Below are 72,089 nucleotides of genomic sequence, written 5' to 3'. Positions count from 1 at the left end.
GAATGGTAAATGATAGTTTAGAGAAGTTTTTGCAGCCCAGATATAACTCTTGCTTGGCTTCTTCCAATAAATTATCAAACTTTTTAGCATCTTCATTGGGGCCTTCACTAACTTCATTTTCTTATTGTACCACTTTTCTAAATCTTTCATTTAGTAGTCCATCAGTATCATCGATTTCATCTTCATCACTTGAAAGATAATCAAGATCATTGGGGTTTATTAGCTCCTCACCATGACGAACCCAAGTATTATATCATTTTTCAAATCCATATCCTATTAAATGTTCGAATACTACTGCCCTTGTCCTCCATAAAACATTGTGACATTTATCACAAGGGCACAAAATCTATTGTCCTTGAGGTTTTCCTTTTGTGTATGCAAAATTTAGAAAATACTCAACATCATTATTGTACCCCGAGCTATATCTCGGAAAATTCATCCATTCCTTATCCATTGAATTTACTAGAAGAGTAACAACTAAAAAGGGGGGGAAAGTATCTAATCATTAATAAATATGTAATGAAAGACACTAACAAATGCTTAATTCATCCATTCCTTATCCATTGAATTTGCTAGAAGAGTAACAACTAAAAAAGGGGGGGAAAGTATCTAATCATTAATAAATATCTAATGAAAGACACTAACAAATGCTTAATTGTCCATCTAGCTATGAGAAATAACAGTTACTAAATAAGGTGGCATTTCCACATTTGAATCTTGATTTAAGACTCAGTTCAATATAATTAGTTTATTGTGTTATACTATATATTTTTAGATTTTGTTCCATTGAAAGGATTATATTGCTGGTATTGCAATAGTGTAACATTCTATGTTTTAGAGATACAACAATATTCATACTTAAGCAGTCAAACAGTTTAAGAAAAGGAAACTATAATAATTTATTAATTCCAACTTCAATATGTTTTTAGCCCACTCACATCTACTAAACTAGTAGCTAATTTTAATTGATACCCTGTCCCAAATTATGTTTACTATGGAGATGAGTTTTGGTGATAAACAGAATTTTTGCCTTACACATAGTTATTGTCCCACTACTAAAAAATCTCTTATATAAGCTTAATATTCCACTTATTTATACTTCCAAGCATGTGAAAGCTTGGTGATTCTAAGTTTGGATACTTACGCCATTCTTAAATTTATGGTCAGAAACATCTCCCAAAAAAATCTAGAAAATACTCAACACCATTAATGACCATTTTGTAATAGGTTAAACTACTAAAAATGGACCTGGGTTTCCATCTAAGATCAATGTAATTGATTACCAATACCTTATAATCGATTAATTTAATCTTAAATAACCATCTAAGAAAGTTAGAAGCATTGTAACAAATTACCAAAATTTCGTAATTAATTACCAGAATCTTGTAATTGATTACAGAGAGTTTACAGATGTTCTTTCTAATATGAAAAGCAATGTAGTCGATCACCCAAAGGTTGTAATCAATTAATTCGACAAATCTCACTTAGAATGAGAAGTAAACCTCTATGAATCAATCTTGAATTGAGTAATTGATTACACACATGCATTGTAATCTATTACCAAGTTCATAAATAGTTCAATGAACTTCTAATCTTTCAAAGATAACTAATCCAAGCACAAAGGTTATAAAGCTAAGTGTATTGTCGAGGACCCACAAAATCTATTTGGCATCCTACTAGCACTCAAAGACATGTGTCAACCCTTCATGTCAACCCTGCTACATGAGCACGGACGTCTGGGCCTTAGCAGTCGGGCTCCCCAACAAACTAGTTATCTCTAACCTAACTAATATTCAAATGTATTTAAATACATTATCCATTGGCAAGTAATTAATTATCTATAACATCACGCATCATCTACAAGGTACGATTATCTTCTACCTTTTATCAATAAACAAATGTTTATCTCTAACATTATCTACAAGCTCTCAGCTATTATCTATAAGCCGAGAATTATCTACAAGGCTACAACAACCCCGACAAACAAGGACCAACACCCTCACTCAACTAATATAAATACAGGTTCTATCAAACCCCTCTACACAACTTGCTCACACACTTAGCACACGACAAAAAGCATGTGTCCCCCCCTCTCTCGCTCATACGAACTTTACTTAAGCATATACTTACTTTATTTTCCTAACACATACTCTTACTTGAGCGTCGGAGTCCTTTGTTTTGCATGTCCCCTCTCCTGTCAAAGGTACCTCTCCAAGCCGATGTGTGAAGTTCGGGACCCCACTCAACCAAGTCAACCCTGACATGTCACGGTTCTGGATTTTGGTAAGAACATTTGGCGCCCACCGTGGGGCAGCAGTAAAACATACCCCGAGGCCTCTCGTCAATCCTCTAAAATTCATCTGTGGTTAGCAATCGGTCTAGCCTCACACACGAGACCCCCCCCCCCCCCCAACAAACTCCCATCCTCATCCGACAGCTATGACGGACACAGACACTCTACATTAACTCAAAAACTACATCACAAAAATGGAGCGATGCCACGAGAAAGAGTTGACAAAGCTAAAGGCTGACCATGACCAGCTAGAGGCTCGTGTCAGACGTCCCCACGGCCATAAGTAATCAACTCACAACTTTCCTGAATGCACCCAAGGGGAATCATACCCCGAAGCACAGGCAACACTGTAGATGATCTGAGTCTCTCCCACATGCACCGCCCAAAATGGACTATCCGTCGGCATCCTTTTGTTGACTGCATTATGGAGGCAGACATACCCTTGGGGTGGTGTCATACCCTAATTTTGTTCGGGGACAATTGTTTGTCGACATACAGGTTTTTATTGGTCACATTGACTTGCTTAGAGCCAATTGTCGCGCGATCCGTAAGATTTTGTGATGTTTCGCAAGGAAATAAGCCAAAAGCTCAAAATGGGGCTGAACTAATCAATTTAGGGGGTGTTCTTCAGCCCTGGGCCCATCTAAGCCCATAAGGAAGCTTCTACATGAAGCAACCAGCTCGCCTAGGCAAGCATGTTACTTCAAGCCTAAGCCACCAGCTCGCCTGGGCGAGCTGGGCGGCAAGCTCCTCCCCTATTTTTGCTATAAATAGGCGTGGGAGACTATAGGGATAGGGTTCAGCATCCTTAGTAAGCATTTGTCACTGAAATTGGTGAGAAGAAGGAGAAAGAAGAAGAAAAATCAAGGCCGAGGCGTTTCCGTAATGTTCCCACGATCAATTCTGTGAACGTTCTTCGCCATTCTTCGTTCGTTCTTCATCGTTCTTCAATCTTCGACCAGATAGTTTTCTATTTAGAAGCTTTGAATTCATTCTATGCACCCTTAGGGGGCTATCCTTGCTTTGCATGTCTTCATCTTCATTCTTCTACTACCGGTAATCTTTTTCTTTGTTTTAAGCGAGTATTCAACTGATCATTTGTGTTGTAATCTCATTTAATCACTGTTTAAATAAGTTTCGATCGATCGTTTGTGTCATAAACTCTTCCCATCAATGTAAAATAAGTTTTAACCGATCAATAACACCACGAGTTATCTTTAAAAAAGGATTGAAGATTAATGAGCCAAAACCAAATAAAACCAACTCATAAACTTCTTCATTTCATCAAAAAAACAAGAGATTGTTTCAAGGTCCAATGCCTTAACGATTCTCTCCTTTCAAAAATCAAGAGGTCATTTCAAGGTCCAAACACCTTAACGATTCTCACCTGTCAAATTTGAGAATATCGTTTCAAGGTCCAGCACCTTAACGACTCTCTCCTCTTTTCAAAAATCAAAAGATTGTTTTCAGGTCCAACGCCTTAAAACAAATTTTGTTCGGTTAAAACCAATCTTTCAAAAAAGATAAAAACAACTTAACCAACATTCAGTTCTTAAAGAACTACGTAGGTCTTATTTCCTCATCACAATTAAGGAATACATAGGAGCGAGGGAAACACCCTTGTCGACCCCAAAAAAGTAAAAAACATAAAAAGGAACAAAAGTTAAAAAACATAAAAAAGGGAAAAGATAACATAAAAAGGGAAAATACATAGTTTTGAAGTCATGATTTGCACACTTGATTAGAGGTTGTCGTCCCTTGTAACAGACGTGTCGAGTGCTAATACCTTCCCCGTACGTAAACAACTCCAGAACCTTCATTTTCAAAATACACAGACCTTCGACCTTTTCCATTTTGTTTTTTCTGACATTTTCCTCGAATAAACATTGGTGGCGACTCCACGCATTTTCCTTCCTTGGAAGATGCATCCATCGAGTCCCGCGTCGTGCCCCTTCGGAGGGCAGGTTGCAACAGGTGGAAACTGATCAACCTCGAGCGATAGGATGGGACAACAGATCCAGATGAGCATCTGGACGACTTCCTGACACAGGCGAGCCTCTAGACCAACAACGACGCAATTCTATGTCGTATCTTCCCAACATCCCTCAAGGGAGCAGCATTGACCTGGTACAATGGACTTTCGTTAAGGTCCATAGATAGCTTTGACACCCTCGTCAAACAATTCAAATGTGCAATATGACACTAGCAAGTCTCACTGCATGACCTCGGCCGCCTTGGCCAATCTACGACAAGTAGACAACAAGTCCCTCAGAAAGTTCATGGACAAATTTGGGCGCACAGCCGTCCAGATCCGAAATCTCAATCCCGAGGTAGTGTTGCATTCCATGCTCCTTGCCTTATGCCCCACCAAGTTCATAGACAATCTGTGCAAAAAAACTACCCGGTAGCATACACAAATTGCGCGAACAACCCAAGGGCTACATCCAAATGGAAGAAATGTTCAGATTTCAGAATGAAGTCCACCAAGCAGGATAGAAGTGCGACAAGTGCATAGCACACACCCAGGCCAACTTGCACAAGCTAGACAAGCGCCAGCCTCTCTACAAAGGGCCCAGGTATGAGCGTTACACACCCCAACGGCCAATCGTACCACGATTCTCGAGGAAGCATTCAACCTAGAGGTGCCCATTCAGCTACCCCAAACGAAAGCTCTCAGGCCGGGGTCAAATGCAACCTAATATTGTAAATATCATCGTGAAATTGGTCACAACACAGAAGACTGTTGATGCAACCTAATATTGTTCATACATATAATTAAATTTTTGATTTACATCTTTAAATCAACAAAAAGAGTTATGGAGTTGATTAACTAAACACAACTCTCTCCCAAAATAATCTCAACATCATCACGTCGGCTCGGCGGCTCCATAAAAGAATCTCACTTCTCATCCTCTACTGTTGTCATTTTGCTCCCACGAACAAAGGTTCGCGATCATCATGGGTACCAACCACACGGTACAAAAATTGCGAGGGGTGAGTTTATTATAAAAGGAAATCAATACAAAAACCAAATAACCACAATTAGTAAGAAAACATTAACAAATATCATAAGCTTACACAAAAACTTTGTGGAAGCAATGCTTTCCAAGGTTATTTTGATGATGTCAAAGAATCAAGAGTTAAGCAAAGTTTCAAGCAAAGATTCAAGAATCAAGTTTCAAGTTTCAAGATCAAGTTTCAAGAATCAAGAATCAAGAATAATCAAGATCAAGATTCAAGACTCAAGATTCAAGAATCAAGAGAAGACCCAATCAAGATAAGTACTAAAAAGTTTTTCAAAACATTGAGAAACACATGAAGTTTTCACAAAACCTTTTACCAAAGAGTTTTACTCTCTGGTAATCGATTACCATAAGGTAGTAATCGATTATCAGTAGCCAACATTGTTTTTCAAACTGATTTACAAAGGTAATTGATTACCATAATCATGTAATCGATTACCAGTGTTTTAAAACGTTAAGATTTTCAAAATTCAAAATGAAGAGTCACATCTGTTATTGTGTAATCGATTACGCCTTAATGGTAATCGATTACCAGTGACTGTTTTCAAAAAATTCATTTCCAAAAGTCACAATTCTTCAAGTGACTTGTTTCTAAAGATTCTTTCAAAAGTCACAACTTTTCTAAATGACTAGTTTTAAAACAAATTGCCAAGAATCACAAACTTTGACTTGAGTCATCAAGAGATTATAAATATGTGACCATGGCATGAACTTAAAAATGATCCATCATCTCTTTCAATCATTCTATCTTTCAACATTTTCTTTCATTTCTTTCTACAGAATTTTTCTGATTCTTTTTCTCTTCATCTTTCTAAAATTTTTTGTTCAAAACTTTCTCTTCCAAGAAAAGTTCTTTGTTCAAAAACTTGTGTTATTCATCTTTTTCATTCTCTTCTCCCTTTGCCAAAAAGAATTCGCCAAGGACTAACCACCTAAATTCTTTTTGTGTATCTCTTATCCCTTTGCCAAAAAGAATTCGCCAAGGACTAATCGCCTTAATTCTTTTTGTGTCTCTCTTCTCCCTTTTCCAAAAGAACAAAGGACTAACCGCCTGAATTCTTTTGTGTCTCTCTTCTCCCTTTGCCAAAAATAATTCGACAAGGACTAACCGCCTGAATTCTTTTTGTGTCTCTCTTCTCCCTTTTCCAAAAGAACAAAGGACTAACCGCCTGAATTCTTTTGTGTCTCCCTTCTCCCTTTTCAAAGAATTCAAAACGACACAGTTTGAGAATTCTTTTGATTCTTCCCTTTCCCTTACACAAAAGATTTCAAAGGACTAACCGCCTGAGATATCTTTTGTTTCCCCTTCACAAAGTTTCAAAGGACTAACCGCCTGAGAACTTTGTCTTAACACATTGGAGGGTACATCCTTTGTGGTACAAGTAGAGGGTACATCTACTTGGGTTGTTGTAACTGAGAACAAGAGAGGGTACATCTCTTGTGGATCAGTTCAAGTGGAGGGTGCATCCACTTGTTTGTTCAAAGAGAACAAGGGAGGGTACATCCCTTGTGGATCTTTGCTTGTAAAGGATTTTACAAGGTTGAAAAGAAATCTCAAGGACCGCAGGTCGCTTGGGGACTGGATGTAGGCACGGGTTGTTGCCGAACCAGTATAAAACTCTTGTGTTTGTTTTCTTCTTCCCTACACTTTTAATTTCCGCTGTGCACTTTTAATTATCGCTTTTACTTTTGGTTAAGTTTCAATTACTGTTCTTCACTTTCTTAACAACATAGTAAAAGCTTAAGAAGGATTAGTTTTTTAAATAGTAAAGGTTCATTAATAATTAATTCAACCCCCCTTCTTAATTATTCCAAGGCCACTTGATCCAACAAATTCACTAGTCCAACACACACTCAACAAATAGTCATCATCAGTCCATATTTCCAATCAATCATGCTCAGTATGATGCATGCACCTGACCTCAACTCTCAAATGCAATGTCACTTAGGAAAACTAGGCAGTAAGTGTCGAGGTCACCCTATCATGCACAGGCAACTCCCCCCCCCCTCCCCCCCACGGTGATTAGCTTGAGTCTCAAAGGAGTTCCAAACTGAGTGACATGCCCCCTAGTACATGTATTCCTCCTTACAAGAAACTACAAGTGCTTACTAACAAGTTTATACTATTTCCATGTCATATGAAGTATGAAACATGGGCACCATCAAATGCACTGACCATGGATAATTAAAGATTCTAAGTCATCCCCCTCCAGAGATGCTTAAAACTTTTTAACCACTCTATTTCCCCCACCAGGGATATCCAACAAGGTCACTACACCCCTCCCCATGAACATAGACAACATGCAACGTATGAAACATGGGTAACATCAAATGCACTTACCGTGGATAATTAAAGATTCTAAGCCATCCCCCTCCATAGATGCTTAAAACTCTTTAACCACTCTATTTCCCCCACCAGGGATATCCAACAAGGTCATTGCATCCCCCCATGAACATACATAACATACAACGTATAAAACATGGACACCATCAATGCATTGATTGTGGATAATTAAACATTCTAAGTCATCCCCCTCCAGAGATGCTTAAAACTCTTTAACCTCTCTATTTCCCCCACCAGGGACATCCAACAAGGTCAATGCACCCCCCATGTATATACACAACATACATCATCACAATATATTTTCAATATCATCAACATTTCATCTCAATATCACTCTCAACATCAACATCATCTCATCTCAATGACATTATCAATAACAACTACATCATCTCATATTAACAAAATCATCAATAACAACATCAACTCATATTGACATAATCATGAATAACAACATCATCTCATTTCAATATCATCATAAACATCAACCTTACCTCATATCAATTAATGTCATCAATAGCAACATCAACAGTAAGTCACATTCCGCATATACATACATTTATAGTTCATGCCTGAGATTCACACTTCCCAGGTCTTTAGACCACACAAGTCTAATAGTAAGGTTATTAATCAATAATAGATATGTCGCATCCCATTAGTCAAAAACATTGTTTTCTTGAAAACCAACATGCAACAGGGACAGGCATACATCCCCATAGTTAGGTTCCCTGACCCTAACTATGGCATTAAAAGCTGCAAACTATAATAAACTCCCGTTACCTATTGTGAGCTCTCCTTTAGTTCCTCTTTGTGTTGCTTAAAAGTCTCTCTCGCTCACGATCGTCAATCCAAACGCAAGGTTCTATATGCCAAATTGAAGGAAATTTAATATAGATTTCAGAAACAAGGTAATGACAACATTCAGAGTCAAATACCCCTTTCAAACATAAAGGGTTGAGGGGTGTTTCAAATTCTACAAAAAGGAAACATCATTTTGAAATTCCGATCACGCCAATGTGATCGGGGTTCAGTGAAGGTCAAAATAATAACATCCATGTTATAAAAAGATAACTTTTACAATGTCTCATTCTCTAGAGTTTTTCAAAGGAAGTATCAAAACACCCTATTACAGTACCCAACACACAAGAGACACTAAGAGGAACTCAAACTAACTAGGAGAAAGGCTTAGAAGTCAAGATTACCTCAGAGAAGCTATGCAATTGAGGATTGGGGGATTTTCTCCACCGAATCCTTGAGGAGGATTCTGAGGATTCCGCTCCGATTAAAGTGTTCCTCTTGGTGTGGGGGTTCAGCGGCTCGCGGCGGCTACCAGTTGTCGTGGGTGGTGGAAAATGAGGTTTTAGAGTTTAAGTGGCATTTTGGAGAAGAGGAGAGTGAAAAATCGTATTTTTCACACTGAGGAACGTATTCATAATCTACAGATCTCGCTTAGCGAGCTCATCTCGCTAAGCCGGAGTCCACTTTTCGCGCATAGCACGACAATTTGGGCTTAGCGCAACTCCCTCTGCACTAGGGCTCGCTTAGCGGGCCAAATCTCGCTCAACGTAATTCTCTCTCGGGTTGGAATTGCACTTAGCACACCCTTCTCGCTTAACAAGACATCAAAGGTTTTTATTTTTAAAATCCCAGAGTCGGACTGTCGAGAATTTTCTTCGGAAGCTCCAGACAAAATTTTAAAATGATTGAACAGTTAACGAATCTGGGATCACGATTTTACTGATATAGGTTTGGGTAAAATTTGAAATCTCATAATTTCAACTTAGTTCAACAAACTCCACATAACTTAGCATCCACATCAATAAATTCATACATGACTAATTCAAGTCATACCTCAACTCATTCAAGTCAACCATATAGTCAAATAACACGATAAATACAATTAAACATCGATTTATAACTAGTAATATTTCAGGGTGTTACAGTTGGGCCCTAAAAGACAAGATAGAAGAACTTATACAGGCTGGGTACTCAACCCAGTTTATTAAGAGACTTAACAACCACCAAGACTTGGAGGACATCAAGAGGAGCAGCAAAGGAACCAAGAAGCAGACAGAAGAAGAGCAAAAGACCAAGGCAGACAAAGACAACAACCACAGCAGCGTGAGCAACAAACTCCACCAGAACAGGAACCCACCCAATACATCAGAGGTGTAATCACCCCTTGAGAAGCTTCCTTGAGAAGATTCCTAGAGAAGCTAGAGCTTAGCTACACATACCTCTCTAATAACTAAGTTCACCTCTTTAAGATGAGAAGCTATAGCTTAGCTACACACCCCCTATAATAGCTAAGCTCACCCCATATCAAAATACGTGAAAATACAAAAAAAAATCCCTACTACAAAGACTACTCAAAATGCCCTAAAATACAAGGCTAAAACCCTATATTACTAGAATGGCCAAAATACAAGCCCAAAAAAAAGGAAAAACCTATTCTAATATTTACAAAGAAGAGTGGACCCAACCTTGGCCCATGGGCTCAAAAAATCTACCCTTAGGTTCATGAGAACCCTAGGGCCTTCTTTAGCATCTCTAGCACAATCATCTTGGAGTCTTCTATCCAATACCCTTGGGGGGTAGGATTGCATCAAGAATCAACCTAAGTGGTTGGCACAACAACTTCAATAGCAGTAGGAGTAACCTTCTGAATAGCAACAATGGGAGGAGGTGAAAGAGCAGGAGTAGCCGATGTACTAGTAGCAGCAGTAGAAGCCTCGACGGTCGGTGGAGCCGGGGGCATATCTGGCACAGTCGGAAGGCAACCCGCAGTGGGCATTAACCTTGCATCTTGACTTAGGGCACAAAGACTCATAGGGGCCTTCAACTTCTTGCGGCTAGACAGCCCAACAACATCATCCCTCTTTCTCTTTGCTAAAACAGAGGAAGGAATGTTGGGGGTGACCTCAGCAACAACAACAACAAGACCAACCTCACCAGTAAGATGGCTCCTTTATTCAACAAATTGAACAGCAACAGACAGTGGCACAATCCCACCTGCAGGTCTGACCTACTTCATTAGTGGCCTCTAGGCAAAATCACCCATAATGCGTGCAAAACAAGTAAGACAACAACACAAAACACGTGTTAATCATTGGTTGACACCGACCTCAGACACAAACGAGGGCAAGGTTAGGCACTTACCATCCAAGGTAGCGAGAGGAACGCTCGTCGAATGAAGAGACAAAATGGTTCATCTGTCCAGTGAGGCCAGCAGCTGCTCCAAAATTTCTTTGTCGACCTTCTCCATAAGGGTCAACAGATCCTCATCATACGACTTGAACCTGGTAGGATCAAGCTGCCAATAGAATAGGAACCAAGGCTCCTTGCCCCTGTTAAAAATCAATGGCATGCCATAAGCCACGACATCAGTAGCCAGGACCTTGAAAAAATGGTCCTTAAAACGGCAAAAAATGTTTCAATCAAACTTAAACAGCTTCTTGGATATGTTGTTCAAGGAGACCCATTCAATTTTGCCACTCAGTTTCATTTGGAAGAAAAATAAGAAGACTAGCACACTAGGCCGGATGTTGAAGAAAGGACACAAAACTTCAAAAACCCTCACAATTGCCTAACTGTTTCAGGTGAAGCTGGGAATGGGCCACATTCAAGTGCTCCAACAGAGCACACTGAAAAGTGGTCAAGGGTAAAATAACACCCAGGACCTCAAACAAACATCTGTACATAAAGAAGAAGGGCAGATGACCAGGCGCCATCCTCAAAAATGGGAAGTCATCTCTCTCGCAACCCTAAGCGGCCAGCTTATAGGAGTCTTCAGGGCTCACCAACTTCAAATGGTGCTGAGCACAACGACACTCGCTGTCAAGGTCAAACAAGACTTATATTTCAACATGTCGTCTCTGACCCACTCATAGCCAACAACAACCGAGGTGGATGATGGCGACCCAACACTCAAGCTACGTTGCACGCAAGGAGACGCCCTCACATCTCCTCTGCCACTACTTCTCCTCACACCCCTGGAAACAGACGGGGAGAGGATCACAGTAACCAGGACAGACTCCCTAGCAGCAGCGGAAGGTCGTGCCCCTCCACAAGGGTGAGAAGCACCCCCACCTGTTCTACTGGAGGCCCTCACCCTCTCCGAATAGGAGGACTCGCTATCGGAGGCACCTTGGTGAGTATCCTCAGATGAGGAACTTCCTATCGAGATGACCTCCCGATCCATGATGGATTGCTCAATCAAGCCCCCAGAATCACTGCCACTCATATTGATGGCAGAATCAGACAGAAAAGAAGACATTATGGTGGACAAAAGTACCTTTGGAAGTTGGAGGAAGAAGAAAGGGAAACCGAAAGCTAGAAAGCACAAGAGAAAGCAAGGAAGCAAGAAGACAATGAATAGTGACCCGAAATTAAACCTCCACTTCATTTAAAGGAGAGACAAACTCTTCAGTAACTCGCGGGAGCTAAAAAGGTGCCCTAAAATTTTGCACCATAACGCTCCCCCACTCACGCACGAACCGCCACTCCAGTACATGCCCACTTCGTGAGTGACACGTATGCAAGAGTGTTGCATGTGCGCTGCACACGCTTGCTGCAGTAGACAAACGTAACGTCTGCCTTTAACGCACTTTCCAAACGGTTAGAAAAGGGCAAAGTTGTTAAATCTGACGACTTACCTTACCCGACAAGCTAAAGACATATCCATCACGAACAACTTGCTAGAAGCAGACCAGACAACCATTGTCCAGGCTCGAGGGCTTGAAAAGCCACATCGACCTGCATTTCTCTTATGCTCATCAAGGTTGCCACACCTAACACAGGACAACACTCGTCCATACTTGGGGGCTCGAAAAACTCGTCACCCTCTGCTTGTCAAGACTACTACCCCAGACATCAGACAAACTCCCTCGACACGAGATAATCTCTTCTAGCACTAGACAACCTCTTTCACCCGCAAGCCGGCTCAGAGCTTGGGGGCTTATGTACTGTCTAGAACCCACAAAATCTACGTGGCATCCTACTTGGAACTCAGAGACACATGTCAACCCTCCACATCAGCCTTGCTACAGGAGCGCGGACGCTGGCCCTTAGCAGTCAGGCTCCCCAACAAACAAGTTATCTCTAACCTAACTAATATTCAAATGTATTTGAATATCTTATCCATTGGTAAGTAATTAATTATCTATAACGCCACACATTATCTAAAAGTTACGATTAGCTTCTACCTTTTATCTATAAGCAAATGTTTATCTCTAACATTATCTACAAGCTCCCGGCTATTATCTACAAGTCGGGTTATCTACAAGGCTACAACAGCCCTTACAAAGAAGGACCAGCACCCTCGCTCAACTAATATAAATACAGGTTCCATCAAATTCCTCTACACTGCTCACACACTCAGCACACGACAACAAGCATGTTCCCCCCTCTCTCTCACTCATATGAGCTTTACTTAAGCATATACTTGCTTTATTTTCCTAACATATACTCTTACTTGAGCGTTGGAGTCCTTTATTTTGCAAGTCCCCCCTCTTGTCAAAGGTACCTCTCCAAGCTAACATGTGAAGTTCAAGATCCCACTCAACCACGTCAACCCTAACGTGTCACGGTTCCGGATTTCGGTAAGAACACTAAGCAAGATTGACATAAACTACACTCATGCCTAGCTAAACAATCAATTCAATGTCACACATGCTAAATGTGTATTGGCATGCAAAATTGTCAAAATCAAAACTAAACTAAAAGAGATAGAGACTACAATCTTCAATAAAATTAAAACAAGAAAAAGTCATTTTCAACGAAAAAATGAAGACCAAATTGAAAACATGATGGCATGCATGATAATTCCAAGCATGAAGTGTCATGTTTTTTTCAGGTGAGCGTCGTCTCAAATCTTCTCTAGCAAGTTTGTTCCACCCCGCATTGCTGGCAACAACATCTTCATCCACCCCTATGGTGCCTGCTCCGACAATAAAACTTCCTCTGACGGCAACCCCAATGAGCTCTTCGTTGGCGCTAGTTTTGGTGAGCTCTCTACTGCTCTTTTTCCAATGAGCCCACGCCTACACATTTTTCGACAACTGCTCTAATGAGTTCTCCTCTGGTGACAACGCCAACCACCCCTAAGGCTCCAGCTCCAAGCACGTATAAGTAGAAGGGTAAGAAGCACGATGCTCAAGGATGAAAGGTTGATCAAAAGTAGCTGACATCAATGTAATAAATAGTATAAATTTCAAGCATTTGTAATTTTCTTTTTCTAAGTGAATTTGTGTTTAGTTAAATCTTAATTCTCAAATCTCATTTTTCTCAAGAGCAACATCCCTAGGTGAATAGCGGTGGTATTGCACTGGTAGAGAGACTCATTTTTGCGACAATTGTCCACTAGGGATGTTTTTTGGTGCAACTTAATTCAATTTCTAGACCAAAAGTCATTCAAACAAAACATAAAATAAAGATGTTGTTTAATTTAGTTTGATTTAATTATATCATCAAATTTGAACTAAATCAAACTAATTTTTTGTGGTTTGATTTTATTCGATCATGCAGTTTTTTGTTTTTTTATCATAATTTAAAATCTAAACTTACATAATTATTGTTATATTATTTGAAAAATAAATTTATTTTTTATTAAAAATAACATATTTTAATTTATAAAATAATTTTTTAGTTATATTTAGCATTAAAATGATATTATCAACTCTTGTAACATAATACGTAAATGCATCGCTTATGTATAACATAATTTAACAATATGGGTATATTCTTTTTTCTCATGAAAGTAAAATATGCATCTTGAATAAAAAATAAAAGAAAAAATCAATTATTTAATACGTATTAATTATCAAAACAAAAATTACATACTACAAACTTATTATGAAAAAAGTACATTGTAAATCACATACTAATTAAAAAATTAAAATAATATAATCACGTAATACTAAACATTTATAAAATAAAATTAATATAATTATAATATATAATTTTTTTCGATTTATATAACAAAATTTGAAACCGAATTAAACAGCAAAAAGTACATGATTTTTCAAGTTTTTCTAATTTTAGTGATTTTTTATTTTTTTTTAAGAATTTAATGGTTTATAAACGATTTGATTCGATTTTAAATACATTATTGGTGGTAATACAATAGTCAAAATTTACCAAACAAGATAAATAATTAAAATTAATTATAATATATAACTTTTTATTTGCTAATGAATTAGTATATTATTTTAATATAGTCAATCACGTTTCGTCTTCTATAAATTTATATACAAACAATTTATAGATAAATAGAATTACTTATAATATATAATCTTTTATTTGCCAAATGATCATTATAAATATATTCTTATTATTTTAAGTTATATACCATAAATGCTATATTATTATTTTATGGAAATTGATTAAACAAAACGTATTTTTAATATTTTCATTTAAAAAAATAGGAAAAATAAGAAGTCAGGACAAACATTTTTTAAAACTTAAAAATTGAAAAATGACAAATATTTTCATAAAGAAAACAGAATAAAAAAGAGAAAAAAAAAACGATTCTCAAACCAAACGCCTAGAAATCAATAAGCTTTAACATTCCTAAAAGTCAATAATTCCAAGAAATAAATATTACCATGTTCCATTCTCGAGAATCAACTTTTAATTTGTAAAATAAACACATTCTAAGTGTTTCCGCTAGGACTTAATTAAATGAATGAAAGAAAGCAATATACCATTGAGAATTTTCATTAACGATTAAATAATGCCAAATTACATCATAAAACCGGAACTCTTCCTTCAGTGATGGTTTCTTTTCCACCAACTATTTCCTCCCTCCAATCTTATATCCCACCTCAAAGTGGAAACTCATAAATTAAGGAATAAGAAATTTTACAGTTCCAAACGGACTTGAAAAGAATATACGAGACAACACAACTCAGAAAGACCAAATCACCTTCCAAAACACTATTTTACAATGAAGGTTTACTTTTTGAATCTTAATGTCAAATATACAAAAACAAAAATCGAAGTCTGATCACCCTTAGCAGAGAATGCTAACTGAGATTCGCTTCACATAAAAGCCTGGGAGATTGCTCAAGCTCTTCTAATGTCTTGCCTTCGTCCATCACCAAAAACCTCTTCTATCATGTTGCATGTAGGTACGAAGTCAATCTTATTTTTAGAGCATGATACAAATCCAGAATCCCACACTTTTGCATCACAATGCTCCAAAACATATCCTTGGCTATAACCATTGTTTACCCCATTATAGTTACCACACCAATGATCACCATTCTCAGTATTCACCTTAGTCTCCTGTGAGGCAACTCCTACATCTGATGATGTGCATGAATCATCTTTAACTTTTCCATCACATGAATCCTGCCAAATAGGCTGATCCTGGGGTTGAATTAGAGGGGAACCACTAGAATGATGCATCTCTATAGGATCGTATTGGGAATCATCATCTATGTTCTTATTGGTAAAATCCACTGTTTCATTAGCTGCGCAAGTTTCATCAGCGGCATACTCATTATAGGCTTGCAGATCATTATTGTGGCAGTCAGCCATACAAGTCTCATCATGACATACAGGGGACTCAGCAACAGAGTCCTCGTCTTCCTCTCGAGTTGCAATATCATTGCCCTCACTACCTTGCCATTCATCATTATCACTGTCAATGCTTAACAGGTCGTTCCTGTTCTGCTCTGCCCTCCTTTGAAGCATGAAGACATTAAAGTAGTAACTCACTATTTCCTTTTTGGTTCGTGAAGGAAAAGCAATGGAAAGATAGTTCCAGAAGTTCTTGTCAAGGGATACTGGATTATTGAAAACAACCTCGTGAAATAGCTGTTCATCCTCAGCACTCCAATTTTCTGCCACTTGTTCTCCCATGTTAGTGAATCCCAATTCAGTGAATTTCTCAACCCCAAATGTTTTTATATGTTTTTCTCTTTCTTCAGCAATATGTTGTCTGACACATCTCATGGAACCCTGGTCTTCACAGCTACAGTCAGTACTTGCCTTTCCAACTTCATCATCATTGCTAGACAATTCCATCTGAGGCATAGGGATTACACAGGTCCCCATCAGTCTTTTTTCAGTTTCGTCAATGTGCCCAACAGTAAAGTCTGAAACTGAAACAGCATCAGAGGCATTTGGCCTATTAGTGGCACCCAAAATATCCCATGCTGGAACATCAGCTTGATGATCAGATCCAACAGATACAGGTTTACGGGGAGAGTGTTCAAGGAGTATGGAGTAGATGTCCTCATTGCGGGTTAATGTCCTTATCGGCCGCTCTGGACTAAAATACTCCGGAAAAAGGGACAGATGTAAAGGTGGTTCTAGGTGGAGATCTTCAATTGTGCCACTGGTGGCCCAAGAAGAAGCAGGAATATCTATTACAGGAAAGCTTGTTTCAGAGTTCCCAGCCCCTGTAGGAAGTTCACCAAAACTTTCACCTCCAAGCTTCTCAATACCTTCACTACTACATTGTGTACATCCATCCTCTAGAAATAATTAGACTATATCAAAATGTATTCAATGAAGTTTAAAATAAAAATATAATAGGCATAAAAAAACACCAAATAGTCCTTCAATTTGCCCCTTTCAAGGTATGTGCCACAAGATGTCAGAATACAGTGGCATTCAGATGTACTTTTTAATGTTCAAGCAGGGTAATAGATGAATGATAGCTAAGTTTTGCCGGAAAAAAGTAAGAAAATATGACAATAAGTCACAAGCTACTCTCTAATCCTACTATATAATATAATGAAATCACCCAAAATGTGGGATAAAAGAAGCAAAAATAAGACAGTAGAATAACTCTAAACTCTGAAGAACAGTTTAAGATGGTTGACTAATAAATCAGACTTGAACTACAGTGATTATCTAAAAAGTCAATTAATTACAAACTTGAAACTCGTTGAAATGCATATTTTTTATTCCAAATTTTGCAGCTGATGCTCAAACATGGAGTGGTCATCAACTAATCACCCACCTGAAGTTTTTGGCATACGGGAATGGCAATCATCATCGGGGAAAACAGATTCTGATAATGAAAAAAGCTCAGTGCTTGGTCCTGCATGTTTTGGGTGTTTGAAAGACCCCTCAAGTATTTCCTCAGCATCAAAAGAACGCTTCTGCACCATGATTACCTGCAGGACAGGATTGAATAAAGAATAAGACAACAACCTTCATGCATCAAAGTACATTATTCTGGTTAAGTAAAACAATTTGAGATGAGGGATGATGCATGCAATATAACAACATTTGTGCGCTAACTGAAACATTGCTACAAGATTTCTTTTGAAGAGATAATGCATGCAATATAACAACATTTGCCAGCTAACTCAGACATTGCTACAAGAATTCTTTTGAATAAAAAAGGTAAGAACTAAACGTTCAGTGAAACATCTACAACATATCTCAGTATTGTCCAGTCTTAGATTAATACTAGTAAATGATCCCACATTTCAGTTGCACAACAAATATTCAAGGCTTGATATAAGGAAATATGTAAATTATCAAGGTCCACTATCCTCTGTCAGTATACTCAAACAACTTAACCGATATCAGATATCGGTTTGCAGCCCTCCAACACTTAATTCAAAGACATGCACTTCAGAACTTTATTCGCCAGTTGGTTGTATTGCCTAAAAAATAAAGAACCTGCCGACAATAAAAACTGCTACAACAAAAATCACTTGAGCATATTACAGAACTAACAAACATACCACAGTTAGTAGAAGAAATACTATATACAACAGCAACAAGAACATTAAGTAGAAGACTAGGTGTTGACCCCCAGTCCTGGATAAGAATATCTTCTATTCAAGTCACTGTTACTCTGACATTATAACATTGATATCATAACCATAAAAGGCTAGTGGGCCCAATCACCTAGGCAACATTTCCTTACACAATCAGAGCCCAGTGAACACCATTAGCAATTGCAACATTTGGGGACAATTTGGTAAATTGACATTATTTATTATTTACTCTAAAAAAGAAGACACCCACACCACTGCCAAAACATGGACCAGAAAATTTTTTAAAAAAATACAATAAAATAAAATGCAAGAAATTTCCATATTAAAGCAAACACAAAAACAATAATTGCCACCAATAACAATACCAACAACAATAATAATAATCCGTTTATTATACCTTAAACCAGTCTCCGTCAAATTTTATGGCACACGGCTGAATCGGACAATTAATGCCTCTAATTGGATGTAATCAAACAGGAGAACCCTAATTACTCAAGGAATTGAAATTTCCCCAAAGAAATTCAACGAAACAACAAAAGCCCCAATTTCAGAAAACCCTAACCCTAGATCTTTTCAAATCCAACGAGAACGATGGACAAATATTACGATTCGAACCGAATCGAATAACCCGACGCGAGATCTAACAACCCAAACCAAGTTTCAGAAGGATCGAACCCAAATCAAACACGATTCGAAAATAATTAACCCAAAATCGCAAAAAACGGGACGAGACGACAAAGACCCAGAACCCAAATCAAATAAAAAATGTCCCCTACCAGATCCCGTATCGGGAAAAACAGATCCGCGACGGAAACCCTAAAAACGGATCCAGCGCACCGACCTGGGAAAAATTGGGATCGATCGGCGCAGAAAATCAAGAGCTAGCGAGAGGCGGAATCGATTAGAGAGGTGGCGTTAAGATTGGGGGAGGAATCAAGAGAGAGAGAGAGAGAGAGGAAAGCAATCGAGATCGGAAAAACGCGGCTAAGGGCGAAAGGGGGAAAAAGCTAGGGTTAGCTTTTTTTTTTTTTTGGAAAAGAATATAAGTGGATGAAACGACACCGTATTATTGTTGTGTGTGTATGTGTGTGAAGTGTGAATTATAGGAAATGCCCCTCATGTGTTGCGTTTGGTGTGTGAGGGGATGCGCTGCGAGTGCGGTATATATGGGACAGTGTGGGAACGAGCTTGAGGGTTGATTCCGAATCATAATTATCATTGCTGAAAATGGTGATCCGACACGTGGCACTCTGTGAATGCATAACTTTGTGTTTTCTTTTCTGACTTTTCCCTTTTACGGGCCAACGTGATTTTTGTGGGTGGGGGAATCTGGGGACAATAATAGGGGGCTTTTATTTTTATTTTTATTTTTTTGTCTTTTATTTAATTAGATATTTTAAATTTTTTATTTGATATTCAAATAATTTTCTTTCACGATCTATCATAAAGATAAAGTGACACATATGATTTTGATTTTATGTTCAACTCTAACATCAAACTCCAGACATTAATTAAAGGATCTAAATGTTAAATTATTTATGGAAACAACTTATTTATATTCTTTTAATATTCCTATTTTTTAACACACCTTATCATTATTGATCTTTATTGTTATATGTTGATGATGATTCATCTGTGATTCTAATTCTTTGGGTTTTGTATACGATAGTAATACACTTTTTGGCTTTTTTATTATATAACTTTAATGCTAAGGATTTTTTAATTTTGTGTGTTTTATTCTGTGTTAGTGATTTTACGATAATTATACACAATTAATTTTGCATGTTATATTTATCAATCTAAAGTCATGTTTGGAACATGAAAATTGCCTTGAAGTGTACATTGTGTTTGGCATTAATTAATATATGAGACAAAATTAAGTTGGAAGTCAGACTTGAGTCTAAGTTCCTATACGTTAAAGCTACATTTTGTTACTTTTGCATGAGCAAATTTTGTTTGTGTACATATTAATATAAAATCTTCTTAACTCAATTTTATTACGTATATATAATTATATATTATATATAATAAGATATAAATTAATTGATATTAGGTGTAAGATTTAATAAAATTATATTTTTAATAACTTTTAAAAATATTAAATTTTATCAATCCAGTATCAAATTAAAAAATTCTCATGAAATATATTGAGTTTACAAAATTTATATACTATATAAAACGGTTTTTTAACTGTATAATATAGCACACAATAAGAGTAATTAATGACTTGTGTTTATGTAATTTAGATTAATATATATTACTAATAATTGTTTCAAAATAATGATTATACTTTCTAATTTAGATCAATATGTTCAGGTCAATGGCAAGTTCTTGGTACGATATGAGTTGGGGCTCTTAGGTCTTCCATCTACTCCCTTATGGGCAAATTGACCAAAGCGGATTCCTTTTAGAAACTTATTCCTAAAAAGGGTCTATTTAACCACCCATTTTTTGGAAAAATGAGAGAATTCTTCATTCAATCTCGAACATTTTGACATATTATGGGTCTCAAACGGACATCTTATCAAAAGTTATACTCGTTTCAAGTTAAAAAAAAAATCCATAAAAAAAGCATTTCGCAAAATCCGCCACGTGGACCGTGTCTCGCCATCTCCACTAGCGAGTTCCCCAGTTGTTGCCACGTGTCCAACTCGTCAGCTCCAATGATGAAATCTCTCCAAAAACTGACCCCCTCTGAAAAAGTTTCCAAACATACCTCTTTTAGAAATAAGTTTATTGCTTTGGTCAATTCCCCCCCCCCCCCCCCCCCTAACACCTCTTAATCTATAAAAAAAAAGCCTTTTTACTTTTAATCAAAATAATAAATATATATTTCTTATTTATTGAATAGATTTATTTTGGTGGGTGGAGGTAGTTTTAGAATATAAAAGAAAATAGGTGGGGTAATTTTGGAAAAATAGTTTGCAATGATATTAAAAAAATTGTAGATTTTAATTGATTAGAACTAAAAATACAATTTTATTATTAAAACATGTTTAATTCTATTTAGTAGTTCAAACGTTATAAATTTGTAACATCAAACTTTCAATGTGTAGTGATAATGACTACTAAAAGCATTCTTGATAATAGAATATCAATAGAGTGTCTATGAATAATAGTTGTTGGTTTTTAAGTTTCACACTTAGAAAAAAAAAATTAATATACCATCTATAGTGAGAGCTTGCAAGAATTAAGAACGACTCTTCTCAATTGCAATGGTTTGAGGTAATTTCAATTCAGTTTATTTTGCTTTTGTTTCTATAATGTGTTTTTATTTAATTCTAAAAGCACAATGAATATCGATTTTTTCCAACATTCAATAATGATTTAAAAAATAATAAACTTTAATTGATTGGAAAACCCATTAAAAAAATTGTTTAACAAAAATTACACAAAATAGTACTTATATGTGTCTCTTGGATCTTTATGTATTTTTTTATATAATGAATTATTTTTTTATTACTTTAATCATAATATATTTTTCATGTTTGTTGCAATGTTAACCTATTTTTTGTTGTTGAAGAAATATGTTGAACTTCCTAAGCATTTTTAATTGAATATGTTGTATTGTTTTTTATTATTGGTAAGTTATTAAATAATTGATTATTGGATAATCTCTATTTTTTAAAAAAATATTTTCTTTATTAAATTTTTAACTAATTTTAGTTTTTTCCTAGCTAAGTTTTGTTTAGCTACATTTCCAAACAAACACAAGACATGTATTTTGGAAGATTAGGAAAGGTGTGTGTAGTCGACTTACCGACAATTAAAAGAAAAAAAAAATGAATGTATCAACTTACCAACAATTAAAATGTAATTTCATAACGTATTCATACTAATTTTTCAATAACTATGGGATTAAAATGTATGAGTAAATGGAAGAAAAAAACATATGAATGTGAGAGAGAAATGAAAAGGTTGTGATGGGAAAAAGAACATCAAATAATCATTTGAAATATTACGTTTTATTATTGGTAGATAATTCATATATAAGATTTTCATTTCATATACATTTTTTAATTTTATTATAAATAAAAAATCAATCCATGTAATCAATCATCATTTTTTTTTCATCTAGTTGATTGTGTCTCGTTGAGATACAATGACTAATACAATATCATCTTATGGATACTTGCCTCTTGTATGAGTAAGTAGCTTTTTACATATCAAATTCATTTTTTTACTTTTTATTACTTTAATCATATTACAAGATTTTTCCTGCCTATTCTAATGTAAAAATAGAAAAAATGGAGTTTAAAAATAGAATAAAATAAAAACTATTTTTCAATACTTGATAATTCAAAAAATTAACTTTACTAACCACTATGCATAAAAAAATGTTGTAGCCACTTACACAATTAACACTATTAAATATTATAATTAATGTCTTCTCACTATAATCTAATATAAAATAACAATTATGCAGTGTATATTAATGTGTGCACTATTTTCCGTTTTTAGATTTATGGTTCCTCCATTTCTCCTCACGCTTTCAACCTTAGCATGACTATAGTTAAATAATTTTAGATAAGTTCAATTTTAAAGAATTTTTTAATTTGTATTATCTTCTCATCTTTCTTCCTATTTTTTTCTTCTTCTTTCAATTGTGTTTGTAGAAATTGTTGGATTTGATTTGTGTTTTGTTCATGCTTTAGTTTGTGTTTTGTATACACTAGTTTTTATACAGGATAATTGTTCTTCTACAACCTTACTCCATTTCATAAATATCAGTATTTCTTATTCTATATGAGTAGTGACTGTGTTGGAGAAAGAATATTAATAAATAATTACACCAAAGTTAAACCAACAAACTTGGTTACATGATTTTGAGAAAATAAGGGTAGATTTTTAGTATTGATGTTCAAGTTATAACAATGTCACTTTTAGCTATATTGATAATTTATTATATTAAAAGGCTTGACTTATTCAACAACTTTTGATTCAATTGCAAAAAAAATAATAAATTGCTTATTTTAATATGTTAAAGTTTAATCTTTTTTTGTTCTTTATGTCTGTCATTTTACTGCTTTTTTATCTTATATTTGTATCCTTATTGTATAAGTTTTTCCCATATATTCTTATATGTTTACTTTACTACTATATTATAAATATTGTATTTATTTTATCTTTTTTCATTATTTTGAGTATAAAAAAATCCAATAATTTTACTTTTTTATATATTCAATGTACAGTATATATTTTTAGTTTAATAGATCAAAGAGACCTAATTATTGTTATAATATATTATATTAAGAGACTTGATATTTACTTTTAACAAAAAAAAAAAAAACAAATTGACTGCGTCAAGGATAATTACTAAACAATTTTGATAAAACTAAGTTAATAATAATCATAAATAGAATCATTTATAGATAATAAATTAAATATTCCATAATTTATAATACCGACTAAATTTAATATAAAGAAATAAAAAAAATATACAAATCAAACAATAATAATAGTTGTAGAGATTATGTAATAATGTAGTTATTATTAATAATAATGTTATCTTTTTTACTTCACTTAAAATGAGAAAAAATAATGACTTATGAATATAACATGTAATAATATTAAAAAATTATTGACACATATAAATAATGACTCTTATGTATAAGTAATCCTTATAATAGTTAAATTATTATATATAAAATTTGAAACATATAACAATTCTTATAAAGACAAATAAACTTAAAAAAAGTCATGAAATAATAATAATAATAATAATAATAATAATAATAATAATAATAATAATAATAATATATACTTGATGTTCAATTATACATTTTATTTTCAAAAGTTAATGAATACACAATTAATTCTAAAGATTATATTTTCATAGAATACCATTTTTCACTATAAATAGACAAACAATTCATTGAACAATTCATGATTATGTTTTTTTTTCCATCGAGTTGATCATAAAATATAAAGAATACAATGACAATTGTATGAACATCTTTTGGAAACAAAAATTACATGAAATTTTACTTATGTGTCCTTTGGATCTGCTAGTATTTTGTGTATACATAATTTATTTTTTAAATTTTTTATTACTTTAATCATGTAATTTATTTTTAAGCATCTTTATCAAACATTGTAAAAAAATTATTATTTTTTAATTTCTTATTTCTTTTTATTTTCTGCCGCAATACATTTCTTCAAAATTTGGTGGCAATTTTCTCCGATTGGTCAAAAGGAAATTTATGTTTATCATAAAAGGGGGAAGAAAACAGGACTGTCAAAGTAGCACTAAAAATCAAAGGGATAAAGAGACATATCTTGGTGAACAATGGTATGAATTTCTCAAAGAAGATAGATTGAGAAAATGAGACAAGTTGTAATTTTGGTTCATTAACAATCATTAAAATCTTTATGTTCAAATTATTAGAATGATATACATTAATATCCAAAATACATGGAAAAACTACAACCAATCAGTGTTGCAAACCGTTCAGAGAATTGCAACAATGTCGCAGTCACAGAAAGGGGCAAATCTTCGACTCCCACTGCTATTACTAACCTCGAATGCTGGTTTGAGCTGACTCATAAAGGAATGCCACCAATGGACAAGCCAACCCAACAAGAGAAATTTGAGGAAACAAATTTGCATAAATGAAACCCTAAGTGCTCACAATTTAGAGAAAAGACAGTCTTTCAAGGGTCATAAAATTCACATTGCTAATGTTAATACACTTCACCAACAACAACTGTAGATGATCTGTTAACAACGTTTATATATACTTAATTGACGAAAATGATTCAATTAAACCATTTTAGATAATTGGAGATTCTAATTAAATCACTTAATAATTAGAAGACCTAATTGAACATTAAAAATACATTAGAAGACCTAAACAATAATTTAGCCAAAATAAAATAGAGATTAACCGCTAGATTAAAAATAAAATAATCTAATTTTATAAAAAGGAAGGAATCCCCTGAGACTAGAAAATCTCTTGCTAATGCATTGAGTAGCAAATATATCCAAAGGCTAAAAAAGATTATGCACGGTGCAGGACCTATATGGCTTTTCCATGTTAGCCCGCGTCATATAACATGTCAATGTGATGAGTGTAATGTTTTCAAACTTTAAAGCCGTTAGTGTAGAAATAGAAAAACCAGTAGTGTTATGTGTAATTAAAAAAATCATTTGGAGCAAGGTGTTTCTTATGTGGTGAGGGTAATTTGGAGCAAGGTGTTTCTTCAACAGCGGGTTCTGAAGGGGAAGATTCACACTCTTATGCCTCGCTGGAGCTAGGGGAACAAGGAGGTTGGCCGGAGGAATCATTTGGAGACTTAAGGAATATTCTGGTGAAGGGGGTTGGGGAGGAAGTCAACGTGGTCAAATGTAGTACAAATCTTGGAAGTAACCGAGAACAAAAGCATGTTAATGGACAAAAGGCATTTAATGTGGTGAGCATTGGTGACATCGAGCAGTGCAACAAGGTGGAGGAAGGTGTTTATGTTCAGGAAGTAGGAGAAAAGGCGTGTTTGTGAACCCGTCTCAAATGGTTGCACACGTTCTAATGTCCCGTTTTGGGAGAAGTAACATTTTCTTACTTTTTTAAATGAACCTATGAACCTACGTTGGAGGGGTCGTGAACGAGGAAACAAACCCGCTATGTTGTGCTATGTTTCCCTGATGCTGTAATGAAAGCTTTGAGTGTGCAGGTGGAATCATGACAAGCTGGTCTAGGAGGGGTGTAATGTGTTTAGTTGGGTAATATCAATCTGGTCAAGTTGGGGATTAAGTTTCTGTGTTTTTTATTTTTGAATTTGTAATGTCTTTGAATTTCTTTGGGAGGTTATGTCACGTGTATGGGTTTGATGTTGTAGTGTAGGATAATATTGTAGCTTCGTTGCTATGGGTTGGTACCCCTTGTACCACTAACAAATCATTTATCTCTTAAACTTCTCTTAAAAACTTAAAAGATAATATAATAAAAGTGTTTGTAATGAGTGCTAATTATATTTTTGTGTTTGAAGTTAAAGTATCAAATTGAGAGTAAATTACAACTTCTCAACTTTTTATTAAATTTGACTATATACAATTTTTATATAAAATGAAATAAATTAATTAAATATTTTTTAATTTAATACTCTCTTTAAAATAATAAGGAGATTTGTAGAAAAATATATTTATTATATGTGTCTAAATATAAAACAATTTTCTTAAACCTACTTGGGGGCAAAAATCAATTTTTGTTAAATCAAGTGTATCAAACACAAAGGAGGTTGGGTTATTCTTTCTGCACAATTCAAATTTTTTGTATATCCAACATATTTTAAAAAAATTTAACTTTATCTTTTTTTACTTCTTCTTCTTTGTTTCTTTTTTTTTTCTTTCTCGTATAAGTTATACGGATTGACAATCCATAAAACCAATTCATATGAGGCTATATGTAAAACTTTATATATATATATATATATATATATATATATATATATATATATATATTATATCAAAATTAATTATGACAATATTATGTAAACTTATATACATATTAAATATACATTAGAAATTTTAATATTTATATAATAACATTAATTAATTTTAATGGAATTAACTTATTAATTTAATTGGTTAGAACACAGAAGTTACCCTCTTGGACCCACAAAACTTGAGAGCCTGTAAAAGAAATACTCCACAATAGTAGATCTGTGGCTCTCATTCTTGGGAAAAATATTCCCTTTGGGAAGGAAATTTACCTATATTGCTCTCCGGAAACAAAAAAGTTTCCTCTGCACAGTTTTTCTTCAGCAAAAAGAAAAAAGTGTATAAAAAGCTAAATTTATTTAACATGAAGCTTGCAAACTCAAATTCAATCACATTTCAAATAAAAGTGACTAATAAGTCTTTTGAAACAATTAGTCATTGAACACATCGGGAAAATTAATTGTGCACACTGGCCGAGCATTATTTATCAAATCTTGATAAACTTTTTCATTTTCGGACCAAATAACGGCAAATTTCCTAACATGGGGTTCTTTTTGAAACATATTCTCGAAATGGGTCTCTTTTGGAAGTATTTCCTGCATGGTGTTGTTTTTGACGTAAAAAACATGCAAATCGCAGAAGCCATTGGCGATTTCAGGCTGGCTGTGACACGTGGCACTGGTCTCGCCAGTGCCACTGGCGATTTCAGCATGCATGGGACTCGCTAGTTTGACTGACGAGTTGCCCTAGGGGAGGTGTTCTACACAGTCTAGGGTTGTAGGACGCGTTGCAGGAGAAGCCAACTTTATCAGGTTGGAACCGCCAGTGGTACTGGCAAATTGCGCTGTAGTTGGAGTTGCCAGTAGCATTGGCGAGTTGTCCTTGGAGTAGCCATTACCAATGGCGAGTTCATCTGCTTTATATAGGAACGCTCCTTCGACATTTTTTGTGCGTTTTTTTAAAAATTACTTAGTTTTTTGAATTGCTTGCTATCCAATTTTTTTGTCATTGCTGAACCTTTTGTTGTTGAAGTCAACTTTAAGGTATGAAGTTCTTAATGAAATGTGTGTGGCATGAAAGTAGTTTTTATGAAGTAATTTTTTTGACGCCGGAAGAACACGTTTGAATGTGAAATGTTTATTATAATTTTTTTAATTAAGTTGTATTTTTTAAATTAAATTTGTGAGGGTTGAAGTAAAAGTCTGTTTTTAAAAAAACAATTATCTCATCATATTTATTTGAAGAAAATATGTAGAGTCAAAAAATTGTTTTGAATATGAAGTTTATAGTCATTTTATAATTATATTTGGTTGGTGTTGGTGTTGAAGTTATGTTACTGTCTTAAAAATTTATGAGCCTTCTTTGAAGTGTGTTTAAAATCCATAATTTTTGTGGCATAATATTTATTTGAAGTAATTATTTTGAGTATGGTAAATTTTTTAAATATGAAGTTGTAGTATTTTTTGAATTAGATTAGGTTGGGGTGTTGATGGTTTGTTTGTGTGTGTTAAAAATGTATGAGCGTTGAACTTCAACCTTGTTTAAAATCAAAAATTTGTTTGGCATCATATTTATTTGAAGTAAGTATTTTGAGTGCGGATAAAATTTTCAATATGAAGTGGGTAGTATTTATTTTAATTAGATTAGCTTGTTGTTGCTGTTTTTTTTTAAGTTATTATTGTTAAGATTAATTACTACCTTTTGCTTCGTTGATGGATTATTTTGCTTTTAAAATTAGTACATTCAAATCGTTCAATTGTTTTAAGTCTTTTTCGTCAGATTTAATTGAAGTTAATAATTTTTATTTAAAATAAAGTTTTAATGTGAAGTTTTTCAGTAAAGAGGTTTTTTGTGATTAGATTTTTTTATTTTGAATTTATTATTATTATGATTAATTATTTACAATAGTGTTTTTGTAGGTACATGATGAATTCAGTTATAACAGTGTTGTATTTCAATGGAAGGGTATATGAAGAGAATGATGGTGTAATATTTGAAGGCAGTTAAAAAGTGATTCAGATTAAATGTGGAATTAATTTCAATGCTTTGAAAAAAAAATTGGAGATAAGGTAAAGTTACAAAATAATGAAATTATTTCTGCTATCAGTTGTAGATTTTTAGTTTCTGGAAAATATGTTGCTTTGCAAATTTGTGATGACGAAGATGTTGAAACCATGCTCGAAAGTTTTCAACAACAAAATCAAATGTCAGTTTTGGAATTGTACATAGAAAAGGATGTGACTAGTGGTTCTATGTTTCATTCTACAAATTCTCTTACATCATGCGGAAATAATTTATCTAATAATGAGGCGTAACCGCCAACAAATGTGAGCAACTTACATGGTGATGATGATGATTATTATTATTATTATCTTGTGTCTAACTCATACGTTGAAGATTCTTTAGACGAATATGATAGTGTTGACGGTATATCTGACACAGACGATGAAGTCGCCGACATGATTCAACCAATAAGAATTGTTCACCCAAAAGAAGGTATAATTTATTAATTAAAAAAATAGGTGAATACATTTATCATTTGATGTGAATTGTATTTAATGTTAAATAAGTATGATTTGAATTTTTTTTTTAACTATTAGGTGTACAAGGAATTGAAAATTCATTTTGGAATGATGATTTGCATTATAACAATATCTACTGGAGTCATTCTGATGAGGAAGACATTTGCGGTTTGGAGATGCCATCGACTTTTAATATTGGACAAGAATTATATGTTGGCATGGATTTTGATACTAAAGATGCGGTAAAAAATGCACTGAAACAATATGTTATGAAAGGTGCATCAAACTTTCAAAGTTGTTGAAAGCAAATCGAACAAGTATGTTGTTTGTTGCTTGAATAAAAGTGCAGAGTTTCCTTGCCCGTTCTATATGAGGGCAATTTTATCTAAAAAAACTGATTCATGGAAAGTCACACAATGGGGTGGACCACACACATGTCTCGATATGACCATGACACAAGATCACGAGAAGCTTGATTCTAATTTAATTGCCACTTGTGTAGTAGGTACGTATTTGATGTTCATATTATGCTACTTTTGCGTTAATTGTTATTTTAATTTTGTTATTCTATTAACAGGCATGATCAGAGAAGATCCATCAATAAAAGTTTCTTTGATTTAAGAGAGGATTAACAGTGAATTTGCCTACAAGGTGTCGTACAAAAACGCTTGGTTGACGAAGCAAAAAGCCATTGCACTTGAATATGGCGATTGGGAAGAGTCATATGTGAAACTTTCGTCGTGGCTAACACACATGCAAAATCATTCTCCTGGATCATATTTTCAAATACTACATGACAATTTTATTGTTGGGAACACGGTTAGTCGTGAACATCGTCAGTTTCATAGAGTGTTTTGGACTTTTGGTCAATGTAAGGAGGCTTTCAACTTTTGTAAGCCAATCATACAAGTTGACGGCACACATTTGTACGGCAAATATCGGGGGACCCTCTTAATGGTTACATCACAAGATGGAAATGGTGGTGTCCTTCCTCTAGCATTCGCCGTGGTCGAAGGTGAGACGTTAACAGCATGGTCATAGTTTTTGACACACTTGCGTGAAAACATCACAGATAAAAATGGTATTTGTCTCATATCTGATCGTCATGCGAGTATAAAGTCTGTTGTGGCTAACGAAGCACTTGGTTGGCAACCTCCCCACGATTATCATGTTTACTGCGTCCGACACATAGCAAGTAATTTCAATCGCAAATTCAATAATGCCAAACAAAAAGAAATGTTGAAGAAATTGGGTAAGATTTCATTTATCATGGTCACCTTAATTTAACTTTCATGTATACTTCAAATTATTGTTGCTAACTAATTTCATGCAGGCTACACTCCTTGCAAGCATATTTTTGATCAAAATTTAGAAAAATTCTGTCAACTGAGTTCAGCCATAGCAACATGGATTGATCGCATTTCAAAGGAAAAGTGGACCATGGCTTATGATAGAGAAGGACGTCGATATGGCCACATGACAACGAACCTCTCAGAATGTATAAATAAGGTATTGAAGGATTGTCGCAACATACCGATAACAGCGTTGGTCAAATCAACATATAGTAGGTGTCGAAAGTACTTTGTTGATCGTGGCCGCCAAGCCCAAAGATAGTTAAATGAAGGACAAGTATATTGTTCTAAGCTTGTTAAAGAACTTAGAAAAAATCAAGAAGAAGCTTGTTCGCACATCGTTCGCATGTATGATATCCACTCCACAAGGTTTGAAGTAGAGGAGACCTTCAATCCTATTACGCAACGTGGCGGACAAAAGTGGGCAGTTAACTTGAATGGTCATTATTGTCAATGCGGAAGGTATTCGGCGCTTCACTATCCATGTTCACACATTATTGCAGCTTGTGGTTACGTGAGCATGAACTACTACCAATATATAGATGTTGTTTACACAAATGAGCACATCTTAAAAGCTTACTCCGCACAATGGTGGCCTCTTGGGAATGAAGCGGCTATTCCTCCTTCTAATGACGCATGGACACTTATCCCTGACCCAACTACAATTCGTGCGAAAGGTCAGCCCAAATCAACAAGGATAAGGAATGAGATGGATTGGGTCGAATCATTTGAGCACTGACAAAAATGTAGTAGATGTGGAGCAGAATGACATAACAGGCGTCGCTGTCCAATGCAGTCTGAGCGTGGGAGTTGTTCATTTAATTGATTAATGTATGTTACACGAGTGACTTGTATTGGTTTAAGTTCTCTTCAATGTATTTACTTTGTGGGGTTCAATGAAATCGTTAGTTAAAAATATTACTTATTTTGGTTTGTGTAGTTTAGTTATTTTTTTTAACATTACTTTTTTAAACCCTAAACCACAAACCTTAAATCCTAAACCCTAAATCCTAAACCCTAAAACCACAAACATTAACCCTAAAATCTAAATCCTAAACCACAGACCCTAAACCCTAAAACCTAAACCCTAAACCTTGTTGGATCGAGTGGCCTCAGAATAATTAAGAAGGGGGGGGGGGTTGAATTAATTATTCCTATACCCTTACTAATTAAAAATTTACTCTTATAAGGCTTTTACTATGTTGTTAAGAGAATAAGGAGTAGAAGAGAAACTTAACCAAAAATAAAAGCGGAAATTAAAATGCACAGCAGAAAGTAAAAGAGTAGGGAAGAAGGAGACAAACACACAAGAATTTTTATACTGATTCGACAACAACCCGTGCGTACATCCAGTCCCCAAGCGACCTGCGGTCCTTGAGATTTCTTTTCAAATTTGTAAAAATCCTTTTACAAGCAAAGATCCACAAGGGATGTACCCTCCCTTGTTCTCTTTGAACCTAGTGGATGTACTCTCCATTAGAACTGATCCACAAGAGATGTACCCTCTCTTGTTCTCAGTCAACAACCCAAGTAGATGTACCCTCTACTTGTACCACAAAGGATGTACCCTCCAATGTGTTAAGACAAAGATCTCAGGCGGTTAAACCTTTGATACTTTGTGAATAGGGATACAAAAGAATTCTCAGGCGGTTAGTCCTTTGAAATCTTTTGTATATGGGAAAGGGAAGAATCAAAAGAATTCTCAGACTATGTCGTTTTGAATTCTTTGACAAGGGAGAAGGGAGACACAAAAGAATTCAGGCGATTAGTCCTTTGTTCTTTCGGAAAAGGGAGAAGAGAGACACAAAAAGAATTTAGGCGGTTAGTCCTTGACAAATTCTTTTTGGCAAAGGGAGAAGAGATGAAAAGAATGAATAGCACAAGTTTTCAAGGTTTAGAAAACCAAAAAACTTTGGAAAGCTTTTGGCACAAAGAAGAAGAAGAAGTTCAAAGATATTCAAAGGTTGTAAAGGATTGTATTGTAATGGTTGTTCAAGATTAATTGAAATGCAAAACAAAGCCTTGCTTTTATAGACTCTTCATGTCTGGTCAATGTAATCGATTACCAAATCAATGTAATCGATTACACAAAACTTTTATGTGAAAGGATATGACTCTTCACATTTGAATTTGAATTTCAATGTTTAAAGACACTGGTAATCGATTACCAAAACATTGTAATCGATTACAGCTTTTTGAAATCAATTGGAACGTTGTAAATTCATTTGAAAACTTTTTCAAATCCATTTTGCTACTGGTAATCGATTACATCAATATGGTAATCGATTACCAGAGAGTAAAAACTCTTTGGTAAACATGTTTTGAGAAAAATCCATGTGCTACTCAGTTTTTGAAAAAACCTTTTCATACTTATCTTGATTAAGTCTTCTCTTGATTCTTGAATCTTGAGTCTTGAATCTTGATCTTGATTCTTGGAAGCTTGATCCTTGAATCTTGATTCTTGATTCTTGAAATCAACTTTCCTCTTGAATCTTGAAGTGTTCTTCAACTTTCCTCTTGAATCTTGAAGTGTTCTTAATTCTATCTTGAACATCTTGAACTCATTCTTTGATTGACCTTTGAGCTTTTTGTCATCACCTTTGTTATCATCAAAACATCTTTGAATCAATCTTGATTCATCATGAAGCTTTACTTCTACAAACCCTAAACCCTAGACCCTAAACACTAAACCCTAAACCCCAAATCTTAAACCATAAACCCCAAACCTTAAACCCTAAACCCCAAATCCTAACCCTTAATACCCTTCATCGTTAGTTAGTACCAATAGTTATTTACGTTATTATATTTTTTTTAAAACTTTATTTATTATTATAGTTAGATGCGCGACATAAACTGTGACATGAAAATCATACAACAACAACAAATTCAATTCATACGATAGTAAGTGTCAATAAATTCAACATTAGTAAGCCTTAATAAATAACATACGATAGATTAAGTGTCAAATTCAAATCACAAACATACAACAACAAATTTAAACAGAGACATGAAAATCATTCATTATGATGTCCGTGGTGACGTGAGGATGTGCCACATGGTCGATCCCATCTTCGCGCTTGATGATCAGGATTTCTTCTGCCGCGATGCCTCCCCGCTTCTACTTCCTCAGCCTCAGCAGAAAACTCTTGACGCAAATCAATACCTAATAAGTCACCCATATCAGGTATTGCTCCGGGTGCATTCCATTGCAGAGCTAATGGGGCGTTAGGTGTTGCCATTGGGGCATCATGTTGCTGTGAAGGGGTCATAGTTGGCCATGAAAAATGAGGATGTGTTTCTGCAACACCACCAAACGAATGTTCGCTTGCAGACATATCAGTGTGATGACCTTCGAATGGATACTGATACATCTGTGAAGGATACTGAGAAAATGTTGGTGGCGAGTAATACATTCCATGGTCACGCTCCTCAATTTGTTGGGAAAATTCTTGCGCTTCAACAGCCTCCCTTCTTCTGTCAAAACCTCGAGTTTCAACACTTGACTGAAGCATGTGAAACTCTTGTGGTGGAAATCGACGCTCTGATGCTGGACCATGTGTCACAATCTCAGTGATTCTCTCTTGCTCTTCGGATAAAATCGTTATCTTCTCCACATAAGGCACGAGATCATCAACTGTCCATGTGTTCCTCCCTTGTGGTGACATCATATACTGTAATGTCTCCGCAACTTCAGCCTACAATTATTAGGGTCAGGAAATTAATGTCCATGCTTTAAAAAATAAATTGAAGTTAAATATTCAAAAAGAAATAAATACCAATGTAGCTGTGTTTGCATTCTTTGGGTCGACAAACATCTTCGTTTTTCGCCTATACCAGACCATGTAGTTGGAGTTAAAACTCAATAGGCCCTCCTGTTGAGGATAAACGTCGATCCTAAACTCAGCTTGATTGTTCCATTGACTGATCATTGGAGCCAACAACTGGAACCAATTTTCAGCTTGTTTGCCTTCCAGCGTTAGGCCATGGATATTTAGTGGTTGCGAAGGACACTCGGAAATAGGTTGTTGCATTCCAAATTGTCGCAACACTTTATCGGGTTGGTGTCACTCAACAACATGGAAACAAATGAGTGGCACCACCGCGCACCACGCTACACTACCAACCAAACAAATTGGGGGCAACACTGACATAACAGTTGTTGTGTAAGGCTCCCATAGAAACTGCATACAATAACAAAATTGTTAATTTTCACTTAAACATGACATTTTCTTTATTATTTAACGAATACATTACTATCTTCTTACCTCATGTCATTTCATGATATCCAATTTGCGACGAAAAACTATCAGATCATCATTGTCAATATGCTGATTTCCACGTCGCAGCCACCTACAAAAAAATATGAAATCATCAGTGGCGACGCGTTACATTATTAATTATTTTCAAATGAAATGTTATTTTTTAAACAACTAACCTGTGTCCGAGTGGTTTATTTTCCATTACGGGAGGAGTCCTCTTTGGTGTCAAAGTCGTGCATCGTTCCCATGCCCACATTTAGATTAAGATGCACATACCTCCGATTGATTTAATTTTGTAATCGGTGGCGCTACACATCTCTCTGTATAAAAAAGCAAGCACGGCAGGTCCCCATGTATACGTGCTGCACTGTTCAAAGTCACGTAAAAATTACATGTACCTTAGGGAAACTTTACTTTGCTGCTGCTTTTGTCAACAAATATGACTCCTCCTATGAATCTAAGAATCCATGCGCGGGTAAACCTTTATAGTTGTTCTACGTTACCGTCATGGTTATTTATTTGTGAAAAATGGTGAGTCAGCCAACTTAATTTAACCACACTGCCTTGAAGTTCACCTTCATGTGGTACTCCCAACAATTCTTCACATAATTCAGCCCAATCAAGATTAGTTTGACCAATTAATGGTGTCTCATCAACACGGAGACCTAATAATACAAAGACATCTTGAAGAGTAATTGTACACTCCCTGCATCTCATGTGGAAACGTATGTGTTTCGGGCTTCCATCTTTCAATCAAGACAGTAATTAATGATGCATTAATTTTTAGGTAGTCCATCTTCATTATCCAATAAAAACCACATTGTCGAAGTAGAGGAATAATTTCCTCTGGTATTTCTTCTTCCCCTTGATACGTGGATACAAGACTTAATCTTAACATTTGATGAACATGACGATGAAGATGCCATTGATATTGCAAAATAAAATATAATAAAATAAATTCACGAAATAATTTACACATTACTTCTAAAGAAAAAAATTAACTACATTTTACAAAAAAATAATTAAATATATATACCACATAATTAAAATTTGAGTAAATAACAAAATATATATATTTAAATAATAAAATATATTACACAAATAACAAAATTTAAATATATTTTATAAATAAATTAAATTACACGCAAACATAAATTTAATTAAATAACATAATATATATATTTCTCACAAAATATTTTAGATACCCATAACATTATATAAAATTTAAATACCACAATTATTATTTAAATATTTTTAAATAATAACTTACATTACCTATAAACTAAAACTATTTTAGATATCCACCAATCACAAAATTTAAATATATAACATAATTTAAATATAAAAAATAATTTAAATATATAAAACATTATTTAAATATATTCCATAAATAAATTCAATTACATGAAAATACAAATTTAAACAATAACATAATATATATATTTGCCACAAATAATTAATAACATATATATACAAAATTAATACAAGTTATCATATAACTAAACTAGCATAGAAAATTCAAATATTTTAACTAAAACTAAACCTAACATACAAAACTAATATCATTTAAAACTATAACTAAAACTAATATCATTTAAAATTATAACTAAAACTAAACCTAAACCTACCGTAAATAACTTAAATTATCAAACTAAACCTAATTTACTATTTAAAACTACAACTAAGTAAACACAAATTTAAATAAATAACATAATATATATATATATATATATATATATATATATATATTTATAGACAAAAATTAATACAATATATACACAAAATTAATACAATGTATCATATAATTAACCTACCATAAAAAATTTAAATATATTTAACTAAAACTAAACCTAACGTACAAAACTAATATCATTTAAAATTAAAACTAAAACTAATATTATTTCAAACTAAAACTAAAACTAATATCATTTAAAACTATAACTAAACATGAACCTACCGTACAAAACTTAAATCATCAAAGTAAATCTAATTTACCATTTAAAACTAAAACTAAGGTAAGATAGAAAATTAATACACTACTAATTTACTATACCTAAAACTTTGTACAAATTTTATAATATCTAAAATAACTAATTTAATTATCAGAATACAAACAATTAAACAAATAAAATTAAAAAAATGAAACAAACTTATCAACTTTGAAAACTAAAAATGAAAGAACACATTCTCCTTATTGCAAAGCTTCACTCCAGCACCAACAACTTTTTCTTTCTTGCGTCCAACACCAAAACTCTTTCTTTCTTGCGTTTTTAGGTGGGTTTTCGTTTACGGGAGAGGGGGATTTATGCAGCTCAAATCGCTGCTGGACTTGGCGATTTCCCCTGAACCAAAATCGCCAATCAAACTGGCGGGTACCTGCAAGCTGCAGTTCTTCTTCTGCAACGCTGCAACCTAGCCTGGCTCCCCTAGGGCAACTCGCCAATCAAACTGGCGAGTCCCATGCATCCTGAAATCGACAGTGGCATTGGCGAGACCAATGCCACGTGTCACAGCCAGCCCGAAGTCGCCAATGGCTTCTGCGATTTACATGTTTTTTACGTCAAAAACAGCACCATGCAGGAAATACTTCTAAAAGAGACCCATTTCGGGAATATGTTTCAAAATGGACCCCATGTTGGAAAATTTGCCCCAAATAACTACCTCAATATTGTGAAAGACTGAAATCGTTCTTTTCTTACTACTATAAGAAGTAAATTTTGTATTGAGCTTTGTCTTTTTGTGTTACAAAAGGTGAATAAAGGTATAATTTATTAAATTAAATATTAAGAATGTCTTTGTCTCTCTTTTACTACTTCATTCAGTGGTAAGATCCAGCTACCTCATCTACTATGTATTACATATAATATTAAATATTATACCATATGATTCAACAATTAACTCATTGATTCTACTTAGTGATCCATTGACTTACCTTGATCAAGACAAATGAATGGTTTGATTTTGATAATAATAAATTAAATTGAACTTCTAACTGATTTTGCCAAAAGTTCAAACTCATTATTAACAGAGTATAATTGTGACAAAATTCATGTATTATTTAGAACCTAGGGTTTGTGATTGTCAAACTAAATATAGCATAAATATGGAGAATTGATAGGCAATTTCACATTTGTTATTCAAGAATCAAAGATGAGAGTGAAGCAAATTTTGAACCTAATTTTGGTTGCCCAGTACCAACCTAATTTCACATTGGAAGGACTCAACATCGTAAGTGTTGATGAAGCATCAAACTCTAATATAGTGTATGTTTGTTACGATAGAAAAGGAACACATCTTGTAGTTTTTCTTCTCTATTTGGTTTTGCTCAAAAAGTCAGGGGAAACATCATGTATGGGATCCATGCCAAAAAAACATTCTTCTCGTATTTGAACAAAAAAGGTAAGGGGGATATTATTTTAGATACATGTAGACCAAATTGTCCTTACCTCTTCATACTTTTTTTGTTAAGAATATTTATATCATTTTATATCCATTTTTTTTAATTCATTTCATTTTTACACAGCTAAACAAGAAGAAAGATTCTTTTAGTATTTTCTCAGCTACCAAACACTAAAAAATCATCTCACTTTCTCCCTTTACTTTCCTTTCCCGTTCTTTTCAAAACCATATATACCCAAAGGAATGGATGCATCTGCAACAAAAAAGTCTTCACATAATGCAGAATTGCAGCATTTGTGAACCCAACAAAATGTGTGGTCAGAGCCCTAAAAGAAGAATCTAAGGTGCACTTGCAAATATTTTCCATAAATCATATGCAATATGCCCTAGTCATTCAAAAGCATTCTTAGATATGACAATTTGTATTCTTGAAAAAAATAAAACAAGTACAGTCATTATCTTGAACAATATATCTTCAAAGGAGTGACAATTTTTGTTGTTGAAGCCAGCATAATTTTCAGGCAACCAAGGGTTCAGAGTAGGAGAACGACACAAAGCAATACAAAATATTTTTTCCATTCTACACACACTTTTACTTGACATAATTAATGTTAACTATTACACTTTTACAGAAAAAATGAATTGAATTGCTTATTCACTTCTCAATTGATTACAGTAGGAACCTTGCTTATATAGCAGGTTAATAGTAACTACTTGTTGGTTATAAGAAAACAAACTTAACCAACCTTATAACTACCAATTTACAGCTTTTTAAAACTTTGAATTATTCCTAACATTCCTCCTTAATTCAAAGTTGCATTTACACAAACAACTCCAATGGAATCTCTTAAACATCTAAATCTTTCTAGCTTCAAAGCCTTAGTGAGTATGTCTGCAAGCTGAACTTCAGTTCTGCAGTGCTCAATCTTCAGCTTTTCATTATTGACTTGCTCTCTTAGGAAGTGAAACTTTGTTTCTATGTGTTTACTTCTTCCATGGGAAGCTGGATGCTTTGCTAAATCAATGGCAGATTTATTGTCTACCAACAGCTTCACCTTTCCTGATTTTTCCAGCTGCAACTCCTTAATCAGGGCATCCAACCACACAGCTTGGCATGCAGCTTCTGAGGCTGCAATATACTCTGCTTCACAGGATGACAGTGCTACCACTGGTTCCTTGGTGGAGGACCAAGAGATTGGTGCTCCTCCATAAAAGAAAATGTATCCTGCAGTGCTTTTCCTATCATTTTTATCCCCACACCAATCAGAATCAGAGTATCCAATCAATTCTGGTCTTATGTCAGCTCCACCTTTAGGAAATAGAATTCCAAAATTGGTTGTCCCTTGAACATACCTCATAATCCTCTTAGCAGCTAGCAAGTGAGATTGCCTTGGTTCTTGCATAAATTTGCTGATTAGCCCAACACTGAAGTTTAAATCAGGCCTTGTATTGCATAGGTACCTCAAGCACCCAACTATTTTCCTGTAGTAAGTGGGGTCAACTGGTTCTTCATTAGTTTCCTTCTCTAACACAAGGCCAACCTCTGCTGGTGTTCCTGCTGGTGTTCCTGTGGATTGCTCTGCTGCATATTAAATTTCTTCAGTAGGTCTTGTGCATATTTGGACTGATGCACCACTGTACCATATTGAGTCATTCTAAACTCCATTCCAAGGAAATATGAGAGAAGTCCAAGATCACTCATCTCAAATTCATTCATCATTTGATTTTTGAATGCAGTAATCTCTTCCTCACTGCTTCCAGTAATCTTGAGGTGATCAACATATAGACATACAATCAATGTCTCTGATTTGCTGTCCTGCAGACATCTCACATACAATCCATGTTCTGAGGTGCATTTCTTGAAGCCAATCTGTGACAGGAAGCTATTGATTCTCCTGTTCCAAGCTCTTGGAGCCTGTTTGAGGCCATACAATGCTTTCTTCAACTTGTACACTTTATTTTCTGAACCCTTCACTACAAACCCTTGTGGCTGAAGCACATAAACTTCTTCATCTAATGGACCATTTAGGAAAGCAGATTTAACATCTAGTTGGTGCAGGGACCAGTTAGCATTAGTTGCAATGGCTACAACAAATCTGACAGTTTCAATCCTAGCCACTGGTGCATAGACTTCACCATAATCAATTCCAGCCTTTTGTAGAAAACCTTTTGCTACAAGTCTGGCCTTGTGTTTCACCACTTCCCCCTTTGGGTTAACCTTCACTTTATAAACCCATTTTAGTGCTATAGGCTTCTTGTTTGAAGGAGGATCCACCAATTCCCAGGTCTGATTTTTTTTCTATAGAGTCAATCTCCTCCTTCATAGCCCTCACCCATATTTTATTAGTCACTGCTTTGTCAAATTCGATAGGTTCAGCTTCTGCTATGAGTGCAAAATGGACCAATTCTCCTTCTAAGTTGACTTATGAATCCTGAAACAGCTCATAGTCCCTCAAAGTTATTGGTAGCTGACTTGTCCTTGATGATTTCCTTACACTAGGAACTTGGTTAGTAGTTGGTGCAGCTGGAGGTGTTTCTTCTTCTAACAATATCCTAGACTGACTTTCACTAGAAATTGAATTCCAATTCCAGCTTCTAGTTTCATCACAAATAACATCCCTACTGATGGATACTTGACCACTTTCTGGATTATACAGCTTGTAGCCTCCAGTTGAGTGATAACCAATTAGGATATGTGGCATGCCCTTATCATCAAGCTTTCTTCTAAGTTGATCAGGAACATGCTTGTAGCATATTGACCCAAAGATCCTCAGGTGTGTAACACTCGGTTTGGCTCCAGTCCATGCTTCCTCTGGTGAAGTATCTATCAATCTCTTAGTGGGAGATCTATTTAATATGTATGCAACAGTTTATATAGCTTCTCCCCACAAGAAACATGGTAGGTTTTTGCTCTTAAGCATGCATCTCACCATGTTTAGTAGTGTTTTGTTCCTTCTCTCAGCTGTGCCATTGTGTTGAGGTGTGTAAGGTGGTGTAACCTCATGAATTAACCCCTCACTTTCACAAAATTCCTTGAACTCTTTTGACACATACTCACCCCCACCATCAGTTCTTAGTACCTTAATCATTTTTCCACTTTGCTTTTCAACTAAGCATTTGAATTTCTTAAAGACATCTAGGACTTCATGCTTCCTTTTAATCAGATAAATCCAAACTTTCCTAGTTAAGTCATCAATGAAAAAGATGAAATACCTGCTGCCTCCAGGAGTTTCTGTTTGTATAGGACCACACACATCAGAATGGATGACCCCTAGCTTCTCAGTTGCTTTGGTAGGAACAAACTTGCGGAAGTTTCCTCTGGTTTGCTTGCATTCACTGCACTCTCTGCACACCTCATTAGGGACTACAATATGGGGTAATCCTTCAACCATCTTGTGGCTAGTGAGTAGGTGCAGATCCTTGAAGTTGAGATGACCAAACCTAAGGTGCCACAACCATTCCTCCTTATTTTCAGAGGTTGCAAAGCACTGATGCTTCAGAATATTCATCCCAATCCTAAATGTCCTGTTCTGGGACATATTTGCTTGGATAACCAGCTTTTGATTTCTATCAAATACCTTGAGGCAATTGTCTTCCATTGTCATAACAAATCCCTTTTGCAGTAGTTGCCCAAGACTCAACAGATTTGTTTTTAGGCCAGACACATATAGAACCTCCTCAATGACTGTTTCTTTTCCATTTGTGTCTCTGAAAGCCACTCTGCCAATGCCTTCTACAGTGAGACTACTATCATCTGCAAACCGGACTTTGCTCTTTGATGAGTCATCCAAACTGATGAACCATTCCCTCTTCCCTGTCATGTGAGTGGAACATCCAGAATCCAAGTACCAAGAGGTGTCAATGGAGGATTCCTTACTTGTGGTTGCCATGAGCATTACAGCTTCAGAATCCGATCCTTCATCCTGTGCCAGATTTGCCTGATTCTTTGGCTTATTTTTAGCACCTTCTCCTTGCCAACAGTCTCGTGCATAGTGACCAAGTTTTTGACAGTTGTGGCATCTCACTTTCCTCTTATCAAACTTCCATTCCTTGCTGCCATTGGAGCTATCATTTTTCTTCTGTGATTGATCACTTTTCTTTCCTTTAAAGAATTCACTGCCTGCATTATATCCTTGATCTTGGTGTTTCTGATTACTGCATGGCTTATTTCCCTTCCATGGTTCTTTCCCTTTTCCTTTGTAGTTGGATCTTGCTTGAAGTGCCTGTTCTTGATTGGATCTTCTCTCATTGATCCTCATTTCATGTGCCTCTAGGGAGTGTTGCAACTCTTCAATCTCCATGTCATCTAAGTTCCTTGACTCTTCAATTGCAACAGTCACATGATCAAATCGTGGTGGCAATGTTCTCAAGATTTTGTCTACCACTAGTTCATCAGGGATCTTGTCGTTACACGACCTCATGGCATTAACCAGTTCTTGAATCCTATCAAAGTAATCTGAAATTGATTCTTTCTCTTCCATGCATAGTAATTCATATTGCCTTCTCAAAGTCTGTAGCTTCACTTTCTTGTTCTTTTCTCCATCACCATATGTTTTCATCAGAATCTCCCATGCTTCCTTAGAGGTAGAGGCCTTCGAGATCTTGTTGAAAATCTTTGAGTTCACACATTGGTAAATGAGAAATCGAGCTTTGCAGTCAAGTTTTTGCTTCTGTTTGAAATCCAATTGCTGTTCTTCAGTGGCTTTCCTTCCGGGATCTTCAAACCCAAATGTCACCACTTCAAATACATCTTGGAAGCTAAAGATTGCCAACATATTGACCTTCCAATCATCAAACAATTTTCCATCGAAAACCGGTAAAGATCCTTGAATGATACTGTTTGAGCCAGCCATGTTGCACCTTGATCCTCCTTCACTTTCCTATACACAACTGCTATCTCAGAGGTTCCTCTACACGCGTTCTTGACTACCAAGAACCCCACTCAGCCACCACAATCACAAATATGATGGTGAAAACAATGAAGAATCACTCACAAATCACAGTTCTCAAAAAAAAAATCTCAAGAAGAAGGGTTTCCCTCAGTTTTTTTGGTGTCAACATAAGTTTGCTCTCCCTCTTTCTAATCTTCACAGGTCAGGTTCGTATAAGCTCTAGATACCATGTTAACTATTACACTTTTACAGAAAAAATGAATTGAATTGCTTATTCACTTCTCAATTGATTACAGTAGGAACCTTGCTTATATAGCAGGTTAATAGTAACTACTTGTTGGTTATAAGAAAACAAACTTAACCAACCTTATAACTACCAGTTTACAGCTTTTTAAAACTTTGAATTATTCCTAACAATTAATGGGGCAAAGAATGCAATGCCTTTTTAATTTACAGCTGCTGAGATACATATATCATTATCAACAAAATGACTTCAAATACCATATAGGGAAATTTAGTCTAGTGCTGTATAATGCCTGCATCTACAATCCAGCACATTTGTAGGCAAACTTGGATAGGGTAACAAAAAAAAAACAATAATATACAACGTGACACAAGGATCCCCACAAACTTATTTCATCTGTGAAATAAAAGGCATGGATTTGTATTCCACGCTACATCCAAAAGCTCATCCAAATGTACAACTGAAAGACCCCATCAACAAGCCTAAGATCACTTCATAGATCAACACCCTCATCAAGACCTTTGGAACCGATCATCACATTTGAATCAATTTGTTTGTCAAACTTCTTTTTCCTCCTTGCTTCAAACTCTTGAAACCCCTCCATCTAGAGCATTCATCAATAGTTCATTTGTATTGAGAATTGAATATTTCTAAAGATTTAGCAGAAAAATAGAGAAGGAAAAAAAAAATACAAAACAAGATCGTACCTGCTGAAATTGATCCATTGATATAGGATTACCATGCAGTGATATGTTCTGAAGAGCAATGCAGTCTTTCAATAAATTCAGAGGTATCTGTCCAAAAGGAAACCAAAGTGTCATCAAGACAATTGAAATCTAAGGAAATTGGTTGGAATATAAACCGTCAAGTTTGGAAGTAGGGGTGAGAATAGGCCAGGCCGGCCTACAGGGACCTACGACCTGGCCTACATAAAGCCTGACCTGAACTGACCTATTTAATTAAAAGATTAGGCTCATGCTTTTTTAAAAGCCTATTATATTAAATAAACCAGGCTTAGACTTATTAAAAAGCCTTACAAGCCTGATAGGCCTGCCTATATATATGTATATATACTTATATTATTTTTTGGGTATCAATATATACTTATATTATTTTTTGGGTACAATTAATTTTTTTTTGGAACTATCAAACTTTGATTACACATTACTGCTTCATAACTTCTATTCCTATAATCAAGTAAGACTTTAATTACAATTTAGGTGTGAGTCATGTGCCCCTTTATATTCCTCATTATTTTTATTGGCTTCCTGTTAACGTTTCTTTTTCCTTTAATTTTTCTATTACGTTCCTACTTACTCCATAGCAAAGGAATATTAAAAAAGATTTAATGTGAAGAAGACTTTTAAAAAGACTATCAGGCCAGACTAGGCTTTTAAAAAGGTTAAGCCGAACCAAAATAAAAGCCTTTGATAGGCTATAGGTCAGGCTCAGGCCTAAAAAATTCATCGTAGGCTAGGCTCAGGCCTTTCAAAGCCTGACCTGACCTATTCCCATCCCTATTTGGAAGCTAGAGGCAAATGACAAAACTCAGATGCGATGGATTTATGAAGACAAAAAAAAGGGGAAAAGGCATCATCATCTAAAAATAGTTTATCGATGAGGCTTATTGCATAAAAGATGGACACCTATGACGCCAGAGTCCAAACCCATCAACAGGAATTCTAGTCCGTATGAAATATGTATTTCAATGTCAATGCTACAATTTAACATGTATGGTTTAAAAATATTACAATTCTAAATATCAACTCAGTAATGCTGCACCACTTGATCACCTCTTACAAATGCTTGTAATGAGTAACTGCCCAAGTGCCCATGCGTATGAGTGGAAATGCAACTGGATATTCCTGATATTCAAGCAACAAATTTTTCTGGCAAACTATATGCATTTCCCTCAGACCAAACCAATGCAAAGAGAAACAGGTATAGCTTATTATAATGGCAAAGCAAATTTGTCATTGATTTTATACATCCTTACAGCTAAGTCAAACCATTACTGTACAACATGTATATCTCAGTGATGGTAGTTAACTTGGTGGATAGAAATAACTCCAAGCATTAAGTAAACCACTCATTCAAGTAACTTGTAAGCTTATGCTTCCCATAAGAAATCCTGGACTCAGATTCTTCACAAGCAAAAATAATAATCAAACAATATGCAACCAATTATTCAAGTCTGTAAATTTTATGAAATGCTAAAGACTTGACAATGCAAACTCCCATACTATAGTAAGTAGTAACAATCAACTTCAACAGATGAAACAAAACTAATATTTCTCTTATATGTCAGTGTTGATCAGTTTTGTAACACTCCTGTTTAGCTACTCAGCAGTTCCCACACAATAGGAAACTACACTGACCAATCAATTGGTTTTGTCTAGAAGAATAAAATTTAACACTTATCAAGTACATTTTAAATATTACAACCTGAGTTCTGAAGTTTCACTTATCCTCTCAATCATTCGTCAAAAGTACTCCATATCCAGAACAGGAAGCAATTACAATTAAGAGGTTCAAATTTCATGTATTTTGATAGGCCAAGCTCTGAATCAGGTGGTTAAAATTGTTATTAGGAAGTTTATTAGGCAGTTATTTCAATAATAGTTTAGGATTAGATGGTTATATATATAGATTGTGTGACAGACTTGTAGAAGACAATTAATGTGTCAGGTTGCTATTTCTGGTGTTTTGAAGGAGGAAACTCCATGATAGGGGAAACCCTATTGGAGTAAAACCCCCAAGTCCCACATTGGCTAGAGACAAGGTAAAGATAGAATATATAAGTGGGGGACAACTCTCACCCCATAAGCTAGCTTTTGGGGTTGAGTTAGGCCTAAACCCACATTCTAAGATGATATCAGAATCTATCCTAGATCCATTAAAAGGGTCACCCACCATATTATCCGCGCACCAAGCCCAAAAGTACTAGGCATGAGGGGCTATATTGGAAAAAATCCAAGTCCCACATTGGCTAGAGATAGTCCCAAGATAGAGTATATAAGTGGGGGCAACCCTCACACCCTATGAGCTAGTTTTTGGGGGGGTTGAGTTAGGCCCAAACCCACATTATAAGAAACCCGGTGTTTGTTGATGATTGTATTCAAATGTGGCCTAGAAACTAGATTATTTATATAATTTATTCAGAACTCTGTTTATTTCTTGAGTCCAACATATTTGCAACACAGATGAAGGTCCTAAAATATCCACCATGTTAAATTTGCACACATAGCCCCTCTAGGCTCCCTTTTTTTCAATCCTTCCAGATAAAGATCAGTTTGCTCGTATATCAACACAAACATAAAAAATTTAGCCTAGTATATCCTAGTTTCTTGTTGCAACACTGGAGGTCTAATACCAATAGACAGCAAGGAATCAATTAGGGCTTTAATATACCACTTGGCATCATGAATTTCATCCCACAGCTGCCAAGAATGAATGCAACCTACACAAGAAACAAGAGCTGCTGACAATGATGAGAGGAACCATGAAAACAGCAAATGATCTTGCTGCTCTCAGTATATATAATCTTCATTGACAGTACTACAATCATGGCCTTCTTAGGAGTGATGTCAATCTGGAATATCTGGATTAACAACATAGCAATGGACTCAATGTCCTTAAATCGCTGCTTCAAGCTGCTGCACTTGCTTCCATAACAGGAATTTTTTTCTCGTCCAATTTTAAGAAGTTAACTGTGAGAAGTTTATTGGAGTGCTCACTGGAGATGAAGAGGTGTAAGGATTGGTCAAATTATGGAATGGATTTGCATGCAAGGCCATTGATCAAACAGCAATCTCATGATACCAAGTAGAAACTCAAGAAAAATTGAGGAATTGAAGTTAAAGAAAGAGAGAGATCTGTGAATAAAATGATTGCTTTCATTAAATTGAACACTTCAGAGTTGTCATATATTTATACAATCTGAAAACTTTGTGAAGAGTTCAATTTAATGAGAGAGATCTGTGAATAAAATGGCCGCTTTCATTAAATTGAACTTTTCAGAGTTCTCCTATACATATGAAGCCTAATCCTATACAGCTCCCCATAAATTTTATTTTCTCTTGTCATTTTTTTAATTTGTCTCTTTGGATATATTCGTTAAAATCATTTTGTTAATTTAAAGGTAGAGATGTTACAAGTTGCATCAGATGAATTCAGGTAGCTGAACTTAGTAACCTGATATAATCAGGCCAAATTTCTCGCCTGTTTTGCTAATGCTTCAAAAAATTTTCAAGGACTGAAGTACTGCTTCCTAATTCATATAGAATTAGGATGGGTAGCATCAAATTTCTAGTGAAGAAACACATAAGCAATCAACATTCGGCCATTCTGTGGTTTTACACCACAGTTGGATAGTCCTTAGAAGTTAGAAGATGTCCATAACTAAATTTTAGAACATAATGGAAAAATTTAACACATTCACAAAATAAATAAATTAACATAAGAGAATAGGAAAATAATAAAGTGCATTCACTTTCGAATCTGGAAACAGCCTCTTTGCATATGCAAGGGTAAGGCTGCGTACAACATCCCTCCCCCATACCTTCGCATAGCGAAGAGCCTCTTGGCAATGGGGTACGAGAAAAAACTAAAATCCGGCACTTCATAAACTAGGTTTAAAAATCACAAAATACTACCTGCTTCACATTATTGTTATCCAAGCAAAGTGACTTCAAGTGAGAAAGATTGCACACCAAAGAGGGAAGATCTTCAATAAGATTATCTGCAATGTTCACAAAATGGTTGGAATTAGCTTCAGTCAAATACAACATAAAGACAAATAGAAAGAAAGATGGTGCAAATTGTTCCAAAGATCTTATGATGTGTATATCACCACAGTCAGTCTTCAAACTGAAATATTGGCATATCCTCAAATAATAACCACATATAACCAAATAGTGACTTTTGATTAAATTAAACCAGACCAAGGCATGTTTGGATTAACTGTTTTTGGAGGGGAGAGGGGGAGCTTTTTTTGTCAGCTTCCTGAGAGAGAGCTTTTAACAAAAGCATCCATTCCTCAAAAATACCTAAAAAAACATGCACAGACTACAAAGCACAAGGCAATCCAAACACTTAAGCTTCAACTTAAAGATAAGATGTAAGATAAGAAAAGTGATCTCAAACTTCAAGAAGCAATCTAGTATTGAGAACCCTAAACCCTAAAACAAAAACTTCTGTTGAAGAGAAAGAAAGATAGCATGAAGGCGGATCCTCCTCATCAGGCTAACAATCAACAAAATCCAGTTTAGCAAACACACACACGTGAATATGAATTCGGACGCAAGGAAAACATACACGTACACACAAATATGAAAAAACATGCATTACCATGCTCATGCAATGCATACATGAACTTTTTATGTTAATAAAAAACATACCATTAGCTTGTAATTCTTCCAAAGAGAAGCAACTCCCAACAGATTCTGGAAGAGACTGTAACTTGTTATTTGACACATTTAAAAGCACCAGCTGCATCATCAAACAATGTATTAGACTCTAAAGTTATAAGAAAACGGTAAGCATTTCATACTAAAAAACAATATAAGGGAACTTTCTGTTCATTTATTAAGATTCTTTATGGTTTAGAAGTTAAGTAATGTCAACAGCAAAACTGTAATTTTCTAAAAGCAGGAACAGTTAGACATAAATGGGCCACAACAGACAGTATAATAAAATATAAAGTGTCTCATTATAACAAGTAATGTTACATCATGTCTTACACATATATGACATGGAGACAGCTACCTTTTTGAAATGTTGGAACATAAAAGGATAATCGCATGGTTTTCAAAATTCCATGATCATGAAGCAATGATACTCATAGTTATATCTAATATAATGCATTAAGCATGAAATTCCAAATCATAGAAGCCATAGAGAAGTCAAAGGATAATTTAATTACTTACATTTCTCAAACTTCCAATGGTTGCTGGCAAGGATGTTAACAAATTCCCTGAGATGGATATGCGTTCCAGCCTTACTAACTGGCCCACTAGAGAAATAATACACTGTCAGCTATTACAAAAAACAGAAAAAATTCCACTAGATACATATCACGTAAGCAAATAAGATAATAATATTTCTTTTAAATAGTGACCTATAGGATTAAAGAAGAAAATTACATTCATCAGGCAAGGAAGTAATTCGATTTCCATCCAGGTTCATCAGTTTCAGAGATTGGAGTTTCCCCAAATTCACTGGCAGTCTCTCAATGAGGTTCTCCGCTAATATCTGTAACATCAATACAACTTCCATATTAAATAGCAGTCATAATCAATCTTTGATGTTACATAATTATAGCTCTTTGAAGAACTTCAAAGCAACCACTACCAAAACACTACCATGGCAAAAATAAATAAATTAAAGGTAGCACAGTCTTATTGTTCCAAAAAGCATGAGTTTCAAAATGAATATATAAACTCAATCTAATGATTCTACAAGAATCAATGAGTAACTGTAAAGGAAAAACAACAATATGACAGGGTTCAAGGAGGGAATACAACCAAACTTCAGTCAGGCCTGGGCTTCATAACTTCTATTTGTTCCTTTAGTATATAAGTTCAATGAATGGTGTAAAACAGACATGTATGGCAACTTGGATAAAAGTGTACCAAATACCAATACCAAGTAAGGAGACAACTATAGTGTTTAATTGCTTGTAGGTTTTGTTACTAGCAAGCACTAGACTGTTCCATTCTTTTACTTTTGTGGCAATTATTTTGAGAGGATTGAAAGCCTTCTATCACCAGCTTGTAGATTATAGGAATATAAGATGGTAGTTTCACTGAAACTCAAGCTAACAAGAAATAGTACATATATCTGAAAATGAAGCATGGAGTATAACTACCCTTTAAAATTTAAACATGTCATTTGTAGGTACTTAGCTAAAGCCTTTAAAAGAAACTGACCAAGAATAATTATATTATTGAACTGCACAAATTCAACGAAACGTACTCAAGGCAACAATTATTAGCTGGAATACTGATATTAACAAAAGAGGGCCACTAATTTCATGCCAAAATCTATTGCAGCTAATTTAATTTACCGACCCTTCACAATGCAACAGCATCAGATAAAATCCATAATCAATGTCTCAGTCCAAAAAAGTTGACAGTAAATGCTCAATAGAAGATACCGTCCCAAAGGCAGAGTAATAGTTGGTCCTTACCAGGCGCTGTACATTAATTAATTTGCTGATTTCCACCGGAATGTCAACTGAAGTCGAGAAAATGAATTGTTAGCAATAAAATAATAATCCTTTAGAGGAAAGGCACTTCTGTTCCTGGTCACCATTAGTATATCCACTTCAGAGCAATGACATCTTAACCAAAATGTAAGAAAAAGAAAAAGAAAGAATGCAAAAACCACTTACCTATCCGATTATGCGTCAAGTCAAGAGTGCGAACAGATGTGTCTAACTCAAGAATTTCATCCGGAAACGTCTGTTAGCAAAAGGGACTCCAAGGTATGTAAGTGTGTTTCACAAAAGCACACACGGGCAAGCAACACAAATACAAATACACAAAAAAAGAAAGAAATAAAGCAAATTGTGTCTATCTGCATAACAACAAAAATTTCAAATTTTCAATAAAAGCCACAGACTTCATCAAATGTTTTGAACATAGGTCTTGTAAGTATCACATAACAGTATAAACAACTTTTCAGAAAAATCGAATCAGACCCAGAAATCACCCTAAAATAGTTTCAATATGTAAATAACATAATTCAAACAAGAAAAACAGATTATCCTATTAAAGTCTTCTATCTAACACTACCGAACTAGTACACATAATAGCTTACAGAAAATTAAACATTAATTAAGGTTCCAATGCTATAAACACATACCAAGCTTAAACTACACACATAAAGAGGAAGAAAATACTATAAGCAGTGACCTAGGTGTCATTAACTTTAGACGACAAGAGCATAAGCTTTTATCTTTTCTGCCACCAGAATAATATCAACACACTTTCAAGGTTTAACACGTGACACGGTTAACACCCCATCATGCCACATGCATCAATCATCTCAACCAACGAAAAAACTATTAAAACAAAAGAAAAAGAAAAACCATTGCAATTTAGTAAATACTGCAAAACAAAGGCCAAGACTCAAGAGTGTAACACAGACGAAGAAAAGGAAAAGAAGAAGAAGAAGAAGAAGAAAAATTTAACGATAATACAATCGGTTATATTTTAAATAAATAAAATCGAAGAAGAACATGAGAGAGAGAGAGAGAGAGAGAGAGAAATAATAAAAAAATTGCCTTTAATTTGGAATCGCGCAAAGCAACAATGCCCGTGGATCGCCAACGCGCAGCCCTACTGGCCTTGGTGTCAGCGTTTTTGCTGGCGAAACAACCCATTTTTATTCTTATTTCTATGTTAGAATTGAAATTTGAAAGAATGAATTATTTGTTGTTTGAGTTCGTGGAATTGATGAAGAAGGAAGGTTTTTGCTGCACCGAGACAGAGTCAGAGAGAGCAGGAGGAACAAAAACCGCGTTTTTCTTTGCGCTTTGTTGTCCCACCCAAGACCAAACTAGGCGTAGTGTTGTACCCGGGTGTGTTGTGTTGTGTTGGGTTGGGTGGGTTTTATTTCCCTGCTCTACTCTCTCATGTGAGGTGTCACTTACACCGGTTGTTGCTCATTGCCTTGGTCTCTGTTTGGTTTAACTTTAGTTCAATGAGCCCACATTCTCATGCAAGTTTTTGTAGAAAATAAGAATTCGGAGTTTTTAATTCAACAGATTAGGATCTTTAAAGGAACATTTGGAAGGAGAAATTTTTTTCCAAGGAAATCATGATTATGGGGAACTAAGAATCTCCCGAATCATGTTTCTTTTGGAATAAATAAAAATCGTTTGATTGATTATTAAAAAATTTTAGGTAAATTTTTAAGGATTAAAGAGTTATTTATATTTTTATCAATTATTTTAATTATTTACTATATTATATAATTTAATAAAAAATGAGATGGTGTTTTTACTATAATAAAAAAATTAAATTTTAAAAGTAAGATTTTCACCTTCTTATGAGAAATTTTTTATGAAAACAGATTAAAAAACATTATCGAGAAATATCATTTCTCAAGAATATTATTTTTTAAAATATATATAAAATATGAGAAACTAAATTTTCAACCTATGATTTCTGAGTAATTTCTTTCCTACCAAATGTTCCCTTAAGTGGTTAGTAACTTACATTCTTTGGTCTTTTCCTTCTTTTTTTTTTTCTCCCTTTTTTCATTGTTTTCTCCTATCTCTCCATAGGACTTTTTTAAAGCATGCATTTAAACTCAATCCATTGCTCATTTTTTTCACCTATTGCCTTTTCCCTTTGAATCACAAATTTTTCATTTTGCTGAACTTTGTGGATTATCTAATCATACAAAATTTTACCCTTTTTGCATTGAATGAAAATTAGGTAAAAACAAATTTGGTAAATGACATTAGGTAAAATTTTCTTAAAAAGAGTGATTTTAAAATTTATAATTCAAACAAGATATTGAAATTTGAGAGGAATAAATCTCAATTATATAATATAATTTTAAAAGGGTGATTTTGCTACAAATTTTTGTGTGATTGTTTCTACGATGAAACAATTCTAAATTGCCAGCTTTTGTGTTAGAACATTGTTTTCTTGGAAAGGTTCTGAATAATTTGTAGTGTTAGGAATGGTTAGAACAAAGGACATTCTTTAATCATCAAACAAGTTTTTGATTTTTTCCATCAAGTAAGTTTTTGATTTAACAAACAAGTAAACATAAGTTATATAAACAAGACAAAAGCTAACAACACTTTTTCTGACACTCTGATTCTAAAACTCTCTATGATTAGTTAGAATTTATAAAAAATTATCATTTTTTTTGTAGATTTTGTTTCTCATTTATTGATTTTCTCTACCAAAATTGATTATTTCCAATAAGTTCTAACCATTCATAGAGAGTCTTTGAGGAAGAGTCAAAAAGAGTTCGACTAGCATTTCTCTTATAAAACAAAGACAAAGAAAGTAATCATCTTAGTCAAATAATAGGCTAAACATAACACACTACAAGAAAAATAACATATGCCTACGGACGCTTTTTTGCTACAGACATAAATTAGTGTAGGTAAATCTCAAAAAATACTTTTACCTATAACTGATTAATGTAGGTAAAACTCAACCACTTGTACCAATCATTATTTGGTGTAGGCAAATTCATTAAAATTAAAAAAATACTTCTACCTACAAGAATTACTACCTACAGAAGCACAGTGTAGGCAAAAATTTAAAAAACTTATATCTACAACTACGTGATGTAGATAAAACTTCACAAAATTTGTGCCTATAATTGGTAGGTGTAGGTATAACCTCAAAAGTCTTATACCTACGATTGTTGGTGTAGGTAAAACTCTTTAAGACATAAATTGGAGAATCCAAAGAACATTAACATTAATCAACTAAAATAACCTCAAAAATATTTTTTTTAATAAAAAATAAATAAAAACTTAAATGGACCAAAATAATTAAATGGACCAAAATAAAAAAATAAAAACTTATAGAAACCAAAATGAAAATTAAGGAGGTGAAAACAAAAACAACCTAATAGTGTAGGAACTAAACGATTATTTATGATAAACTATTTATTTATTTTGAATTATATACTTAAAAATATTTTGCCTTGTTGTCGTGACTTGGTAAGATTTATAATCTGCATTCGTTTAAATAGATCGCCCTGATCCCAAATTCTAAATCTTGCTGGGTGCGTGGCCGTGGATTTCCAAATTCCAACACCACTCACAATCACATCTTAAGTTAAGAGAAGAGCAAAGAAAAAGACATTTGAAGTGTGTAGTATAGTATAGGGTTTTTAAACAATAGAACCAAAACCCTAATTTCACAACTTTCCCTATGACAAAAGTTTACGGCACGGGGTTATACGATTTCCGGCGCCACCGCGTCGCCGAGTATCCGGTGGCGGCGGTGTCCATCATCATCATGGTCAACGAGAAGGTCTATCTCCTCTTCTAATAATGTTCATCATTCATTCGTTATATGTATAAAATTCACTCATTGTCTTGTGTGCCTTGCAGTTCCGAGAAAATGTTGCCGCTTGGACTTGCTTCCATGAGAGGAAAGACGCTTTCAAAGGCTTTCTCGAGAGTGTTCTTCGCTTGAAGGAGGTCTCTATCTCTCTCCCTTTCTCATTTCTTTGCTTTTGTGCCTATTTGTCACTTTATTGTTGAGTTAACTTAAGGTTTTAAATTGCAATCCTTCAAATTGAGGCTGCAATTGTGGTTGCAGATAGTTCGAAAAACCTTATTGTTACAGCTGTAACAGCGGTCTTGCTTCATTGCCCTTTGACGGTAGAATTAGAATCCTATGTATATTGTGACATTTTGCTAAATCTTGTGCTCTAATTGTACTGCAGGGACGAGAACTAAGTATAGCCGAAAAGACGAATTACCTAGTTTTTATGATAAATGCCTTTCAGGTATACTGCCGCTGCACTTTGTCTTTTACTCAAGTCTTACATGATGTTTGTTGGCTTTAATAAAACATGTGTGTTTGCTTGATTGGTGTGTAAGTTTATCCTATCATTGAAGGAGAGATTTACATTATTATTGAGTTACTACTGCTTTACACAGTCATTATGTTTTCAACAAATTTTGCTGTTTTGCTAGAGCTCCTAAAACTTAAGACAATAGGAGTGTGTTGTTTCCGAATTTTTAATTTTGGCAAAAACTTGTCATCATGAAAGAAAATACCAAAAGGAAGAAAATAATTTGCAATTTCTAAAGTCATCAATTCTTGTCTCTGAACATGTACTGTAGTAACCTGTCATCCCATCCTAAATATGCCTGTTTGGAATTTGGCTTCAGGTTAATGATTGTCAGTTGGTGCTACTTAGAGAATTGATAAGGCAGTCTAACATAGAAATGAAATGGTATTGTCATTCTATAATTTAGCATACCTAACGAGAGTGACACTAGGAATGGTCATTTTATTCTATTCCATAGTTTCTCCTTTCCCATTCTAACTTTAATAATTCTAGTGAACCAAATAGGCCCTTATATCATTGTTAAATGTAACTAAGCTAATACTTTGGATTGCAGAGTTTGGAAGATGTGGTTGTTAGCAGGACAATCTTGAGACTGGCAAATTTGAAATCTTGGTACCTGTGAAAAGAGCTTTGTCTTTACCTATGTAGATGGAGCTTTGTCTTAATCCTGGCTTGATCAAGAAATGGAAAAGGATGATAAAGAAGGAACCTGTGAAAGGAGATGGATCACATTTAGATCCCTCAACTACAGTTGAAGTGATGTTCGTGAGAAACCTCATATAAGAATTTCTGGAGGTCTTAATTTGTTAAGAAGTTTTAATCTTTAATACAATCTATAAATGTTTTCCCCTACAACAAAATATTTTTACTTGAAAGTAGTTAGCCGAACTTCTTTTGTTTTTGTTGTCTTTCTTTTCTTTTTAGATACTGGATTCACAGGTATTTCCCCTGAAACAATTATCTGGTGAGGATGATGAACTTATTGATGCTACTGGTTTGGGGCTAGTTAATGATGCCTGTGTCCTGTACTGTGAGAGGTTTATGGAATTTCTAATTGATCTCTTGAGTCAATTGCCAACGAGGAGGTATTCTGTTATGACTATCTGCAATCTCTCTCATTTAAGGGTTAAGTTATTTTGTTTAATACTATGTATTGTATGTTTCTAGTTTTATGCATATTTTTATTTTGCAAGTGTTATTAATGATGACCAAGTTGCTTCCATATTTTAAATTGGGAAATTTTTTATTCTTTCCTAGCAATTATGGTTGAACTGAAAATGGATTCAATTATTAAATACATGAAGGAAGATGGAGTGCTTTTAGACAATTTTTTTTGTGTAATCTAGAGTGAATATTTTTTGTTTTTCTAATAACTCTGATTCTGATTTGTAGGTATTTGAGGCCTCTTGTGGCTGATGTAGCTGTAGTTGCCAAATGCCATTTAAGTGCACTCTATAGGCATGAAAAGGGGAAACTTTTTGCACAGTTGGTTGATTTACTGCAATTCTATGAAGGGTTTGAGATTAATGATCATACTGGAACACAGTTAACAGATCATGAGGTTCTTGAACGATAATGTGTTGATAAATATGTTATCGACATTTATCTTTTCTTCAATCACGAAACAATGCAATTAATTACCTATCAAATATTTGTAAGCTTTTAAAATAAATTGCATACTCTGCTTTCTAATTTTTCATCTTGATAATGTTAAACAATGAAACATAGATTATAGCTAGCTTCTAGTTTTTTTTTTTTTTTAAATTAAAACTATCAAATAATTTGTGTTTTTTTTTCTTTTCTAAATTCTAAGTCTGAGTTTTAAATTTAAAGCATCTTCCGAGTTAGACTTTTTTCCTACGTCTTTAACTTTAGTTTGATGTAGCATCTTTTAAAAGAAATAAAATAAAAAATGGGGGTCCAACACTAGTTACTAATTATATAAAATATTAAATTTATCAAGTAATATAAGGACATAAATATAAATATAAATTTTATTCATAAAACGACAATAATGTGGAGGAAAATAATGACTGATCGCCACGTATATCGTCTTCCCTGTGTTTCTCTGCACTATAATATAAACTTGGCTCTTATGATCCGCACAACATGTCACAGTTCTCTTTAACTCATGCTTTTTCCCACTTGCAAACTCCAAATTCACTCTCTGACAGTTTTTGCAGCTAATTAAGAAGAACTTAACAGACATATAAACATAGTGATCATCATGTCTACGCAACCAAAGCTTGGTCGGATTTCCAGTATCAGAGACCGAGTTGAAGACACTCTCTCTGCTCACCGTAACGAACTCATTTCTCTCCTCTCCAGGTAATTCTGCTTCTTCATCAACTCCATTTTTTTCTTTATTAATTCATAATTAATATTGTTTTCTTCATATTTGATGCACATGCTCATGTGTATCTATCTCTGTTTCACCATGTATTTCTATGAGTGTGTTGGTGAATGAATACTTGTTGTCTTGTTTGAAGGTATGCGGCTCAGGGGAAAGGGATTTTGCAACCCCATAATTTGATTGATGAACTTGACAACATCCCTGGTGATGATGAAGCAATAGTGGATCTAAAAAACGGTCCCTTTGGTGAAATTGTCAAGCCTGCAAAGGTAACTTGCCCTACCATAATTGTGGTTTAGTTTATTTATTTTTTTTATCGACAAATGTTAGTCTCTTAGTTTTATTAAAAATTTCAGTCGGAGATTCAAACAGGTGACTTCTCTCCTATCCTTTTACCTCCTAACTTCGATTTAGTTAGTGTTTGGTAAATTCTCATGTAGGTCCCATTTTTAGAAAGTGTGTCCAGTTTATTTATCTGATTTTTTTAAAAAATAATCGAATAGTTTGTTACTTGTCTACGTGATTAATTGAAAATTTTCATCCAACTTTAGTCTTATTGTACTTGTCATATTTTGGAAAGTTACTTCACAATCACATTAGAAGATTTAAGATATGATATGAAAATGTGTAGCATTATTTTTGTGACAGGAAGCCATAGTTTTGCCTCCTTTTGTGGCAATAGCAATTCGTCCAAGACCTGGTGTTTGGGAATATGTCCGTGTTAATGTCTCTGATCTCAGCGTGGAGCAATTAAGCATTTTTGAATATCTCAGCTTCAAGGAAGAACTTGTAGATGGAAAGTAAGAAATATACTGCTTAGCTTTCGTTATAAGAAATAACCTCTTCCATTGGACTGTAACTTAGTGTCTGTTTCTGTTTTGTATTGTGCTTTAGGATTAATGAGAATTTTGTATTGGAGCTTGATTTTGAGCCATTTCCTCGCCCAACCCGCTCAGCATCCATTGGCAATGGTGTCCAATTTCTTAATCGCCACCTTTCATCAATTATGTTTCACAACAAAGATTCCTTGCAGCCCTTGCTTGATTTCCTCCGAGTTCACAAATACAAGGGCCATGTGAGTATGCTGTGTTATGCACTTCTAATAAAGTGATTATATTACATGACAACAACTATTGTTTCAAAAATGAAACTTGGCCCTGTATTTCTCTTTCCCTCCCTTCCTACTCTACTGTGTATTACTTGTAATATCTTGTCGTTCTTGATCCCCTAATTCCATGTTTGTTAGTACAAGATTTTATATATATATATATATATATATATATATATATATATATATATATATATATATGTATGTATGTATATTGTTTTTTTTCCTGGTTGTAGCTGCGGGAACTTGCTTTGACTAACATTGGTTCGATTCACAAGCGTGCTAATCTATCCAAGAAATTGTCTGTTCTTTCTCCGGAGGAGTTAAGAGATTTTGTTTGTTGTAAGGTATGTGATTAAAAGATGTAACTTTTGACTCTTCTGTTTTTTTAATAATCTTGACTTTGGATCTTCACTCTCTCTCACACACACATATTGAATTAGTTGGCATTTGTATATTTAATACAGTTACATATACAGATAATCAAGTTCCTCCTCATTTTAAGAAATCAATGTGAAATCAATGTCTACTTCTGGTGCAACAATTTAATGGTAAGAAAGCCAATATGTTTTGCCGCCCATTAGTTTTTCTGGTATGAGTTTTTCCTTTTTTATTCCTGGGCAAAAATTTAATTAATATGTTTTTCCTTTTTCATGACCATGCTCTTTGAAGTAATTGGTGTATATCTAAAAATGATTTAATTAATATAATTCAATCAATATTCGTTTTATGAATATTACTCTTTGGGGTAAAAAATATCACAACGTAAATCCACTTATTACAAATTTACTTATAATTAAAATCAAAATTTTAGAATTATTTTCTACTAATCAAAATACCTCAGAAAAATAAATCTTGAACTGATCGATCACTTAATCAGATCCTCCTCTCGCCACCTATGAATGTCCCAAAATCCTCTACCAAATAAACAAAGGATAAAAGGAGATTTGCTTGTTTAATTAAATTAGTATAAAAATCAAAACATTGGGTGAAGAGGTGCACAGGATCCCACTTGTGTGTGCATGTGCTGCTGTTGATAATAGATGCACCATAACCTCCATACAGCACACATGTTCATTTTGCACTTGAGATCATTCGTACACGTTTAAAGCCAAGATACCAAGTATTTATGATTTCGATCCAAGGTTTCTTTTGTCTTTGTGTATGTTTTGTTTTAAATTTTTGTAAAAAAAAATAATCATTTTTTTAAATGGTAGAAAATTAGTTTTGAAAATGAATTAATTTAAACCTGTATTTATTAGAAGCGTAATTTATGAAGAATGTTAATTGATCTTATGAAATGGTTTTGAGAAAAATGATCTACGAATTTATTTCATGTTTGTGGTTGCAACAAATGAAGTCAATGTGGTTGATGCTAATTATCAGAAAGAAGCACTAATTATTGAGACATATACTCCTCCAGATCCTGGCCCCTATCCTCAAGATCAGCCTAAACAAAATTCAGTTAGATTTACACCCACCCAGGTGAATTCAGCTCTTGATCTCAATCATATACTGTCACTTTTCATGCATAATGATTTTTCTTTTAATCTTTCGCTGCCCCCCTGCTTTCCTCACAATAGTTGAATCTGAGTATTTGACCAAAATCCAATTGATTCATATGGCTAAATTGATGCATGTGGAATGCAAAAATACAATGCTTGTGTTTCTTGATCCAGTACATATTAAGTATGTAGTGTAGTTAGCATCACAAGTCATGTCCTATTTCCCTTTGTACTGTCGCCTTGTCAGTAATATGAAATGGATGATCAGTGTGCCATGATATATTTTAAAAGTTTTGACAAGAATAAGGAGTCCATGATTTTGTGACAATGTAGATTCATGTTACCCTTAAATTTGTTAAAGAATAGGATTGTGTTTACCATTACTTGTTGATGTTTTGCTGATGGTTGTTTTAAAGAAATTTCCATTGCTGATATGCAAAGAAATTGGAAAGTTCTATTTGGCCACGTTGGCTTTCTGTTTTCTTTGTACTTTCTGTCAGTAGGTGCAGTTGAGGAGAGCAAGGAAAAGAGCACTTGGTTCACACATTTTAAAAAATTGTGGGGCCTTCCTATTCTTCTTTTCTCTCTAGCTGCAGTTCAACTGCAGGTGATCAAAATCCCCCATATATACTTCCCCACATGTACTTTATGTCTTTATCTTCTTATTTATATTCCCTATCTATGAGTATTGGATAAATATTAATAATAGTGTGAAATGTTCCTATCAAGCAGGTTGAAGCAATCATCTCTGGCATTCAGCCTGGTCTAACTATGGTTGTGGGGCCACTTGGTACAGGAAAGACTGATCAACAAAGTGCAATTAGGAACTAGTTTTATTATTATTATATGACATTTACCTACAGAAGTCCGTAGGTACAAGTAAATTGACTTTTACCTACAGTTAGAGATTATAGGTGTAAATTAATATCTTTTACCTACACATTTGAAATAGTAGGTGTTACCTATAGTGATAGTTAAATTTGACTGTAGGTAAAAATATATCCGTAGGTAAAGCTTATAGTGACAGACTATTAGTTGTCACTGTATACCCCCTCAAAGTTGACACAAAAAACGTCTGTAGGACAAAGTCCTTTATACATCTACCTACGGATTTTGGACTTCTAGTAATAGATTTTGACTGTAGGTAAAAGTCATTTTCCTTGTAGTGACATTTCACTTATAATATTAATGGTCTAGATCTTTCCAACTCACCATTGATATTACAAAGGGTTAAGATTGTTAGTGCAACAATCTTAACCCTTTATAATATCAATGGTCTAGATTTTTCCAATTCCTTTAAAATTGTCGTCAAGACTTAGTTTTAATAGAATAAAATATATCATTAAAATAAAAAACAAAATAAAAAACAAATTGTGCCTTCAGATAGCGCTTATGTTCGTTCACGTTGATGAACCACATTCTTTCTATTATATTTTTGGCTCTTGGAAAGGAAAACAATTAACATTAATTTCAAAGTCAATTTTTCCGTGTTGAATCAAATTGAGGCTAAAAATTGAATATTAGGTCTAAACAAATTAATCAATTTTTTGCTTTGTATATCGATGCAATGATAAGCATGTGTAATGTGGGATAACTAATACCATGGTTGCTTGTTAGTTTCTATGGACAATTACTACATCTATGGACAAGGAAGAATATGAATTTGATTGCTTTAGTTCCAAATGCGAACTAAGATTTAATGTTTTGTTCTCAAGAACAAAAATTGAGTAGTGAAGAGTTCAAAAATGACGATATTAAAGCAATTAGATTGATATATCATTGAACTCTAGTTATTGTGAAACCAATTTTCCTATGAGAAAGAACATGGACAAACATGAAGAGAATGTAGTGTGTGTTTTGGATTGGCAATAGTAAAATTAATTTTGAATGAAATTGATTTTGTAGAATTGATTATGAAATAACGTGTTTTTGTTTGATTAACAGATATTAGAAAAATGTTTTTTTTTAAGAAATGGCATTTGGATACTTTGAATCAAAATTGATTTTGAGGGTATAATGACCAAAATGAGTTTTAACAAATATAGAGGATGTATCATACAAGAATGATCATCGTACGTGAGAATGAGAATGACTAATATCAATCGTTAGATTAAAATGAAATGTCAGATTAAACATTTTAAATTCAAATTAAAACCACATATTTAATCATAAAATCTCTATAAGATTTATCAAACGTAAAATCAAATATCTTAAGATTAATTTATGACGTTCTAAAATATCTCAAACATATTATCACCATGATCACCATCATTGTCATGGTTGTCACCTCAACCACCACCGTGATTGCTAATCGCCGCCACCATCAACATGGTTATTGTCATTGTTACCGCCTCCACCACTTACCAAATAGAAAATCAAATATCTTAAGATTAATTTATGACATCCTAAAATATTCGAAACATATCATCACCATGATCATCATCACTGTCATGACCGTTTCCGCCACGATTATCATGGCCGCAACCACAACCACCATCATGATCGTCAATCGTCACCACCACCAACATGATTGTTGTCATGGCGACAGTAATGACAACAACAATCATGTTAATGGTGGCAGCAGTTGATGATCATGGTGGTGGTTGCGGTGACGACCATGACAATTGTGGCGGAAATGGTCATGTCAGTGATGGTGGTTATGGTGATGATAAGTTTGAGATATTTTAGGACGTCATAAATTAAACTTTAAGATATTTGATTTTTTATTTGGTAAATCTTATACAGATTTTATAGTAATTGCCAACCAATGCAACCACACAAGAAGCATCTTCGATAATATCATTATCTTCATTACTATCAAGCTCACTTTGTAACACCCTGAAATGTTATTAATTATAAATCGATGTTTGATTGTATTTATTGTGTTGTTTGACTATATGATAGACTTGAATGAGTTGAAGTATGCCTTGAAATAGTCATGTGTGAATTTCTTGATATGGATGTTGAATTATGTGGAGTTTTGTTGAGCTAAGTTGAAAGTATGAGATTTTAGATTTTACCAAAACCTAGTTCAATGAAATCGCGATACCGGATTCATTAACCGTTGGATCATCTTCAAATTTTGTCTGGATATCCCTAAGATATGTTTCTACAGTCTGACCGTTGGGATCTGGAAAATAATAACGTTTGGTTTCCCACTAAGCGAGAATGGCGCGCTAAGCACAATTCCAACCGAGATAAATTGCGCTGAACGGCCCAAAGCTGCGCTAAGCGAGCCCTAGTGCAGAGGGGGCTGCGCTAAGCCTAAATTGTTGCGGTAAGCGCAAGAAGTGGACTTCGGCTTAGCATGACAGGCCCGCTAAGCGAAATTTGCAGGTTATAAATACGTCCTCAACGTGAAAAACACAATTTTCACTCTCCTCTTCTCCAAAAAACGTCTCCTAAACCCTAAAACCTTATTTTCCACCACCCAAGACCATCGGTGGCCATCGTAAGCCGTCGTTGCTTGCCGTTGGACCCCCACACCAAGAGGAACACTTTAATCGGAGTGGAATCCTCAGAATCCTCCTCGAAGATTCGATGGAGAAAATCCCTCAATCCTCTATTTCAAAGTTTCTCTAAGGTAACCTTGACTTCTAAGCCTTCTCCTAACTAGTTTGAGTTCCTCTTAGTGTCTCTTATGTGTTGGGTATTGTAATAGAGTGTTTTTACACTTCCTTTGAAAAACCCTAGAGAATGACATTGTAAAAGTTATCTTTTTATAACCTTAATGTTATTTTTGTGGCATTCATTGAACCCTGGTCACATTGGCGTGATCAAAATTTCAAAATGATGTTTGCATTTATAGAATCCGAAACACCCCTCAGCCCTTTATGTTTTGACACGGGTATTTGACCTCGAATGTTACCTTTGACCTTATTTTTGAAATCCATACTAAATTCCTTTCGTTTTGGCGTAATAGAGACTTGCGTTGGATCGACAAGCGCGAACGAGAGAGAGACCTCTAAGTGATGCAAAGAGGAACTGACGGAGAACTCACAATAGGTGAGGGAAGTTATTATAAAATTTACCGTTTTGACACCATAGTTAGGATCAAGGAACCTAGCTATGAGAATATCTACCTGTCCCTATTGCATGCTGATTTTCTTTCAAGAAAACTATGTTTTTAACGAATGGGATGCAATATATCTATTGTTGATGAATAATATTATTGTTTATTAAAATTGTGTTGTTTGAAGACCTGGGAAGTGTGAACCTTATGCATGAAAAATATATTTATATGAGGAATGCGACTTATTGTTGATGTTGCTATTGGTGACTTTAATTGATATGTGGTGATGTTGATATTTATGATGATATTGATTTGAGATGATGTTGTTAATGGTGATCATGTCAACATGAATTGATGTTATTATTGATGGTTATGTCAATATGGAATGAGTTTTTTGTGGTTATTGGTGATGTCATTGAAATGGAATGTTGATGATATTGGAAATGCATTGACAAGTGCATGTTGTGTATGTTCGTGGGGGGCGGAATGCACTGACCTTGTCGGATGACTCATTTGTGGGGGACAAACGTGGTTAAAGAATCTAAGCATTTCTGAGGGGATGCTTAGGCGCTTTAATTGGTCCATGGTCTTTGGCACTTGCTTTTGGCCACGTTCATACATCGCATGTAGTGTATGTTCATGGGGGGGTGCATTGACCTTGTCGGACGTCCCTTGTGTGGGAAACTAAAGTGGTTAAAGAATCTAAGCATTTCTGAAGGGATGCTTAGGAGCTTTAATTCATCCATGGTCATTGTACTTGATGGTGCCCATGTTTCATATCTCATATGACATGGGAAATAGTATAAACTGTGGCAGTATGTACTTTGTACTAGAGGGTGTGTCATCTGGTAGGGAACTCCTTGTGGACCCAGGTTGATCACCTAGGGGGGGGGGAGTTACGGTGCACGACTGGGTGGCCTCGACAAATACTGCATGGTTTCCTAAGTGAGGTGTTGTGTAGACACGCTTAGGGCTATTTCCTTGGTATTGGATACGGTACGTACTGCATTGCATCTGAGAATTGAGGTCAGGTGCATGCATCATTCTGAGCAGTCTTGATTGGATCCATGGATGGGTTATGAATAATTGTTGAATGTGTATGATGAATAATTGTTGAATGTGGGTGTTGAATAATGAATGTTGTGTAAGCTCATGATGTTTGCTTATGTTTTCTTACTAATTGTGATTATATGGATTTAACATTGGTTCTTTTTATAATGAACTCACCCTTGCAATTTTGTATCGTGTGGTTGATACTTGTGATGATCGTGAACCTTACTCGTGGGAGCAGAATGACAACAGTAGGGTGCATGGATGAGATTCTGTTGAGGAGCCGCCAAGCCGACGTGATGACGTTGGGATTATTTTGGGAAGAGAGTTGTGTTTTGTTAATCAACTCCTCCATAGTTGGTTCATGATTTCTTTTGTTGAATTAAGGATGTAAATCACAGATTTAATTATATGTTCAAACTGATTTAATCTTCATTATGTGTATGATGTGTACTGAACTACTATATTAATATTCATGTATTTGGTTAAACATTGGTGCGTGTTCGGGGACATATATATATATATATATATATATATCTGTGTGTGTGTGTGTGTGTGTGTGTGTGTGTGAAATTCAAATTTACTATGATTTTCATAAGCAAAATAATGGAGTCTTCATAAAAGAAAGAAAAAGAATTTAATTTCTTGAGTTATTAGAGTGGTGATATCTTAACGACGAGGTGGGTCATTACACACTTTATTTAATCTAATTATTCATTTTAACTATTGACACCTGCCTGAATACATTATTTTAATAAAGATAAATAATAATAATAATAATATAGTCACAACACATTAAAATAGTCTGTAGAAAATTCATAATATTCCATTCAAATCAAATAGTAGTCAAAGATAACTAAATGCCAAGGCAATAATGTAGTATAACATATTGCTACAACATTAACTAAATGACAACAAACATATAGTAGTCTAACATCATTAACAAGGCAATAACATAGTCTAATACATTAACTCAATTGATAAAAGCCCAAATAGGTAGTAGCAACCCAACTTCAATCACATGAGCTAAAGTGGCATATTCATGTTTTGCCTGCATACTTAAGCCAATGCAGCCTTTTCACATCTTCACCTTGCAAAGCTATGAACATCTCCCTTGTTGTCTTAATTAACATAAAGTTGAAATAGTTGGTATGAAAGTCAACATCATTTGCAACTTCAGGCATGACCTTAAGTTCTTTCACCACTTCATTGATAAATGCACTTGCCACATCTTTTGTGTGTGACTTACATGTTTTTGCAATCACACTAACAACCTCAGCTACTTGTGACAAGGCAATTAACTTTTTCTTACCAATCTTTTTAGCACAACCAACTCATTTGTGTTTCTCTATACTTTTTTTGCCACTTATGCTTGACTAACAATTTCCTATGAAGCATTCAAATTAATGCCTCCAAATCCATTTGTTGCACTAACACTTGCATCTTCACTATCACCCGACCCTTCCTCTATATCTATGCCAACACCCTTTTGACTTGGACAATACCCATCATTCATATCAACCCCAAAATGAGGTGGCAGCATCCCAAACAAGGGAGCCCATTCGAACTATCCATTGGCAACTACATCCTTAAAAAGTATGGTCAACTTGTGAGCAAATGAAAGTCCCTTGTTCCAAAATTTGCCATATAGAGGTTTTTCCTACACATTCACAATTTATCATAGCATAACTACACTAAACACAAATCTCAAACTTACAATAATGCACATTTTTTACACTAAACACAAATCTCAAACTCTTCAATTGCTTTCTCTTCCACTATTCATCAATTGCATCAACAATATTCTTCACATTGTCCCATCGCAGACCAGTTTCTTTACCCAATAATCTATACCATACCAACCATTTTCTTCTGAGGTTACCAAATTTATTCTTAAACTCTGATTTGTCATAAAATTTTCCAATCAGCTCCTTAAATTTTGATGCAATTCCAATCTACCCTTTCTTGGTAAAACTAGTGCCAAGTTGTTCTCCTTTGACCACTTTTTCCAAACATGCTATAATAAAGCTTGTAGTTGCCTTAAGGTCCCAAAAAGATTTTTCTTTCTCAGTACTCATAATTCTACACCGAAGAATGAAATATAATGCTAAATAATTCAACTCACATGTTTAGTTAGAAGGTTAAAAAAATATATAGCACATGTACAAAAGCTACTATGACTCCTACAGAGTAACTAACCGAAAAAATGCACAATACCCTTATAAATCTCAATACACCAACACCTACACTAAACATGTATGTACATATCATTTGCCCTTGCAACAATATAGATACTAAGGCAGCATCAAAGTTGTCCTCATTGATTACCTATGAATGCACCCCCCCCCCAAAAAAAAATCTACCATCCTAATTTTATACATGACCCATCATATACCCTCTTATACATCTGGTTGATAAACTGATAGCATGTCCTTGTCACTTAATACATGCTACATCATATATCTTTGTAATTTTTAGCTTCCAAATTGCGATGTGCAACCAGTAGATCTTGCAGTTGAAAAAAAATTGATTTAACCAATAAAGATGTGCATTTTCTGACTTGTTCAATGCTTTGATCAAAATATTTTGTTGCTTGTCCTCTTCAATGGTAGGTATCACTTCAACAACCTAACACCAACATGTGAAAAACACTTCATTTGCGTTTGCCATAAAAAATAGTATATTACAAAATCTCAAGGATAACAATATTTGTAAGCAAGTTAGACATCCACAATAACCTGATTATCATAAACAACTTTTACTACTTCAGTTCATTTCCCAGCCAATTTAGTCAATTCAACAATATATGGAAAAATTGCCTTAGAAACAATCTCTAGTCTACAAACCTTTTTTTTAAGTCATCCATAAACCTTTCTATTGTCTACTTTAGGTCCTTTTCTACTGTCTACATTAGTTTGCTTAATTTGCTTATTACAATATTAACAAAGTACAACAACCATGAAACAAAAAAAAAACCATTTTTTTAAAGATCCTTTAAAGTGTATAAATAACTAATCTTATTTTTCTAGCTACAAAGATATTATAAATTGAGTGTGTATCATGGTTGTCAAACTACAAAAACTATCCATCACATTAGTTTAGAAATAAAATTGACCAAAGAAAATATTGGAGCTTAGAGGTGACCTTCGAAATGCAAATATGTCTGTCAATTAAATATCGTTCATCATATCAACACAGTGATTTATACTATTTATACCTCTTGAAACAAAAGAGACAATAGACTTAGATAAAAAGAGTTGTGAGACAATGGAAAAGAGAACAAAGTGACACAAAAAAACAACCGAGACAAAAGGAGATTTTTAGAAGAGAACAAAGTAAAAAAAAAAAGAGAACAATTTGAAGTTAATATTGATATTGTGAAAAATTACTAGATATTCTTTTAGGTGTCATGTTTTGTGATTCATGTTCCTTGAAAATGGACTTTCAATGCTATAAAAACATTTCTACTTGGTTCTTTTTTGTTTCATGGTATGTTTGGCCAGCCAAATGTAAAAGAAACAAGCACCAAATAAGGCTCTGTATGGTACTAAAGCTATTGGAGGGGTAGTTTTGTTTGTATTTTCAGAATTTATGATGACTTGACTTTTCTATAATTATTCTAGACACCAAATCCAACCATCCTAGATTCTTCTTTTTCAAACTTGTCTAGTAAATATTCAAATAAACAAGAATGTTGATTACTAAATATGCAACAAATGTGAGTGATGCCTTATTCATTCATTTAAGTTTTTAAATTGTTTTGCTATTTAATTATTTATTTTTTTTCTTAAAAAGAAAGTAATATTCAATCATAAAAAAAGCCATGTGGGTGGGTTTTGGGTGGGTGGTACTATTTGGTGGTTCACGTATCAACACTTAATGAAAAAAGGGGGCATATGCATAGAAGAAAGGTTTTCAAGAACTCAATTATGGGAAAACATTCTCAGTTTTGTTGGGTGAGATTCAAAGGTATGGAGGGTGTTTTAGGGTAGAAAAAAAATTGGCAATATAGGCTGTCAAAGGGAGGGGAAAAAAAGGCAATGCAGGTTGCACATCAGAAGAAAAAAAAGGTGTGACAGTGTAGGCCACCAGTTTACACAGGTTCCCACAGATTTTGGAGCGTTGCTACCATGTTAGAGGATAATTTTCTGATTCATATTGATATAAGAGCATGTGCTCTTAAATAGAATACAAGGTAATCTAAAAAAGGAAACTCCTAAACTAATGCTCATCATTGTACCTACTGTCAATTCCTATAATTAAGGGTCAATGATTCCTAGTCATAAATGCAAAATATGAAGCTAATCAAATCTCCTAATAATGGGATTTAAAATCCTATCTATAAAAGGAAATAAATTATATAGTGGGATTCTGACAAAATATATTTTTTCTACTATGAACATGTCAGCATGTCACAAAATATACAATTTCCCTGTCACAAAAAAGTTCTTTTTAATAGTAGTTGTAACAATACAAAATTATAGTAAACATGAAGTTATATATCCTAAGTCGTGTCTTAGCAGTATCTTAGTTGTGTGTTGGTTAACTTTTTTAAAAAATAAAAAATAATGGATACATTTTGGATACATATCGTGACATATCATACACATCTATGTTGGATATGCATCGAACCAATAGTTTTGCATTTTTGGAGTATTTGGGCTTGATAGGTGCCAACATGTTATGAGGATATAACTGATTGTTTGCTTGCTATACTGTTCTGATGAGTTAAGATATTGAAACTACCGAGTTGATATAATTTGTATTAGAGTATACCTACTTTGATGGGTTTATTTTTCTTTTGTTAATACAACTGTTGACAACTGTCATTACAAGTGTGGACAACTGTATTAACTAACTAACTACAATTAGTTATGTTATGTTTGTTAAGCTCTATATAAATTGAGCATGTATTGATTAAAGACTTGGGTTGAATAATAATATCTTTCTCACTCCTAATTTCTCTCTCTATCTCTCTCTCTCTCTCTCTCTCTCTCTTTCTCAAAACTCTATTATGGTATAGCTCAATTTTGATCCTCTTTCTTGTTCATGGCTTTTGCTTCCACAATGAATTCTCCTCCTTCCTCCCAGTCACCGCACTCTTCACTGGTGGCTTCTTCATCGTCTTCATCTCTGGAGACGTTCTTACATTCAATCTCTCTGAAGTTATTGAGCAAGAACTATATCCTTTGGTATCAACAAGTTGAGCCAATCATCAAGTGTCACAAACTTTTATATTTTCTCGTAAATCTAGTGATTATGCCAAAATTTCTTATGATTGCAGATCATGACAAGGGAGTTGTCTCTGTTGAGTATCAAGCATAGGAAGAACAAGATCAGTTCCTCCTTGCGTGGCTTCAATCAACGATTTCTGTTAAAATGCTTCTAAGAGTTGTCGGATGCAAGTTTGTGTGGCAAATTTAGGACAAAATCCACACTCATTTTCATTCTCACACCTGCACCAAAGCTCGCCAAATCCGTAATGATTTTTGTGATCTTTCTCCTAAAAATCGCTCTATTTTTTAGTATCTTCTTCAGATCCAAACACTGGTTATTTCTCTCACCACCATTGGATAGACCGTAACAGCAACTGAGCACCTTAATCTTGTGCTTGATGGAATTCCTATTGAGTATGACTCATTGATTTCTCTGATTAGTAGTTGTGTTGCCAATTTTATGATTTATGAGGTTGAGACCTTGCTCTTGGAGCATGAATCTTGCATTGACAGGTCCAAAAAACGTTCCCTAGTTTCGATTAATCTCACTGAAGGAAACTTTAGGGCTAATGATTCCTCTCAACCTTTGAATTCCAAATTGCTAGGTCAAGTTTATCTGACTTCTCAAAATGCTATTGATTACAAGGCTGGACGTGGTGGTCATGGTTTTGGCAGACACAAGTGCGGTGGTCGGAGTTTTGGATGCGACAGTGGTGGTCGAGGCTGGTTTGCTGATGTACAATGCCAATTGTGTCACAAATGGGGGCATGAAGTGTTTTTCTGTTAAATTGGTATGATGAGAACTATGTCGCTACTATTCCTATGGCTTCCAATCACACAACTTCCACTGCTTCTACTGCTACTTCTTCTTCTGCTTTGATTGCGGCCTCTCTTGTTGCCTTTACCACTACTCAAGCATCAGCTTAGTGGTGCCCCCCGTTTTGGACTCCTTCTTACTTTTAGCAACCTCAATACATATTGCCACCACAGTTTGCCTACCCTCAACTCTATCCAACTCAGCTACCCTACACATTACCCAATCCTGTGCCTTTTATATTACTCCCTTATACCTTTGAGTTCCACATCTTAAGCTGTTCCTTAGGCTTTTCTTACCAACACTGCTTAGTCTTCTTCACAGAGCTGATATACTAATTTTGGTGCATCTCACCGTGTCACCAATATGTCCCAAAACATTCAGTAGTTAACTCCATTTGAGGGTCTCGATTAGATTACTATTGGTAATGGTCAAGGACTTAACATCAATTCCTTAGGTGTTTCTTCATTTCTCTTTCCTTTAAAACCTAATTTGTCTCTTGTCCTAAGTAATATGTTGTTTGTCTCCTCAATTACTAAAAATCTAATTAGTGTGAGTCAATTTTGCAAGGATAATGATGTTTTCTTTGAATTTCATTCTTGTTTTTATCTTGTTAAATCACAAGAAACTAAGAAAATTCTTCTTCAAGGGTTGGTGGGATGTGATGGTCTCTACCAATTTCCTGCCTTATAGTCTTTGGTGGATTGGACTTCTCAGTCACTTATCACTACTGATCTTGCTTCTGTTAATTCTCCTTTTGTTAATAAAAATGCTTATGTTTCTATTGATAGAAGTGATTTTGTTGTTCCTATTGTAGATATAGATTCTTGTAAATTTGTTGTTCCCATTGTAAATACAGTTGCTTGTTCTTCAAGTTCCTTTTCTAATTGGCATTCTAGACTAAGTAATCCTAGTGTGGATGCTATGAAAATTGTCTTCAAACTTTGCAATGTTCCACC

General features: G+C 34.6%; 4 protein-coding genes across 6 annotated transcripts; 2 read left to right on the top strand and 2 right to left on the bottom strand.

The window, feature by feature from the left end:
• Positions 1-15,344: 15,344 nt before the first annotated feature.
• Positions 15,345-19,563, bottom strand: LOC114409682. The gene is made up of 3 exons (XM_028373220.1): positions 18,800-19,563; positions 17,631-17,787; positions 15,345-17,139 (listed from the first exon to the last, which is right to left on the bottom strand). Exons 2-3 carry the CDS (start codon positions 17,779-17,781, stop codon positions 15,722-15,724), a joined length of 1,569 nt encoding a protein of 522 aa, XP_028229021.1. The 5' UTR covers positions 17,782-17,787; positions 18,800-19,563; the 3' UTR covers positions 15,345-15,721.
• A 24,088-nt stretch (positions 19,564-43,651) lies between these two features.
• LOC114409681 (plant intracellular Ras-group-related LRR protein 7-like) lies at positions 43,652-52,114 on the bottom strand. The gene is made up of 9 exons (XM_028373219.1): positions 51,795-52,114; positions 50,901-50,970; positions 50,697-50,743; positions 49,651-49,759; positions 49,435-49,520; positions 48,907-48,997; positions 48,163-48,248; positions 44,215-44,301; positions 43,652-44,111 (listed from the first exon to the last, which is right to left on the bottom strand). The coding sequence occupies exons 1-9, from the start codon at positions 51,891-51,893 to the stop codon at positions 44,001-44,003; spliced, it is 786 nt and encodes a 261-aa protein (XP_028229020.1). The 5' UTR covers positions 51,894-52,114; the 3' UTR covers positions 43,652-44,000.
• A 2,124-nt stretch (positions 52,115-54,238) lies between these two features.
• LOC114409680 (RNA helicase aquarius-like) lies at positions 54,239-57,377 on the top strand. Of its 3 annotated transcripts, none has more exons than XM_028373216.1 (5): positions 54,239-54,522; positions 54,603-54,692; positions 55,997-56,157; positions 56,465-56,726; positions 57,247-57,377. In XM_028373216.1, exons 1-4 carry the CDS (start codon positions 54,421-54,423, stop codon positions 56,646-56,648), a joined length of 537 nt encoding a protein of 178 aa, XP_028229017.1. In that variant the 5' UTR covers positions 54,239-54,420; the 3' UTR covers positions 56,649-56,726; positions 57,247-57,377. The 3 variants fall into 3 exon arrangements, with proteins under 3 accessions (XP_028229017.1, XP_028229018.1, XP_028229019.1); XM_028373217.1 differs by lacking the exons at positions 56,465-56,726; positions 57,247-57,377 and adding exons at positions 54,941-55,003; positions 55,626-55,867 and having other exon boundaries at positions 54,243-54,522; positions 55,997-56,137; XM_028373218.1 differs by lacking the exons at positions 55,997-56,157; positions 56,465-56,726; positions 57,247-57,377 and adding exons at positions 54,941-55,003; positions 55,626-55,973 and having other exon boundaries at positions 54,243-54,522.
• On the top strand, positions 57,264-61,245 carry LOC114409678 (sucrose synthase 2-like). Its single transcript, XM_028373215.1, has 9 exons — positions 57,264-57,400; positions 57,562-57,694; positions 58,074-58,225; positions 58,320-58,500; positions 58,770-58,880; positions 59,013-59,084; positions 59,957-60,018; positions 60,480-60,645; positions 60,771-61,245. The coding sequence occupies exons 1-9, from the start codon at positions 57,300-57,302 to the stop codon at positions 60,867-60,869; spliced, it is 1,077 nt and encodes a 358-aa protein (XP_028229016.1). The 5' UTR covers positions 57,264-57,299; the 3' UTR covers positions 60,870-61,245.
• Positions 61,246-72,089: the final 10,844 nt, after the last annotated feature.

This window comes from Glycine soja, chromosome 4, assembly GCF_004193775.1.
Source record: "Glycine soja cultivar W05 chromosome 4, ASM419377v2, whole genome shotgun sequence".
Taxonomy (NCBI): Eukaryota; Viridiplantae; Streptophyta; class Magnoliopsida; order Fabales; family Fabaceae; genus Glycine; species Glycine soja.
This window is presented reverse-complemented; position numbering and strand designations above follow the sequence as displayed.

Bases quoted from the DNA above. Each gene is read 5' to 3' on its own strand.
- LOC114409682 (XM_028373220.1), bottom strand. From the start codon at position 17,781: ATGGTGCAGAAGCGTTCTTTTGATGCTGAGGAAATACTTGAGGGGTCT. The intron at 17,140-17,630 runs GTGGGTGATTAG...AATTATTTCTAG, and splicing joins CCGTATGCCAAAAACTTCAG to AGGATGGATGTACACAATGT.
- LOC114409681 (XM_028373219.1), bottom strand. From the start codon at position 51,893: ATGGGTTGTTTCGCCAGCAAAAACGCTGACACCAAGGCCAGTAGGGCT. The intron at 44,302-48,162 runs GTAGTATTTTGT...CCTTTTGGACAG, and splicing joins ATAACAATAATGTGAAGCAG to ATACCTCTGAATTTATTGAA. The intron at 44,112-44,214 runs GTACGATCTTGT...TGAATGCTCTAG, and splicing joins CAATGGATCAATTTCAGCAG to ATGGAGGGGTTTCAAGAGTT.
- LOC114409680 (XM_028373216.1), top strand. From the start codon at position 54,421: ATGACAAAAGTTTACGGCACGGGGTTATACGATTTCCGGCGCCACCGC. The intron at 54,523-54,602 runs GTCTATCTCCTC...TGTGCCTTGCAG, and splicing joins TCATCATGGTCAACGAGAAG to TTCCGAGAAAATGTTGCCGC. The intron at 56,158-56,464 runs GTATTCTGTTAT...TCTGATTTGTAG, and splicing joins AGTCAATTGCCAACGAGGAG to GTATTTGAGGCCTCTTGTGG.
- LOC114409678 (XM_028373215.1), top strand. From the start codon at position 57,300: ATGTCTACGCAACCAAAGCTTGGTCGGATTTCCAGTATCAGAGACCGA. The intron at 57,695-58,073 runs GTAACTTGCCCT...TTTTTGTGACAG, and splicing joins AAATTGTCAAGCCTGCAAAG to GAAGCCATAGTTTTGCCTCC. The intron at 60,646-60,770 runs GTGATCAAAATC...CCTATCAAGCAG, and splicing joins TAGCTGCAGTTCAACTGCAG to GTTGAAGCAATCATCTCTGG.